The sequence below is a fragment of the Ostrinia nubilalis genome, chromosome 11, assembly GCF_963855985.1.
Source record: "Ostrinia nubilalis chromosome 11, ilOstNubi1.1, whole genome shotgun sequence".
Classification (NCBI taxonomy): domain Eukaryota; kingdom Metazoa; phylum Arthropoda; class Insecta; order Lepidoptera; family Crambidae; genus Ostrinia; species Ostrinia nubilalis.
In genome coordinates this window covers 14,969,013-15,041,101 of record NC_087098.1, presented here as the reverse complement: position 1 = coordinate 15,041,101, position 72,089 = coordinate 14,969,013, and the positions used below count along the sequence as shown (strand labels likewise).

General features: G+C 39.2%; 4 protein-coding genes across 4 annotated transcripts; 3 read left to right on the top strand and 1 right to left on the bottom strand.

Moving 5' to 3' along the window:
- The first annotated feature begins 16,724 nt into the window (after positions 1–16,724).
- LOC135076347 (potassium channel subfamily K member 1-like) lies at positions 16,725–38,542 on the top strand. Its single transcript, XM_063970840.1, has 5 exons — positions 16,725–17,439; positions 31,819–31,959; positions 32,339–32,548; positions 34,738–34,926; positions 35,434–38,542. The coding sequence occupies exons 1-5, from the start codon at positions 17,085–17,087 to the stop codon at positions 35,733–35,735; spliced, it is 1,197 nt and encodes a 398-aa protein (XP_063826910.1). The 5' UTR covers positions 16,725–17,084; the 3' UTR covers positions 35,736–38,542.
- A 7,418-nt stretch (positions 38,543–45,960) lies between these two features.
- LOC135075920 (bifunctional lysine-specific demethylase and histidyl-hydroxylase NO66) lies at positions 45,961–47,947 on the top strand. The gene has a single exon (XM_063970371.1). The coding sequence runs from the start codon at positions 46,108–46,110 to the stop codon at positions 47,902–47,904; it is 1,797 nt and encodes a 598-aa protein (XP_063826441.1). The 5' UTR covers positions 45,961–46,107; the 3' UTR covers positions 47,905–47,947.
- A 405-nt stretch (positions 47,948–48,352) lies between these two features.
- Positions 48,353–49,568, bottom strand: LOC135075919 (protein PBDC1). The gene is made up of 3 exons (XM_063970370.1): positions 49,413–49,568; positions 49,237–49,335; positions 48,353–49,149 (listed from the first exon to the last, which is right to left on the bottom strand). The coding sequence occupies exons 1-3, from the start codon at positions 49,413–49,415 to the stop codon at positions 48,760–48,762; spliced, it is 492 nt and encodes a 163-aa protein (XP_063826440.1). The 5' UTR covers positions 49,416–49,568; the 3' UTR covers positions 48,353–48,759.
- A 1,017-nt stretch (positions 49,569–50,585) lies between these two features.
- LOC135076318 (proteoglycan 4-like) lies at positions 50,586–66,104 on the top strand. The gene is made up of 9 exons (XM_063970801.1): positions 50,586–50,933; positions 51,143–52,445; positions 54,545–54,660; positions 55,796–55,962; positions 56,710–56,883; positions 59,405–59,502; positions 62,506–62,655; positions 64,956–65,073; positions 65,672–66,104. The coding sequence occupies exons 2-9, from the start codon at positions 51,183–51,185 to the stop codon at positions 65,758–65,760; spliced, it is 2,175 nt and encodes a 724-aa protein (XP_063826871.1). The 5' UTR covers positions 50,586–50,933; positions 51,143–51,182; the 3' UTR covers positions 65,761–66,104.
- Positions 66,105–72,089: the final 5,985 nt, after the last annotated feature.

The following is a 72,089-nucleotide window of genomic DNA, read 5'->3' as shown; positions in this document are numbered from 1 at the left end:
TTTACGCGGGCGAAGCCACGGTGAAATGCTAGTGTAAAGTATTTGTGATTTGTGACATATCGATATCACTGATTGATATCACATGCTATTGGGACTATTTGGTACATACATTTCCATTTCGATGATTAAATCAGATATTTAGTTTTTAATTATAAAGGGAAGCCCTGTTTCTATTATCAGAACTTTGATGATTATATCAAGGGAATTAATTAAAATCCATTTAAATTAAAATTTAAAACCCAATAATAGATATTGATGACTCGCTCTCCAATCGAGTGTGATTACCATTTGGAGTTAACAATCAATTAGGTTTGTCACTTCAGTGCACGACTTGAGAGAAGCTGTACCATTCCAAGGCTCGTATAATAATGCTAAATACGCTCTTATTTCGAGGGGCTTAGGACTAGATTAACAACATGTTGCATTTGGTGTCACTCCAGACTTGTGAAGTGACAACTGACTGTGACACTGCGTGATCACGCTACGGACAAATTGAGTTATCAATCTTACTTTGCTAATTCGTAATGACATATGTCGTACTCGTACATCGTACTCCTGCAGTAGAGGATTAATTAAAAGTAGAGGATTAAGGCAAATAATGGCTAATTTCAAAATAATTAGACTTTTATTAGCGACACTATTGATTTAACAATCAACATAAAATGACGCCCTGTTTTTTATTTCCATTATGTTCTAGTCAGCCGTCAATCAAACAGTAACCGGACAATTTCATTCATTTTAATTTGTCCTCATGTTGTCTGCTAGGCTGCAGATATCAAATACATATGTAACTAGGTTCCTAGCAGGTCCAGATTACCTATACATTGTTTAATTATAAATCTCTTTCATTATCGTCGTGGTGTCCCTTGCGACACCTCGGCATGATGCTGAGTGGATACCGTTTCGGTGACACGCACGTTACCTACTCTATCTAGTTTTACTTTTGTTTTCATATTTTTGATGCTGTTTTGTGTCGCTGAATAAAATATTTCATTTTCATTTATTGTAATTGGTGTAGAAAACCGTTAATTAATTAAAGTAAAATAAATAAATGAGTGGCAGTGGGCAGGGCACATAGTACGCAGATGGGGCAGCAAGGTTCTGGAATGGAGGCCACGTACCGGAAAACGCAGCGTGGGACGTCCACCCACAAGGTGGACCGACGACCTGATAAAGGTAGCAGGAAGGCACTGGATGCAGGCCGCTACCAACCGTGCGATGTGGAAGTCATTGGGGGAGGCCTATGTTCAGCAGTGGACGTCCAGTAGCTGAAATGATGATGATGATGAAATAAATGAGTAGTTGCTAATTTGATGTGTTTGTCAACAGGTACTCAGTACAGGAGAGACATGCGGCTGACCATCCCAGGCGGCGAAGAACTGCGCGGGCCTCAGATGCGCCCGCTGCTATGGACGTGCGCCATGGCTCTCTACCTGCTGATGGGTATGTGTTAGATGTTCTAGGACAAGCCCACCGTGTGCTACCAGCAGTACACTAGACATGCGGCTGACCATCCCAGGCGGCGAAGAACTGCGCGGGCCGCAGATGCGCCCGCTGCTGTGGACGTGCGCCATGGCACTCTACCTGCTGATGGGTATGTGTTAGATGTTCTAGGACAAGCCCACCGTGTGCTACCAGCAGTACACTAGAGACATGCGGCTGACCATCCCAGGCGGCGAGGAGATGCGCCCGCTGCTGTGGACGTGCGCCATGGCTCTCTACCTGCTGATGGGTATGTGTTAGAAGTTCTTGGACTAGCCCACCATGTGCTACCATAAGTACACTAGAGACATACGGCTGACCATCCCAGGCGGCGAGGAACTGCGCGGGCCTCAGATGCGCCCGCTGCTGTGGACGTGCGCCATGGCTCTCTACCTGCTGATGGGTATGTGTTAGAGGTTCTTGGACAAGCCCACCATGTGCTACCAGCAGTACACGAGACATGCGGCTGACCATCCCAGGCGGCGAGGAACTGCGCGGGCCTCAGATGCGCCCGCTGCTGTGGACCTGCGCCATGGCTCTCTACCTGCTGATGGATATGTGTTAGACGTTCTTGGACAAGCCCACCATGTGCTACCAGCAGTACACTAGACATGCGGCTGACCATCCCAGGCGGCGAGGAGCTGCGCCCGCTGCTGTGGACGTGCGCCATGGCTCTCTACCTGCTGATGGGTACGTGTTAGAGGTTCTTGGACAAGCCCACCATGTGCTACCAGTAGTACACTAGACACATGCAACTGACGACACCGCATGGCGTGCACGCAAGGCGTCAGTTTTGATCCAGGGCAGTGAGTACACAGAGGACATTTCTGAACTCAACGTGACTTTAAAACATTACCATTGCAATGGTATAATTAATTTTTTTATCTAAGCTGACTTATTTTATCTATTTTAATAATATCATGCCGTCGTTTTTTGACTCGCCTGTGTTGAAGTGAAAAGTAAATAGGTAGATACTGCAATTATTAAATTGTTTGTCTTCTTTTGGAAACTCCAAGAATACTTACCAAGTTTGTCCCTGTTATAAATCGCAATCAAAGAATTTATATTTGTCGTCAAGGTGGCCCACGAATGCTTGCTTTCGAGGTTATTTTTGTTCGATTTTTTCGCGACTTATTTTGTTAATTAGAACTGAAATTACAATATGAACAGTAGGTTGATTATTATTATGCTTTTCTTTGAAAATTTCTTTATTCCAGCGTCTACTAAATTACTTTAATTAAGCTCTTTACCAGCCGGAGGTACTTACCTTAGTTATTGAATTTTAAGATCCCCGTAGACTATAATAAGCAAATAAATGAGAAATCATAGACTTATTTTTTACGGCTTAATTTCTTACCTTTTAATGACGTAACATTTTCTACGCTGATTTACTAAAAGATAAGTTTTTTTGAAACAAGTTTTTCAACTTTATTTAAAACAAGCTTAATTAATCCTTCAGCTAAGGCCGTTGTCTCTTAAGAAATCAATTGAATTGTCTACCAATTAAGTAAATCTCTAAAATATAGCGGCATTAAAGTAAATGTATTGGACTAGTCAAATGTTTTCGCAAAGTCAATCTATTTGAGAACTTGACGAGCTTTACGTTTAATTTGATAGAGGTCATTTTCGTAATAGGCCCTTAAATCAGATTATTAAGAAATTTTCAAGCTAAGGTTTATAATTGGTATGGTACAGCCGAACTCTTTAATAAATTACTGTCCCCTTCTTTAGGGGTAGTGGAGTTGGCTCACCTCGCAGAGGCCAGAAACGCTTGGACTAGGGCATGCCCGGGAGCCGATCCACCTACCTCTCTATCGTCTCAGAGGCAGTGGGACGAGCCGCTCTGTTTGCGTTTTCAGAGTGATTTATTGACTTCCTCCGAAAATGCTGCAGAGCGTGCTCGCCTACTAGCGGTCTTTCAGGCAGAGTCCGGTTATTGGCTACATGCTCTTCCTTCGGCCAATATCGGGACTCTGCTTGACAGGAGTACACTGTCCCTCGCCATTTCCCTTAGACTTGGCGTCAAGACAAACCATCCCCATCGCTGTCGTTGCGGTACTCGCGTCGGTGAGTTAGGACACCATGGCCTCTCATGCCAAATGAGCGCTGGTCGAGTCTCCCGACACGCCTGCATCAATGACGTCATCCGCAGAGCTCTTGTCGCCGTCAATGTGCCAGCAGTTCTAGAGCCTAACGGCATATTCCGTGACGACGGCAAGAGACCTGATGGCATGACGCTCATTCCCTGGAAGCAGGGACGTCCTCTTGTGTGGGACGCAACATGCGCGGATACGCTTGCTCCGTCTCATACAGGAGGTACCTCCCTTGCCGCAGGCGCGGCGGCGGCCTCGGCTGAGTGCTCCAAGCGGCGCAAATATGCAGCTCTCAATGAGAGTTATATATTTGTGCCGTTTGGGGTTGAGACTATGGGACCATGGGGTCCAAGCGCTCGTTCCTTTTATAAGGAACTGGCAAAGAGGCTCACCGAGGTGACCGGTGATCAAAAGGCTGGCAGCTATTTCGGCCAGAGAATTAGCCTGGCCATTCAACGTGGCAATGCTGCCAGCCTTTTGGGCACCATTCCCGACTGCGGCGCTGGGGGTGAAGTATTTTTTATTTTGTAAATAGTTTTTATCATTAGTAATTTTAAAATTTTAGTTTTTAAGTCATTTTAAGTTAATGTATTATTATAAAATTTATTCTCTAATAAATTTAAACTTGACATTATTATACAGCCTGTTAAAGTCATTGTTAAACTTCTACCTTCATGGATTTTTGTCACTCGCAGACTTGTGGCAAGTTTCGTGAACAAAGTCGTACGGTTTTCCAAACAAACTCATTCAATATGGAGGCGTTATCTCCCAGTCAACTAATAGACGTAGCAGGATATTTGATTGGCAATGGCTAGGTGAAATGTAAATCAAAATACAAAGATAATGATATCATCTAACTAAAAAATACAGTTTTAGAAAATAAACATTAGTCCAGTAGAATTAGCTTTTAAATCGGAAATAATTCCTACAAAAGATTTTATTGTTTTAATGGCTTCATTGGTTGCCCATTAAGACTCCCCTAAGTTTTCGACTTCGACGGAGTTGTGCTTAAGTGGTGGGGGCCCCCGAAAGGGGCATTTTTTCGGTTTTCCGGTTATACCGCGTAAAGGACTTACCCTATCAAAAAGTGGTCTTCATGACGGTTGAAGGGCACTTAATCCTGCATTGAATAAGACCAAATTCATATGTTTTGGACAAACCGTTCTCGCGCTAAAGTTCGGCAAAGTAGAAAATATACGTATAATTAATGACCCTCTCCATGTCCAATGGTTTGTTACCCACAGGCTTCCAAGTCTTGAAAAGGGTCACCTCAACCAGTGTAACCCTATCAAGGCTTACGAGCTTGATGCGCCTATCCTTGTTCGTCCCAGCCGTTCCTTAACTGCGGTTGCTGCACCTCTTCCTGGCACTCACCTGAACGACTCTGTGTTACCTACTGTGGCTGCCCCTCTTCCTTGTATCCTCCTGCATGACTACGTTGCCTAGCCGTATGCCTGGTCTAAGGTTCGACGCCAAAAATCAATAACAACAAGTTCATATTAAAATGCTGAAGAGTTTTTTGTTTGTTTGTTTGAACGCGCTAATCTTAAGAATTACTAGTTTGATTGAAATCATTATTTTTGTGTTGAATAGCTCATACATTGAGGAAGGCTATAGGATATATACAATCACTCTACGACTAATAGAGGCGAAGCAGTAAAGAAAAATGTTGCAAGCACGGGAAATAGTATTTAAACTATTTTCACTCGTACGAAGTTGATTTTGTGGCGTCGAACCTTGGACCAGGCATATGGCTAAGCAATGAAATCGTACAGGAGGGTACAAGGAAGAGGGGCAGCCACATTAGGTAACACAGAGTCGTTCAGGAGAGTGCCAGGAAGAGGTGCAGCAACCGCAGTTAAGGAACGGCTGGGACGAACAAGGATAAGCGAATCAAACTCGTGAGCCTTGTTAGGGTTACACTGGTTAAGGCGACCCTTTACAAGGCTTGGAAGCATGTGGGTAACAAGCCATTGGACTTGGAGAGGGTCATTAGTTACACGTATATTTTCTACTTTGCCGAACTTTAGCGCGAGAACGGTTTGTCCAAAACATATGAATTTGGTCTTATTCAATGCAGGATTAAGTGCCCTTTAACCGTCATGAAGACCACTTTTCGATAGGGTAAGTCCTTTACGCGGTATAACCGGAAAACCGAAAAAACGCCCCTTTCGGGGGCCCTCACCACTTAAGCACAACTCTGTCGAAGTCGAAAACTTAGGAGAGTCTTAATGGGCAACCAATGAAGCCATTAAAGCAAAAAAATCTTTTGTAGGAATTATTTCCGATTTAATCAATTTTTGTGTTTAATTCTACTGGCCTACATGAGATTTGTCGACAAAAGATTGTGTAACAAAATTCGAGAAAACGTAACAAAAATTTGGAATCTTACTCTAGATTTTATAAATTAGTTAATTGAGTTTAGTTAATTGAGGGAACATTAATTATTCTACATTCACTAAGTATTTCGTAGAATTCTATGAAAAAGGTACTTAATAAGCACGACTGAGATGTTACGAAGGTTCTGCTAAAGTTATTAGTAGACGTGCAGAAATTGTTCGGAGAATCTTTAAGCCTGGACTACACGTACTATGTTTGCATTAAACTTCACTACAATCTGTATATTAAGTACCTGCTTACGAGTATGTTTGTATTAGAACTAAGTGGAACTTCTGAGCTAGAAATTTCAATTTCTGAGAAGAGATTTACAATCTTTTAAGATGATACCATTGTGTGTAGGTGGCAGTTTATGTAGAGCCCAATGTACATATTTAGGTACAGATGACAGCCCAAATAAAATAAAGCAGCTTAATTTAGTTTTAATAAGTAGGTACGATTTTCCACTAACAACAGTGTAGGTAATCAGAGCTTGCTCGTGTTCTTTTATTCTATAAACGTGTAAGAATCACGCTGTATTACTATTAAGTTAAAAAATATAGGATATTAGATAGCCTAAGGCCATAGGGCCTCCTTCTGCGAAAACGTCGGCTAGTAACACTTATACGACACATTTTTTATTCATTAAATCACATTAAAAATTCCTGTTAGGTAAATGTTCAAACTAATTCAGCTATAATCAAGTTCGGGATCTGAAAATGTAATATTAATTTAATTAAAAGACTAACGATGCTAAATAGGACCTGCTCAACTTGTGTAGACAAGAATAACTAATTTCATGCACGTAGGTGTGATCAGGTGTGATTAATTTAAGCTTCTAAATATATCGCCGTGTAATATGGAATTAGAACTCAAGTATGTTTACCTATTGATAGTAATCTACTAATGCCTAATAGGCTAATAGAGTCGTATAATACCCATAAGCTACGAGTTTATGACGCATGTACACAAACATTAATTAGTCTACTACAAGGGAAAGAATGGGCAGTAAATATTGTAAGAGTCGCGTGGTTAGCGACACTTAATAATCTTATAGTTAACTGTTTTTGCTTATTTGTAAACATCTACTTGTATATCGACTCACACACACACACACACACACACACACATTCACATTCTCTTGCACAATAACACTTAATATTGAACAGAACTATGTAATTAATTATAAGGTTTAATAATTGTATACATCTATTGAAGAGCGGACCCTCCAAACACAGGCATTTTTTGCTTAAATGGAGGCTCCAATCTACTTATTAACTAAAGAAACCTTGTAAACGAAATATTTTTTTTTATCGACTTGTAAAACTGTGTGATTAATCCCTACTATCAATAAAATACCTCATACCGACGACGAATGTGGAAAATCATTGGGGGAGACCTATGTTTAGCAGTGGATGTCCTGTGTCTGAAATGATGACCAATAAAATCATGTTTGTTTTTAAGAGCGCTGATGGGGCTGCCCCGATTCTGTAGCGCATCGAGGATGTTCGCTGAAGCGCGGGTAGATTGTTTCTATGCAACAATGCGCAAACGCTGCAGCGCTGCACAAGTGCACATCCCTGGTGCGCAGGGTGGAGGCCAGCTCCAACAGCGTGCTGGGCATGTTTGCGTCGAGGTTTGATTGTCGGTACCTGAATCATTGCTCAATGATTCATGTGCTGGCAGACTGCTGATACTTATTTTCAATTTTAAATCAAACCAATAATAATTGTATGTAGATACATACAATTATTATTGGTATTATTATTAGTAAGAGTACTAACCTATAATTTTTAAGTACCTGCACCTGTAACGCCCCTGGCGACGGTAATCACTTACCATCAGTGTGCCTACCATGAGTTTACGTTAAGTGAGCTCGCTAGCGAATACGTCAAAAAATTCTATGAAGATTTTATTTCTTGAAAGTAGCCGCTAGGGGCGCTGCACAATATGTCATACATTTAAATGTCATTTTTTTACGCAGTCGCTAGCGAGCACACCTAACGTAAACTCATGGTAGGCACACAGTTCAGGTGATCCGTCTGCTCGTTTGCCTCCTGTCACATAAAAAAAGTACTTACATATTTACTAACACTATGATCTGTATGTGATCGAAATAAATAAATTTATTATATTTTGCAGGCGCTACGATGTTCCAGTATATCGAAGCACCACTGGAGCGCAAATTGGAAGAGCATCTACATTACCTGAAGGTCGCCTTCCTCAAGGAACACCCTTGTCTCTCAAGTAAGTACTTAGCGCATAACCCTCTACAGGGCACAATATGTTTAAAATTATTCAATTCTTTATAAGTAGGTATGAAGGCCCTTTTCTGTGCACTTATACTCATCCTAAATATACGCGTCCCTACTATCACTTCGGGACAACATTATCGACTGGTGCTAAGATAGAATGGTGGAATAACGCCCGTATTTACAAACATTACTATGATGTCTCACAGTGCGCGTGGACGCACAGAGTCACACACGAACCAATCACAGAGCTCTGTTCAACACGGCTTGACGTTTCGGCTGCGATGCTGCAGCCGTGGTCACAAGCAGACTGGATGGCGATTCGCGGCGTCGTCCGTTCGGGCGGGCTTGAAGATTTTCAACTACCCTCATATTGTCATTCACTTAAGCAAGCATTCGTTTGTGAATACGGGCGCGCGTCAGTAAATAAAAGGTTGAAATGATGGTAGTGGTAGTGGTGTTCTATATCGCTGTTTAATGACACGTCTTATAAAAATACGAAATATGGTCTTTTTATGGTCAAACAATATTTTTTAAAGCTATTGATTTTTTTTAGGAAAGGTCCAATGTCCTTCTTCAAGGTCCAATCTACATATTTGATATTCCAAATATTTAGTTTATTTATAAATGTCTATTCTTGAATGAACAAGCGCCTACATATTTAAAGCTCAGACTTAGGGCTGGCCCTGACATTAAAAGTTCTTTACTCTCCTCGTTTTACATGAAATATTTAACATTGCGTGATAAGTACGTAATTGTTGCTTTGTTTATTTTATGAGGCGCCCTCTGTCACGTTATCGTCTCGAGCACGTTTATATCGTTTCGTATCATCTGATAGGTATCTATAAATACGTTAATTTAGGTTCTTGCTAAGATTTGCCTTAAACTTTTACCTGCGGAATACATTTCTACATTTCTTCATTCAATTCAGTTTCAGCTTCAGTTCTTCATTTAACAAAAGATTTCAAATACAAATACAAAAATCTTTATTGTGTACCTACGGTAGTACCACTATGTTCCGCTCAAAGAGCATACCATTTGTCAGACAACAACAAGATTCTTCTTATCGTGTCGACAACAAACCTACACAGTGTCAGCCCAGAGCTCCGCCACGGCTCCGCTACAAGAGTGGCGTTGTCAGCAGCATTCATTAAATCCTCCAAAAGATTTGAAACATTACAAATTTATTGTTCCTCTCCTCAGATATTATCTCTATCTCTATGTAAGAATTCGAGAAGTAAATAGAATCCAAAACAAGCATTTATTGTTATTATTATTTATTTAAACTGCACTTATCGACGGACATTATACATACTAGGTTAGGAGCGACTTAATAATCTCATAATATTTAATTTACATTTCATAATAAACTCGATGATAAGGTACTTATGTTGTATATCCGTCAATCAGTAATTTTCCTCTCTGATAGAATAAAATGTGATTACACGAGTAAGTACCTACTACGTAAATCTGTGTTATTTAGTTTTGTATTAGTGACGTCAGATATGAAATATGATCTATCCGTATGCATGACCTGCATTGCTTACGTAAGCCACTGAATAAGCAAATTGCATCAGCTCCAAGGAAAATGCAATTTCTTATCAAAAGCGATAGTAAAATATATCAACACATGTCAAATACATTGAACCACTCTAGTCTAGTAGCACTTTATCATAATTATGTAAATTGTACTACATTTACTTGTACCTCTTTCATAGCAGATAAAAACCGAATACTACTTACCAAAAATTGAATGAACAATATTTTTCGCGACTTAGGGACTAAATTCAACAGAGAATGGGCAGCAGCGCTCTTTGACTTACTTAACTTAAGGTCCTATCCTATGTCCCCTAGATGGGACAGAGGGCGTCCACAACAGTCCTCCATCGCGTTCGGTCTTGAGCTTCGCGCTTGATCTCGCTCCAGGTCTTGCCGATTTTCTTCGCCTCGTCTGCTACAGTGCGCCGTCAAGTTTGCTTGGGGCGACCACGCAGCACTCTTTGATAAACATTATTCTTTTGAACTGCGATCTCCAACCCGCCTGCCAAGCGTGGAGATTGTGGCAAAATCATCCACTAAAGTGAGGAGGCTCATAGTCCAGCAGTGGACTGCAAAGGGCTGTTGATGACGAATGTTACTATTAATATTTACTTTCTAGACTATACAATATAGATTATTTCTAAACTATACAAGATATCGAAAAACTAGTTACTGATCCTGAAAGTGCTTCAAACGGTACCAATAATAAGTTACTATATAAACTACATCTTTCCGAAAATTCAATGTTTCCAGCTTCCTATAGTATAGAAATAATCGAGTGAGATCATTTACCGTTTCCACTCTGTATACGGGACTATTCCCACCTCTCGTTCCCACCACTGCAACTCCTGTGTAGCCAGGATCTACAGCTTGACCGCCATAGAAACCCAACCAATGAAGGTCAAGTTTGTCCCGGGGAAAGTTAACACCTTTGCTGCGGCAGTAACTTTCTAATACTTTCCATTCCTTCGGTACAAGGTCAGTAAACCTGGTATTAAAACTTACATTGTGGCGGCACAAGGCTTAAAGACCTTGTAATATTTAAGATATATTAATTTTATTTTTGGCTTCATGTTAATAGATATTGTGTTTTTTTTCTTTGAATATTAATAATAATGCATTTATTGACATACACCTGAAGGCGTTCGTGAATAACTTGTTTAGTATAAAAATTATAGCTATATTCAAAATACAAGGCTTATGCACCCTGTGCCGCACTGAAGTAGGGAAGTCTGGTGGGTATTCTAGGGATGTGAAATACAAATATCGATAGTTTAAATTAAGTATTAATAAAAATTTAAAAAAGTAACAAACAAAGATGTTTTCATAATTTAGTCTAAATATTTTACAAATAAGACATACGTGCATAAATACTTAAATAAGCTATATTTAAAGAAAACATATTATTTAATAACATTTAGTCACAACTTCAAATGTTTGTCACGAAAAACATTATTTAAATTAGCAATAAATCGTGTAGCAAATTAAATTATAATCAATTTGCAGTTTTGATTTTGTTTGTTTCTCTTGACGCCATGTCGACATGTGCGTTTCTTACGAATGCGAGGCAACACTGGCTGCACGAAGCTAGCGTGGGGTGCGGTACCAGGTGCGCAGGGTACAAGGTGCTTCGACCTGGTTTCGCATTGTGAAGACATTTTATTACTTCCGTGCGGTACCAGGTCTAAAAACCTGGTATTAAGGTAGGTACATCATTGGATTCTATTTTAAGAATACATCATAGATATATATTCATCACTTTCCTACACCGGACCCAATTGAAGTTATGCCTTTCGCACGACAAGGAAGACTATAATTTTCTTAGCCGCACGGTAAGCGAGACGTACACAAGGTCTATAGACCTGGTTTCGCACTCAACGTGTTAAACTGTCATTGGACCCGCAACGAAATTAATAAGAAGAACATAGGAGGAGTTCGAAATTAAGGTTCGACTTCCCTCCATTGCAAAGGTGACAAACAAAGGTTCCACTCTGTATAGCTACCGTACGCAGTAAATAATACATAGAATGATATTTCAGCGGTATTTACCTGATTAAAAGTAGTTCTTTCAGTCTAGACACGACTCACTTTACTAGATTCATGTTTCTTTCATCCTTTGAATCCAACACCCAAAGGCAATCTAAATTGGTTTTGCCAAGGTGTGTGGCAGTATTTTGTCTATACGAGTAATATTGTGGTAGACGTTATAAACTAAGAGCTATACCAAAAAATCCGATTTTTATGCATAATATTTGGGCAATAATTACAAGTAGTAACCTCATCAGCCAGACAGTTTTGACAGTTCCAAAACCTTGCCAGACAGTTTTTTTAGGATAGCTGCTAAAGCCACGATGACCCAAACTTCATGATTCGTCAGCATTCTATCCTATATTGGGAGCAAACGCTGACAAACTTTCAGCTTTTATAAAATGACGTAGGTCTGGCGTTCACTAGCTCTTAGTCTATTAATATTGGTAGCCATCCATATTACGATTATGTATCGACAGCAAACCAGACTAAGATATAAGTACATTTTTATTACTTTGTTAGTATGTGTTTAGGTCCTTTCCAGGGGCTTTCAGAATTTCATAAAATGCCACAGCTGTTTATCCACACGTACCAAAGTCCTTCATATACCGACACAGAGTGTTTGATTCTCTCTTAGCTTTTTTATGACAATACAAGCCCATAACGTCACTATTTTGCCAACTCAAATGGATAACTAAATACATAATTAATTTTAAAACAACAAATGATCTGAAGTGGATTGTAAGCTATTTTATTTAATTTTTAGACCAGAATGATGTCTTTTAGTAAAATTGTGCTTTTAAATGGTGGTGAATGGTGTCAAATAGGTCAATTAAAGTCATCCTTCTTATCTATCCAAAGCAAAGCGTGTAAACTAATTCCACTAGAAAGTGATTCATTTATCATTCGTGTGTTCAATCTGAGAATCGAACCTTTGACCCCCGGATCGAGAGTCCAAGCAGCTATCATGTCGTAACAAGTAGGTATATTATTGACACATGCGCGTTTTATCTAATGAGACCGTATCTTGACCTATAGATTATTAATTATTATATCTATATTAGTACGTACTTAAATTGCTATCATCAAGGTGGCAATAATAGGTATAGATGTTGTAATATGGGTAATGGTACCTATCTCGGTAAGTACCTAGTATTTTTAAATGTCCTTTATCAAATCAAATCAATTTGTTAATTTATTCAGTACATACATAGGCCCTTTCCAGAGCACTTATACACGACCCAAATATAGCTTGCTCTACTTTTAAAAAGCTTTTAAATGCGGTCCAATGCTATTAACGAACATTTTATCACTACACACTGGGACAAAAAAGACCAACGCTGAAAATAAGTGATCATATTAATAACTGATAGTGTGTGACTTTCGTTACACAGTATTTCGTTACAGCTATAAGATGCTTTATTAGATTTCCATCACAGAGCATGGAATCGTGTGTTTCCATGCTCTGTGATTGCCATATATTTTTTCATTATTATTCTTGATCATGTGTTACAAAAAGATTAGTACCTAAGGTGTTGGATGAAATTCGTTACTCCTTAGAATATCTTGTATCTATCAAAAGTGATAGTTCTTGTAAGTACTGGAAGCGTGCTTATATTTCTTATCTATTAGTAATGCTAGGACATAATATTGCTATGATATTGATATCACACAGGGACGGACTAAATGCTAAAGCTACCTAAAATTAGAAAGACTCCAATTTTGACTTATGTAGAGTCAAAATGGAGTCTTTTTCATATAGTTAATTATAATAAATAAATTTTACCTTTGCCATTTCTAAGAGAGGCCTTTCCACTGGACATTCGCTTGTGTCACATTCTAGCTCATGTGTGACTAAGTCTAACTGCCATTGCCCTAAGTTAACCCGAACTGACACAATTAAATACCTAGGCATCATGATCGACTGCCACCTTAACTTTCAACCTCATCTGGATCTTTTGGCTGCTAGAGTAAGGAAGCTGATCTTTGTATTCAAAACTTTACGCCACATTGCCGATCAGTCCTTCTTAAGAACAGTTTATTTTTCTCTGTGTCAATCTCTCCTGGGTTACTGCATCACTACATGGGGTGGTGCTGCCAAGACTCACCTCATAAGAGTTGAAAGAGCACAAAGAGCGGTACTGAAAGTCAGTGCATTCCTTCCGCGTTTGCACCCCACAATTGATGTATACAGACATTGGAGGGTGTTAACTGTTCGGCAGCTATTCATACTAGCAGTGGTTCTACGCAAGCATTTTATGCTCTCATATGACCCACAGCTTAGTCAAATTAGACGCAGAAAAAATATAGCCTGCACCAAAACACAGTTTAAAACAATATTTGCCCACAGATTCTTCTGTTTCCGAGGCGATCGTTTGTACAATAAACTTAATGCTTCGCTCAATATTTACCCACTACTAAAACGTGGGGTTAAGAGAACTATCACGGAGTGGCTTTTGAATCGTAACTACGATGAAACCGAAAAACTAATTAAATGAGTACATCTAAAACACACCTATGGACTTAGAGCTCTCTCGGATTTGAAGTCTTTGGGCTGGGCGGTCTTCGTGCGTGCGCGGGCTTACACACTTGCTGTCGTTAGGTGGCATGACAATTTTATACCAACGCTATTATCATACAACTTTCCATGTATGGTCCTGCGGACGGGCGGCGGCCTTCCGTCTCGGAGCGTCTGTTTAGAAGTGGGCTCACCCTCTCATCCACAAACACTCATTCATATCACACACTGGTGCCTAGATACACATACACTCTTTATTGTGCACTAGGTACATTGTTTTCTTGTAACGTATTGTATCTTTTTAATTTTATTCTGTAATTTATGTTATACTTATTTTCTTTTTTTTTTAATCTTTGTCCACATGGATGTTGTTCTTACACTTAGCTCATAGCCTTGTTTAAGTGCTATAAGGTTCGAGGCGGTGGGAGCCTGATGTCCTGTAACACAGGTATTCGATACCTAGCATAGGCATCAGACTCACACTGATATTAAACATTATAATCATAATTATCTCATGTATGTTTTCAATGTCTGTGTGAGTAAATAGAGATTTTGATTTGATTTGATTTGAATAAATCTGTAGAGAATTCTGTACATGAAATATATTTTCAATATAACTATCAGGGGGTGATTAGTGATCGATACTGATGCCAAAAATGCAATCAGTAAAATTTTTGTCTGTCTGTCTGTCTGTCTGTCTGTCTGTCTGTCTGTCTGTATGTTCCTTATAGAAACAAAAACTACTCGACGGATTTTAACGAAACTTGGTACAATTATTCTTCATACTCCTGGGCAGGTTATAGTATACTTAGGAATTCCCATGGGAACGGGAATTAGCGGGAAAATCCTTTTGTATGAAAAATCTAAACCGCTTAAGTTAGACGCATGATATTTGGCATGCAGGTACCTTAGTAAACTTAAAGCTTAGTTACAACAAGATATTGCAAAATTCCCACGGGAACGGGAGTTAGCGGGAAAAAACATTTGTATGAAAAAATCTAAACCGCGTAAGATAGATGAAGGGGGTAAAACGGGATCCACGCGTACGAAGTCGCGGGCGGCCGCTAGTAGTTAATAATATGGAATCTGAAGATCGATCCCTGGCCTAATTACCACGAAGATTCTTCAAAAATAAAATTCGTCTGCACAATTATGGATTAAAAACATCATTAGTAAACGACGAAGATTGCTTGCTTAGTCTGAGAAATAGAGAAAGAAACGGTAAACCATCTCATTACAATTGTTATGGAAGTCGTTTGTGTATTTATTAAAACCACGAGGCAGCATTGTTTACAATTGTTCCTGGAATGAATTAAAACGAAAACATCAGCAAGCTAAGGTGGTACTTAATTTTTTTTAATTACGAGCTATCAATAATGCTCCGTGTGCATCAAAAGTTGGAACCAATGATTTAGATTATAATACACAATCCCCCTTATTAATAAAGTTACACCTAGGATGAAACCTGTATTAAAATGACATTTCCATACTAAATGACCATTTTTAAGGGAGTTGTTTTAAGTGTTTAAAAACAACAGCTAGCGAATCTCATATTATTCAAAGATTTACAATTGATGCAAGCTAGGTACGGGACTATTCCCACCTCTCTTTCCCACCACTGCAACTCCTGTGTATCATCCTGTGATGCAAGCTAGGTAGATAAAATATTCTGAAGAAGCATTAATTTCTAAGTTGCATGTAAATATGCCCCACGCTTCGCATTATAGACCACGTTATGAGCTAATTACCCAACGCCTGAATCCGGACCTGGCAAACTCCCAGAAATGTAATCCCATATCATAGTAACGGACAGATAAGCGCGTATAGCAAATAGTACGTAATTAATCAATATTTCTCTATATTATAACAATCCCAGTTGTATCGGGGTTGCCAATTATGGACGATCTTCATAATAACAGGGAAATGGAACCAAATATATTGATGCTTTGGTAATTACAGCGAAGTGTCCACTCTCGAACGATAATTATGTCATCTTTACATAGGTACATAAAATATGTTATGATATTATAACCAAACCAAAATAATTGAAAACCCAAAAATAAAAAGTCACAAAAAATAAGCATCCCCTTCAGAGCAATGTAATGATTTTTTCAATGAATAATGACGAGTACAAAATACTAACTAAACAACAAGGTCAACAAGGTCAATACGTAGGTACTGAGACAAAATCATAAGTAATAAAGTTAATAATTACATTTTAATGTCTGCCCAATTGAAATAAAAATTCCGAACCGAATCAAAACTCAGGCGATAAAAGAACGCGAGTCGTAATCGTAACATTCAAATGAGATTATGATCGGATACCGTGCCCAATCCCCAATCGCCAATGTTGTTATACCCGCGGCTCCAAGGTAATTGACGAACACCGTCTGACAACACAACGACGTTGATAAGGCGAGTGTTATTTATCAAGCCGCTTCAACGACGCGCCAGTCGATCAGCGGTCACTGCCCGGCACACAGCACGCACGCAGGCTTCCGCCATATCAAATTCACACCCAAGCTCCACTAAAATGTATCAAAATGGTCATTCTTAAACTCGAAAAATGCCGACGCGACACTAAAGTGACGGAAATCATCGCGCTTTTCTTCGAGCCGAATCATCCCAAACGTTTCTACAAGTACAGTTGACCAAATCGACCCGCGTTCCGGGATTTGGTTTGTGTTCTGGAACAATATTGTGGTAACAAGCCGGCTAGATAAAAAAAGTTGTGTTACTTTCGCGCGTTCGAAATTCGGAATTTAAATTCTAAAATTGACTTTTTATTTTTTCGTGATGGAGAAGTCGAGGTATCCGAGGATCCACTCCTACGGGAGCATGAGTTCGAGGAGTGACGATGACATGATCGTGCACAGCCAGCTGTTTCCATACCCGAAGAAGATGATTGTTGAGAGGGAGATTTTGTATGAGGAGGAGCACCCCCCATTCCAGCCTCTGTTTGCTACATCCCGTTTCTTTGGGAAGGCGAGGTTCACCTGTCTACTGCTGATCTACGTGGTGTTCTACATGGTGTACCTAGTCACTGGTGCACTGGTGTTCTCAGCGCTCGAAGCTCCCATGGAGAACCAGATCAGGCTTGATGTCATCAAGGCGAAGCAGGAGTTCATGCTGCAATACCCCAACGTCACAGGTAAATAATCTGAAATAAACACAATTAATTAACAGCACAACACAGCTAGACATTGATACCTTAATTAAATTAGCTTAACTTGATTGAACTGGCCAGAAGGACTAACCGCGAAACCACTTTACTTATTCGTCTAATTAATTACTGACTCAACGACTTACTGCCGACTTAGGGCCTTGTGGTCAAGTTATATAGGCTTTGGATTGAGAGAGAGAGCTAGCTCGGTTGCAGATTCGAATCCCATATAGGCACAGATTACCATAATCACTTATGATGAAGGTTATTTGTCTCATGAGCACTGATAATAACAATAATACACATTTTTGACTTTCAAAGGGTTACAATTTTATAGTCGTTCATTGATTGCACAATTATTTTAACATCAAACAGCAATTAATGTACAAACAACATCATAACAAGCTAAAGACGGTGGCTACTTATGCAGTGGTGATAAGCGCTAGGATTGCAACAAAAATACATGTTAAATGCTGTAGTGTTGACTGTACTTAATAAGTTTTTTGATGATCGACTAGAATTCAAGAAAACCGCGTTCATTACGACACCGTGCACCGGTTTGACCGGTCCGTGTATAATATTAAGCCCTGCACCTTCTCAAAATTCTTAAACTAGTTTGGTTTCGAAATAAGGTACGCGCCTACACCGGATCATAGATATATCTTTATTTGTAAAAGGTCAACTAAGTATGTATTTTAATTCAAATTGGATAAAAATGAGGCTTTGTTCTTTAATTTTGTAATTTCTTGTATCTAGCAAAGCATTGTCACCTAGTTTGTTAAAAAAGAGAACGAAAGCTTTTTCTTCAATAGACGACATAAGATCACAATCAACTTTATACATTTCCAACAAAATCAATAGATATCTAAAATTTTAAACTTTTTTTTCCATTTCAATTAAAATAGAGAAACATGAGAGACACGGTGTCTCTATTTTAAAATCAATGCCTATATTAACTATGATAAAACACGGAACGAAAAAACAAACCAGGAACTAATGACTACTAATCTTAAGTCTAAATAAACTCAGATAATCCGCAAACACATAGATAAGAAAATAATAAAACTTAGGTAACACATTATGTTAGAAACTCATTAATATACAGAGCGATTACAATACCGAACTATTGAAAAGTATGTTATTATTTTAAATAAACTAATTAGCGAATGTAAACAAATGAGATTCTCTTATAGATGAGTGTTATTATCTACGGGAAAAATATTCTGCGTATTTTTAAATATAGCTCTAATAAGTGTGATAAGAATCTTCTTGTCCTTGTAAAATCACAAACACTGTAATGAACGTCCCGTAAATTATTACTATTATTATTCAGTGTCATTACTTGGGCTGAGTTGTACCACCTTATTTTAACCGTGACTATAATCATAACCGGTGTTTTTTGTATGGAGTTTAATACTCTTGTCAAGAGTCTCTTGACGTTTGTTAAAATTAAAGTAAGATGGTGCAACCCAGCCTCGTCCCGTAATTATTAGTAGGTAGGTACTCTGTGTTATTACTTAGAAACGTAATAATTAAACAAGAAAGTACCTTATCAGTGCCACTTACTTGGTAAGTACCTGTTTGTAGCCCGCATGACGATCGTGTGTTGGATCCGTGACTCAGGGTACTGAAAACGAAGATAATAGGTAATTTACCTACTTAATAAGTACCTACCCAATAGCTGGGTCATTGCAGATAGTAAAACACTATCAAAGCAAAAGAAATATATTTTTTTATATTACTAGTAGTTTCGCGGCTTCGCCCGCGTGGAATTTTCCGGTTTTTTATATAACCTATGACACTCAGCAATAATTTGGCTTTCTATTTTAAAATTGGTTCAGTAGATCCCGAGATTACCCCTTACAAATTAACAAATATACAAACACACAAACTTTACCTCTTTATAATATTAGTATTGACTAACTAATAGTTAGTTTATCGCCAGTGTGGTTTAGCGGTAAGACCACCCGTTTCAAGAGGTCCGGGGTTCGATTCCCAGTAGGGGTAGGTACAATATTTGCTCGATTTATTTAGTAGGTAGCCTACCTTTTGGAAAAATCTTGAAGGAAATGAAATAGGGCATCAAAATTCGTTTAGGCCTGCAATTTTTTTCTATAATTCTAAGTTCACTAAAGCCCACGTAAAGTATAGGGTATTATATTATCTGTGGTATAGGATTATTGCCAACATCTGGCCGCGGGGTCTCCATTAGGTGATTACTATAAAGATCCCCAGGAGATCTCCCAAAGATCGGTGCCTGGCAGGTGCGTGCCAAATTACGAACCCTTGTCAAAAAGATTCTCCTGTTCAAACCCTCGACGGCAAGAAAACGATTTTTACCGCTCTGATATAAAGTTGGGGAATGACAATAAACTATAAATATCAAACGAATATAGTGCACAAACATTACGTAGGTATCACTCTCATAAAGTAAAGTCTGTCACATTATTTAATTAGGGTTTTGAAAAACGCCTTTACTAAGTTAGTCCCAAAAAAGACTTACTTTTTTACAAAGTACCACTGCTTTGGTAGCTTATAATGTAGACCAATGCTGAGAAGAAATAGCGCAAGCATTCATTATTTTCCAAGAAGTTCATACAAAGTTTTTATCTTCATTCGAAGTAAAAAACCATTCAAGTGCAAAATAAAATGTGAAATACATTTCAAGCTAAGTGAAGCCCTTTTTTATTCAACGCGTAAAAATCATAATCAAACCACAATCAAACGAGGGTTGGGTATTTTGTGTGAATTAGAGGTCAAAGCCACAATATTCCCTACGTCACATAATATACACAGGTAATTTCTGCAAAATATTTATTAGATACACAATGTAAAGCCGTAGTAGGTAGATACTCGTGAAAAGGACTATTTTTTGGTTTTTTTGAGATAATACAAATAGATTTAAATTAGACGACGAATACAATAAAATGAGAAAGTCAGAATAAAATCTTACCTAATATCGATTCAAGATTTCAAGTAATTTTAACGTTTTTGTGTGGTAGAATAAAACTTTTACACGGTGCTTTTATTTTATTTGCCTTAGATCGATCAATTTCAAAGACAAATTATTTGCTTGAATAAATCACTTACAGTCTAATTTTTTAGAAATCAGCAGAAATGTCATCAAATATGGCCAACTGACATAAAAATATTTTTAGTCTGTGAACTAGTGATGCGACAAAACCTCTCGTTAATCGCGAAGTGAAATTATTGTAGTACTTGCGTATCATCGCCGGGTGATCGTCAAAATACTAAAAATATGCAACAAAGTCGCAACATTGAATGTGAACTGATTATGAAATTTTCGAGAACAGGAAACAAACTGTATGCACAGATGTAATCAAAAAACACACTGGACAGTAAAACGATCAATTATCCGTAAAGTCATTAAACTTCAAATAGTTGCAAAAAGTTCTGTTTGACAGTGTTGCTACTAGTGACATCTCGCTCGCTCAGTTCTTTGTTGCTCTATTCCGCTAGGCTAGGTTATTTAAGATGCTATCAATTGAAAAAAGATTTTTATTTTCTTTTATTTTATTTACTTATATAGAAAAATAAGCAATGGAACAATACGTAAGAATAATTGCATAAAAAAGTAAAATAATTTTGTTTAAATAAAACCGACTAAAAATTAAACTGACTCCGAAAAAGTATACACTAAAAGTAGAAAAATAATTTTACGTTATCTCCAATATAAAATTAATCAATAATCGGAATAAGTGAATACTTAAAATAATATCGATTAAAATTACAGATTATTGTCTATGACTCACAGGTTACAGCACTGATGTGTCAGAGACAAGTGATAGACAATATGGAGATAACACATGATTTTAAACGTCAAGTCAATTTGACAAGTCTCACAAATTTTCATCGTCCACGTATTTTGCTAAAATAATTTGTTTCAAAGATTGATTTCAAACTTGTATAAACGTGAAAATAAAGTTGGTTTCATGGGCTTGTGAAATAATGTGTATGATATTATGAACACGTAAGTGATTATGGTGTAATTGTGTATAAAAGTGTTTGTTTACATCTCTGCTGGATTCTAAAAAATCAAGGTATACAAGCTGCATAGATTGATTATTCTGTGGCTGGGTTATGATGAAAGAAAGTTATTTTAATAAATCCTTTTGTTCAGTAATACTTATGTTCTTAGACGTACTTTCCATAAAAGAGTTCTATTAACATTTTCTATCTGCAGTATTAAGAGTACTTTCTCTCCAGGTGGCATTACAAAATTCCACCCTGTAGTTAAAGTAAAATAGTACAACCCAGCCTAACAGAAATTCAACCAATGAAAAACTGTAACGTATGTTGAAATTGAATCAAATGTTGAGCTTCCTTACCTATCCTATACCAGAATCTTAACCCCGTGACGATTGAAAGGAAATTTCCAATCCCGCTAATGACGCAAGAGTTCCTGCTATCAAGTGCAGCGCGACACGCCACTACATTGGCCACACCCCCGATACGATAGCATGACCCGTAGCGTGCAGCGGGCGTGTGGCTTGAGCGAGCGACTGTTTGTCTTACTACTTGAACGTGTATCTCGTGTACCACTGCCTGAAAATAAGGACTTTTCGACATCATCATCGTCAGGACATATACGCCCGTATTCACAAACATTACTATGAGGTCTCACAGTGCGCGCACGCACAGGTCTCACACGAACCAATCACAGAGCTCTATTCAACGCTGTGCGTTCGATTTGCGGCTTCACTAATGCAAGCATCATTTGTGAATACGGGTGTTAGTCTCCACTAGCAAAAGTAAGATATTTTTTAATTTACAAAAGACATAACAGCGTGAAGCGGGCGTGTGGCTGGAGCGAGCGACTGTTTGTCGTACTACTTGATCGTGTTAGCAATTTGCTATCGCGAGTACCACTGCCTGGAGTTAAGGACTTTTCGACATCATTATCGTCAGAACATTTAGTTACCACTAGCAGAAGTAAGATATTTTTTAATTTACAAAAGACATAACAGCGTGAAGCGGGTGTGTGGCTTGAGCGAGCGACTGTTTGTCGTACTGCTTGATCGTGTTAGCAATATTGCTATCTCGAGTACCACTGCCTGGAGTTAAGGACTTTTCGACATCATTATCGTCAGAACATTTAGTTACCACTAGCAGAAGTAAGATATTTTTTAATTTACAAAAGACATAACAGCGTGAAGCGGGTGTGTGGCTTGAGCGAGCGACTGTTTGTCGTACTGCTTGATCGTGTTAGCAATATTGCTATCTCGAGTACCACTGCCTGGAGTTAAGGACTTTTCGACATCATTATCGTCAGAACATTTAGTTACCACTAGCAGAAGTAAGATATTTTTTAATTTACAAAAGACATAACAGCGTGAAGCGGGTGTGTGGCTTGAGCGAGCGACTGTTTGTCGTACTGCTTGATCGTGTTAGCAATATTGCTATCTCGAGTACCACTGCCTGGAGTTAAGGACTTTTCGACATCATTATCGTCAGAACATTTAGTTACCACTAGCAGAAGTAAGATATTTTTTATTTACAAAAGACAAATAACAGCGTGAAACAGGCGTGTAGCTTGAGCAAGCGACTGTTTGTTGTACTGCTTGATCGTGTGAGCAATATTGCTATCTCGAGTACCACTGCCTGGAGTTAAGTACTTTTCGACATCACCATCGTCAGGCCATTCAGTCTCTACTGGTTTAGCTATATCTTAGTTGTCTCGGGTTCGGGTACCACCTCTTAAAAATAAGATATTTTCAACATCGTCGTTAAGTCTACTGTAGGAGCAAGATTTTAATCTAATTTACTGATTAACTCACTCTCAAAGCTGACCAAACTACACTCGACGTCAAATAATTCGCACCTTCCGCAACAAGCATTTTCAAACGTATGCATCCCCACTTACCACCAATATTGGTACCATTTAAAAGCCTAGTTCTAACCTTCATTTCATTAAAGGAAAGGTTTTTACCCCAAAAATGTGTCTTTAGAAGGATCCAGAGTCACTTCTTCAAAAAATAAGTAAGTAGTTACGCTAGAGCCAACTTTTATGGCTATAAAACTGTTAAGTTGGGTTTAATTGCTATCCATCTGTTAAAGAGGACACGTGAGATCATTATTTGGTTTTATAACCATAAAAATTGGTCTAATTGATCCCATAGGTGGGCTTTGGGCCCACCTATGAGGTATTTCTTCAAGTCACATTTATGGTATATGTTAATCATTTATTAAGAAATTAAATGTGTTTTTCTTTAAGGATATTTATTGGGCTTTCAAATAACACCAATATTGTTGGGGCACCATGATTGTGTCAGAAGAAAATCGTTAAAGTTCGCGTCGCGGAAGGTGCGGTTTATTTGATGTTGAGTATAGTTGGGGAAGCCTGATGTTCGCTTCTGTCCTGAGATATTTGTCTCTTAGGCGCCCTTTAGGATAAGTGAGAGAAGAATAAGTAGCAGTGGTTTTTACATTCTTCCAGAAGCACACAGCTAAGACACCTTTTTAGACGTATTTCCTAAATGATGATTTCGCCGAGACGAAAAGAAACAACGCTGTTACCTCTTAGTACTTTTTTCGTTTTACAAAGGGGTGAATCGCTGGCTGCAGTTACTAAGCAAGTGGCCCGTGACCCAGCTGCCGAGCGTTAGCACAGATCGCCGCACTGCAATAACTATCGATAGGCGACAGACGGTAATGGTCCAGCTCCTTCATTTTTAGGGATCCTCGGCCCTTCTATTATCGTTTTCCTTAACCTTTCTTTACTTATAAATAGCCCTTTACTGATGATTCTTAGCCAGTACTCAATTTGTTTCACTGGAGTCAAGATTATTTTCCCTTTGCAATCACTAGAATAACTACTGTTAGCAGATGTATAACTGCTATAGTGTTGTTAGGGAATTTGTTCCCGTTAGGGATATTTTATGCGTTATGGCAAACAAACTACCTACCTCTCCGTCTTAAACGATTGATCCAATCTAATCTCAACTTCTTATTTCTATTATGCCTCTTTATTTAATAGCCCTTAACAAAAAACACATTAAGACGGTTTTTAAACGATAAAAACCTACTAGAAGGAAATAAAGCTCAGTCGTGGAAAGCATAGAGTTATTGGAAAGTCACGTGTCATTCAGCCATTTTGTGACGTCACGTGCGTTGACTTGTGACCTGCGCACACGCTGTTCTGACCCGGCTATCGCGTACCCCCTGCCAATGCTCGCGGGTACAATACTCTGCTCCACAACGCTATCTGGATGATTTACAGTCTAGATAGGATGAAAATTAGTGTCAGTTGAGTGGAACCAACTGAGTATAACTGTCAAGGTGTAGGTATCAATGAGCTGTTTTGCATTCTTAAAATATCTTCAACTGACTTCGTGACTTTGGTATCCCAATTAAAAGTTTTCTTTCAAAAGATCTAAATCTATATTTAAATTGTTGTTTACTCAGTCAACAATGAAGTTATTTGCCGTAACAGTACAGTTATGTTTTTTTATGTGACAGGAGGCAAACGAGCAGACGGATCACCTGATGGTTTTTATGCTTTATATTATTAACTACGACTAGTCATTACTTAACTACTACAATTATGGCACATATTAGGGAGTCCTATGTAGCAGTGCACTTCTATAGGTTGATAATTCTTATTATAGAATTTGTGATTTAGCACCACTGCCATAGATATCATTTTCCATTTATGTAACCTTTTCCCTAATGGAATATTCCATCTTCTAGTGCACTTTGTAACGTCACTTGTGACGACGCGACCTGGGGGTTATCAGATTACATACCCCCTAGTGTTGCCAACGTACCACCACCAAAGCAAGTTCAGGTTCAGGCAAGGTAGGTTCACTTCTTAAGTTTTTGTTAAGTCCTGAGTTTCATAGTGGGGCCTGGCTACAGAGGAGTTGCAGAAGTGGGATGGAGATATGGGAATAGTCTTGATTCCATACTCGTAGTTTAGAAAAGCTTATTTTGTGTCTCGCTTTAGATAAATTGTGAACATAAGTAATTTTCACAGAAACACATACAGGGTGACTTTGTTATCAGTATCCAAATTTTTTAATAAGCTCGTTAGAATCATTTGACAATACAACTTTATCGTAATTATTTTTAATTGTGGTATTTTTCGCAAAAAAATATTGAAAGTCTAATCCGCGGGTGCCCATATCTTAAGTTTAAAGGTTATTGCTTATTTTCGCTCACTATTATGTCTATTAAGCTTTGCAGTTAACTGTGAACTGTGTTTCCATGAACGAAGCAAATTTTCCACTTCAATTTGGAAACCGCGCGCAGCGGATGAAAATAATTAAATATGGAGAATATGGAGAAAAAAGTTTTGTTTTCTTTACGTAAATCAATTAAGTTACTGATTCTGAGTCGATCCTGAAAATTTGGATACTGATACAAAAATCACCCTGTATTTAATTTTCTTGGTTGAAAGTTTCTTAGATACAAAGTCGAATAAAGTCGTGTAGTAGGACTAGTAGGGGGTAGTATGTAACATGCTTTTGTTGCATTCTTCGTATTGAATAAGCCGAGTAGGCTTATGTAGGTATACTAGGGTCATACATATAAAACTGTAGTTAGGTGCATGTAGTTGTAACAAATTTTTAGCTAAGTATTGTATTGTTACTAATTTTGACAATGAAGGCGCTGTGATGAAAAAAAAAACAGTGTATTAATTAATTAAAACAAGATGTTATTCTACGAGTCCCACAACTGCCTTACTTAAAGGCGGACTACCACACAAAATGAAAGTAAAAAAATATAATTGATACTGAAATCAGTGTTACGTGCCTGACGCCCACATTAACAACAGAAAATGACCCTTTGTTCTTTATTTATATTATTATAAAGTTAATTAACAATTTACAAGTTTCTAAAACCCTAAAGGTCAAACCAGAGGCAATGTTACGAAGTTGCGATAAGATAAGTCGTATGCTTATCACGTCCTACATTACAATTAAATAACCAATAATATCTACTTTATGTGTACTTTGATTGTGGTTACTAACACTTTGACAAAGTGGCTTTTTACCTAACTGCGTTACGCAAGCAAGAGAAAGTTACGTTGTTTATTTTAAAATTAAACTTCACAATGAGTATCATAAAAATAATAACAAATAAAGTTTTTGATTCTATTCTACTTATCTACAATTTGAAGTTTATATTCTACTAATTTCGTTATCAGAAAAAAGGCATTTTAAGAAGGTATTATTGTATTAATATGGCCATTTCAAATTAAATACATAGTTTTAGCTGAGTAATTAGTTGTATTATTGAAAGTCGGTATTAATGTATTATGAAGATGTTACCATAAGCGTTAAATAACCTCATTAAATAGGTTATCTGTGTTATTATTATTATTATCTAGGATAATGACACGTAATTATTTATCGCAAAGTACCTACACTTGAAACATGTCCACAACTGTAGGTACATTTGTTACATTATCACACAATTAATATTGGTTTATATGTTCAAGATAACCTTATTAACCTAAGGGACTTTCTATTTAACGACATCGTCAGAAATCATTACATACTGATTATTTACATACTTAAACGTTTTTATGTTTGCATTAAGATTAAGTATGAGGAATTTCCTTGTATTTATTTATTTCCTAACTAAATAGCATTTGCCGCGTCGATTTCGGTCTGTAACAGAATGTTTTCTTCCCTTCCAAAAGCCTATGTTTTTCCTAGGATTCCCAAGGTTTCAAACTATCTGTATACCTGCAAAAGTCCACCTAAATCGGTTGAGTGGCTTAAACGTGAAAAATCCATCCTTTCTTCCTCAAATTTTCAGTAAGTTAAAATTAAGTAGGATAGGATAATATGAATCACAATTTTTTGTATAAATAATGCACAAAGATTTTTAAGAATGGTTTAAGCGTTCATTAATCGCTGATCACACTCAAGAAATGACTAATAAGCGTTTAACCAAACGAAAAGTTGAGACTATTAAAATTGTCACACTCGGGACTATTGAGGAGTTTCCTATTAAGAAATAATTAGTTTGTCTGAATTATTCATATTCATAGGAGTTGTGTTGATGGCAGAATCCGAGCCTTTCCGTTAATTAAAAGTTCAGCACTTCGAGAAGCTTACACATCATTTGCGACATTGTACGTAAGCGGCTTATTTATTTAAAGGTGAAAACTGGTAGAAATGAGGTCCTGTTCTGTAAAGGATTCTGTTGCAATTTTATAACGTCTCATAATCTCTAGTACACTTTAGCACAACTAAATACCTACCTACAAAGTGTTCGTGAATCGTCAAAGACACTGGCAGTTGCAGTAAATAATATTTCAAACAAAAAGTAACAATGATTGAAAGACTCATGCTTTCAATGCAAATTCAAAGACTCAGTTTCATAATACATACTCTTAAATTATTATGGTCATTGGTCACATCGCACTACAGTCGCGCTATTCATGTATATTCTCATTAAAGATCTAAGTTTGATGTAATCCGAATGAGGGTTTTCGCGTATGAAAGATCCGCTAGATGGCGGGACGTGGATGTGGGGTCTGACTGCTGCGTGATTGGTGGATTTTGACATCTGTCAATGTCATGTCAAAAATAACCAATCATGCAGCATTTGGACCTCGCGTTCGCGTCTACGTATTGCCATCCGGCGGATTTTTCATACGTGAAAACCCTCATTCTGAAGGCATAAGTTCGTAGCAGCGTAGTAATTCAGTATGCTACGACTACTACGGTTGTTCGTAGCAAAATTACAGTTCATCTCGAGCGATGTACTTTTACAACTGTTTAATTTAAACCAGGGCAAATTGTGGAGCGTTGCGGCCACCGGCCAGTGTATATTTCATTCGTATGTATCCATTATTCATGACTCCTGCGGCAAAACTGAACTTTGGAGAAATACCTACTGCGACTACTTGTAGCGTTTGTAACTTTGAAGTTATTGCCATTAAAAATAAGAAGACCTAACTTTGTAAGACTGTGTGTTTACGGTGTATTTACAACTACAACTATTTACTATTGTTATTAAGTGGTAATATCAGTATGTTAAATGTTTTCAATTGGTTCACTGAATAATTAAGGAAAACTCAAGGGAAAACTCGAAATAAATTTAAAATAAATTATAAATTCCTAATTTTGTAAAAAAAATTGCAAATTCACTTTTGGTCACAATTAAATTCCTCCACTGCACAAGTAAGTAATAATTACTAAAGTTACTTAACTTTACTGAGCACTATTTATAAGCAAAACCATTTAAAACAACTTAAAATCTAAAATGTCGATAGCTTTCTTAGGAAGTAGGTACGAAGTACTTCACAGGGCTTATAGTGCGATCGTAAATGGGCCAGTTTCTATGCTCAGGCTACAAACACACGAAGTAGGTCAACTTGAGCAAAGTTCAACGTGTGGGCGACACGAAATATGTGCAACATATTAAAGATACGATGTCGTAAAACTTTAATAAGTGTAAGAGCCTTAAAATAAAATTATTACATTCTATTTTTAATGTCCTTAATTTCTCTATTTAAGGTGAGGGGGGCAAAGTGCGCCATACTTTTTGCATAGTTGACTTTAGTGCAATATAACTTGTGATACTTAAGTTCACGAATGACACTTGTCGTACCAAAAGGATCAGTGATGTTTTACAACTACAACCAATTTCGTGCCATTGGAATCTGAACAGTAAACCAATGAATTTTAGCACAAAATTATAAAACATGAACCCTAGGCGCACTTTACCGACAAATCGGGGAAGTGCGCCTGGTATTAACAAAACGCAATAATAAAGCATTAGAATAAAAACAGACATATATTATTATAAAAAAACAAGCAACGAAACGCATAACACTTTCTTTTTTTTTATAGCCACGTTCTAGAAGAATCTATGGATTTTAAACCAAATTTCGGCTAAGTGCGCCATACTATCTTAAATCAGGGGATATAAACCTTTTTTCTTAATATTGATAATCGAGTGTCAAGTAGTTCATAGTTCATAGTTAAAGTTCATAGTTTACTACGGAACCTTAAAAAGGATTTAAAATCAGTTAAATATTAAGTATAATAAGTATTTATTATAAATTCTTAACAATAAGTACCTACTAGGTGACGAAAACAAAAAAAACATCTTCTAAAAATTAGTTGTAAAAAATAATCAAAAATATTTACCAAGCAAGGCTTGTTACCCAGACAACAACTTAACAAGAGTGAAAGAGATCGAGTAAATACATAAAAGGGCCAGTCATGTACAAAAAATACAATAATGTAACCCAAGGGGTAAAAAATTTTTGAGGCGAACTACTGGACCGATTAAAAAAAACACCATTAGAATGCTACACTATCCTTGACTAGCATAGGCTACTTATATCTTTTTTCTTTTTTTTTTTTTTTTTCAGCCAAATGACGTCCACTGCTGGACAAAGGCCTCCCCCAAGGTTTTCCACAATGAACGGCTGCGCTGCCCGCATCCAGGCTCTTCCCGCGACCTTTACCAGATCGTCGGTCCACCTAGTAGGAGGCCTGCCCACGCTACGTCTTCCAGCCCGTGGTCGCCACTCGAGAACTTCGCTTCGCTTACTATGGGCCTCATAAGAAGGCTCAAGGTCACCCAAAGGGCGATGGAGCGGGCTATGCTCGGAGTTTCCCTGCGTGATCGAATCAGAAATGAGGAGATCCGCAGGAGAACCAAAGTAACCGACATAGCTCGCAGAATTGCTAAAATCAAGTGGCAGTGGGCGGGGCACATAGCTCGTAGAGACGATGGCCGTTGGGACTTATATCTTATTTAAAAATAAAATAGAGATCCCTACGAAAAATACAATAATGTAAACCCAAGGTGAAAAAAAAAGCCATAAAATGTCTGTCATCGCGTGTGCTGCGGAAAATATATTAGGCGTGAATCAGTGGGTGAGTTGGCGGTTAAGTTGGCGTTGCAGGTGAGTTGGCGTGGCGGGTATGTTGGCGGGTGGGCTGGCGTGGCGGGTAAATTTTGGTGGATAAGTTGGTGGGTAAGTTGACGGGTGGTGAGTAATGTCTACCCTTGCGAAACCGGGCGGGACGGGTCACTTGTCACTAATAAACGTGTATAATTTGAAATTCATTTGCAAGATTAGACCCAACCATACAAACAAGTTAAATAAAAGCTTATAAAAAAGACACGTTTTAAAAGGTTGGTAACCTCTGGATTGCGGCGAAGTGCGCCATATCAAAAGTCAGTATGGCGCGCTTTCCCGACTATGCGAATTTGAGGTTAGAATATTTAACTTGCAATAAATATATAAATTTTACTAGATAGGAGTTATATAAAGTCAGAATCTTAAAGAAAAATATTTAAATTGTGCACTTACCTCACTCGTATGTTGGTAAACACTCAATTTCTTGAGATTTAGGACGATGATCACCACATGGTCATCTCTCCTAAACACTTTGAATGACAGTGAAAATAAAATAGCGCGTGTCTCAAACTCACATGACTAGAGCCATCTGTGACTATCACCAAGAACTATAATTTAGTTTATAGCATCGATGTAAGGTGTCACTACTAATATCCAGTCGGTAGTTTTCGAGATATTTGTGGTAGGCGCACTTGCTCAGTAGGCGCACTTTGCCACCTTCACCTTATTAGTTTGGCACCGTAGTAGGTACAAGTTCATAAAACTTTTTGGTATTGCCTTAGTTGCTCTTAAATATGACTAGAACAGTATTTATTGTGTGTGCTTTTGCTTTGTAATTAATTAAAGCATTTTTTTAAGACGAAGCGTTCCAAATCCACTTATATTTGCTACGTTCTTACTTATTATTTAGTGAGATGTCATATCAGGGATGCTGATCTACTAATTCATTATGCTAAACGACTTACTAATGATTGTGCTTGAAGCTAACTTAACAATTACCACATCTTTATGAACTTTAGAAGGTTAGCAGAACACAGAATCCCTCTTATAAATGCCCTCTGAAGTTTATCTTACCTAAATAAACATATTGGCCCATTGGGAGTCTGACGCCTGAGCAACGACTCCACGAAGAGTTGAATGAGTGAAGAAAGTTAATGTTTAGGTTAGGCGTGTTATTTATTTGCTTACAGAAAGTTAGTCATGCAAGTGCATTCGAAAACTCTGTGTGATTGTTCTCAGTTTAGTAAAGAATATTGCCTTTAGTCTAGTCTAGCCTAGCCAGAAGGGTGTGGTATAACAAATAATTAGGCGCGTTCAATGTATGGCATTTATAGTGAGGCGTAGTATTCAATGTATGGCATTTATTATGCAAGTGCAAGCGTGTCCCGTAGTCGTGCTACCGATTGACTGGAGGACCGAACTACACAATTAATGAAATGGACAGCAGACAATATTTGTGTGCGTTGCACTTTGCATGCACCCTACAGTAACTTCGATATTTTTGCCTACAGACGAAGCCTTGGAGGCCCTGCTGGATGAGGTGATCCGAGCCAGCAACGTCGGAGTGTCAGCATCCAAGAACGTCAACGGCGGGCCCAACTGGAGCTTTGGACAATCCTTGTTCTTCTCGTCCACTGTGGTGACCACTATTGGTAAGTATTCATCGTCATTTCAGCCATAGGACGTCTACTGCTGAACATAGGCCTTCCCCAATGATTTCCATAACAAGGTGGACCCACGACCTCCTAAAGGTGGCAGGAAGGCGCTGTATGCAGCTACCGACCGGTCCTATGTTCAGCAGTGGTAAGTATTATCCCACCAAAAATATTTTCATGGGAAATATGGCCAAGACGAGACCATAATGGCTCTCTACTCTACTTATTTTTTGCTTTCGAACATATTTTGGAGTAAAAAAAAATGCATTTGGCTTTTCGAAGAAATGACTCTTTGTAGAAAAGTGGATTTCGATAAAATGCCTTTCGTTGATCAATCCGAAACCCAGATACATTAACACAAGTAACTTCTCCCCAGGTTACGGCCACGTGACTCCTCTCTCGAAGCCAGGCAAGTTGTTCTGCATGGTGTACGCCCTGTTCGGAATCCCGTTGACCCTGGTTCTGCTGTCGGCCTTCGTTGAGCGCCTGCTGGTGCCAGCGACGGCGCTGCTGAGGACCCTGAATGCTTCCCTGGGGCACCTCTTCCAGCCGTTCACTATCCGGGTCATGCATTTGACTATTATGGGTAAGTACTAAGTAGGTACCTATCCAAAGTTAAGCAACTAACGCCCGTATTTACAAACGATACTTGCTTAAGTGAAGCAGCAAATCGAAAGCACAGCGTTAAATAGAGCTCTCTGTGATTGGTCTCCCTGTGCGTCCACGCGCACTGTGAGACCTCATCGTAACGTTTGTGAATACGGTTTAAACTTAAAGTTTAGTCTTTACAGGTATCGTTACTTATGGGACACGAAAGAAGAAAAAACGGAGATATAATAATATCCTTAGACATTTTAGAACTGTGACATCTAAGTAGTCCCAAATTAAACAAATCACAAGCTTTGTACAATATAGGACCTACTTAGTCAAACGACTGATATAAAAAGTTCTCGTGTTTTTTTACATTGCATACCTAGGAAGAGAGAAACTTACACTCTGGTTAAAATCGCTTAGCTATTTGGATACCGAAACACTTTTAAAAAATAATATATAAAAATCAAAATACCTGAAAGTTAAAAAAGGCATATAAAAACGTAAAATCACTCTCTATCATAACTTAACATAATACAACATAACACACACACACACACACACACACGCATACACACACACACACACACACACTTACAAACACCATATTTTCTAATTCACCTTATATTTTTTCTTTACCTTCTACTTCAAGTTTGTAATCTAATTAATAACCATTTTGTTTTTTTGTTTGTTAAACTTACCCAAAACTAGCACTGTCTGAATGGGCGGTGACTACCTGATACAGGTATACTTTTACTTACTAGGTATGTCACCACAATTTTTGTAAAAGTTGGTTTGTTAACGAATAAAACATTTTTGATTTTTTGATTTTTTTTTTTTGAGGACTAGGATAGAAAATATCCAGACCATACAAACAGATTAAAAATCAAACACATTACGAGCACTCTATAAAACCATTGCCTACTTATGACTTAGTAGTTAGAATGTTCGTTCGTTTCAGCCGAAAGACGTCCACTGCTGGACAAAGGCCTCCCCCAAGGAGCGTGCTATGCTCGGAGTTTCCCTGCGTGATCAAATCAGAAATGAGGAGATTCGTAGGAGAACTAGAGTGACTGACATAGCCCGCAGAATTGCTAAATCAAGTTGGAATGTATTCTATTACAAATAAAATGAACCTAGCAAACTAACTACTATATGAACATTATTCTAAACAAGTTGCTACAATGCAACGTCTTTTGAATAAAACAAGTCATTTTTCTCGTGCACATTCATTGCCTGCATAACAATGATACTCTAAACAAGTACTAGAGCGGTTGGAAATGTAATACCAAGTTGGAGTTAGAGGTCTTGAAAAGCTATACTTTCAACAGCCCATCAGACTGTACAGTCTTTGTTGGAAAATAGCATCTATTGCAAGTACATAAGATTCTAAGAATTAAGCTTGATGTGCCGCCGTACATAAACACTGGCATAGCTGTTTGAATACTTGATTGCTCTGAAGTCGTCTGCAACCTCAGATCATAGAAGGGAATCTGCAACTCAAATATTTTTCTCGTTTTCTGCGGATTGGAATATTGTGTTTGCGTTGTTAAGGCGATGACTGATGGGTAAATGCTGGCACTTTCACATTCTACATAATTACCTACTTATTACTTAGTACCTAGTAATTACATACATAGTAGTATGACTGTTCTTCAGCCTTTCATGTTATGACTCAAAAAAGAAGAACCTACTACAGCCGTAAAGGGGATTTGTACCTATAGTACCAATTTGCTAACTAATAATTTCTTTTCAAATGTCTTATCTAAAAGGGTGTGTAAGTATTAGGGTTGAATATGCGAACATACTTACACGCTAAGTGGCACTGCATCATTCGCACAAAATGCCTTAATACGATAGGTGCATGCGGATCATGCCACCTTGCAACAGTTGAAACTTTCTTTATTTGTTATTAATACCTTCAATTGTTTCTTATTTGGTAATGATTATTTTGAACGGCCTGCATTGCGCACCCTTTTGAGGAATACCGAACTCGAGTCGATGTCTCCTCGAAGGGATGCGCGATGCCAAAATTAAAGGCGTCCGCGAAAGACCAGCTTCTTCACAAATCCTTTCGAGCATGTCATTGTCAAGATAAATGCTGAGCTAGCCTATTGACGCAGTGGCTCAGTAATTGTTTTTATTGTATTGTTGTGTTAATAAAGTTTTTCTACTTCATTACAGCATCAATATTGGTGGGACTCTTCATGGCTGTCCCGGCGGGTATATTCGCGTCGCTGGAGCCCGACTGGGACTACATGGACTCGCTGTACTACTGCTTCATCTCGCTGACCACCATCGGGCTGGGCGACTACATTCCCGGGGATTCCCCTGGGCAGGCTTACAGGCCGCTGTACAAAGTGGCCACCACTTGTAAGTGACGTTATTACTTATTATACCTACCTTACATAACACAACAATACTCTGTACAATGTGGCTACGTTGTGGGGTCATTATATTATGTAACACATTTTACTATTGTGTCTAGCGGAGTATAAATGAACGTGTTGAAATTAAGATATTATGTCTCCAGTGATATCACATATCACAGACTGATCCACACAAAACTTAAATAGGTAGTTATATAAAAATGTTACGCTCGTTTTCACCATCAATCCCTAATTTTTAAGTGACTCCTATGAAAACAAAATTTATATTATGTGTTACCATAGGGGTCACTTAAAAATTAGGGATGGATGGTGAAAACGGGCATTAGTTTCCCTGAGTTTTTTTCTATAAAGTTATCTATTTATTTACTAATAGGTACAATGGCCTCTAATATAAACTCTTTTTCTAAGACTGAAATTCAGTCAACAGAAGCTTCAATCTATGAAAGAACTTTTAAACTTGAAAACACTAATTAAACTATCGTTTTTCCAGTTTACCTGCTCATCGGGCTGACGTTCATGATGCTGACCCTGACGGTGTTCTACGACATCCCCCAACTGAACTTCAGCACCGTGTTCTCCTCCGTGACTCTTCAAGAGGATCCCGAGAAGATGCGTCTTAGCGGTTCAGGCGTCATGGGCCAAGGGTACGGGATCGGCGGGCTGGTGATGCGAGATGACTTCAACCACCATGACCAGCGCCGTTCCGTTGTCCACATCAGACCCCACCTGGACGACAGCCCAAGCCCTGAGGACACCACACCTGTCCACGCCCGAGACATGCGAGTGCATTGAACGACTCACAACCAACTATTGTCTCGACCAGGGCCGAATTTAGCTGCGCCTGCTGCTTCAACTAAACTTTAAGGCTGGGTTGCACCATCTTACTTTAACTTTGACAAACTTTTAAATCTTATTGACAGGTAGCTAATAGCTCATAAGATAGGCCCCCTTAATAATAATTGATGTTTATTTATTGTCCGTGGTGCATACTATCTTTTCATAAAGGTTGCTTACTAAACCTTTCTGTTTGTCACCTGTCATCCGCTTTGCAACGGAGGGAAGTCGAACCTTAACTTCGAACTCCTCTTATGTTCTTCTGATTAATTTCGTTGCGGATCCAATGACAGTTTAACTTTCCCCCGGGACAAACTTGACCTTCGCTGGTTAGGTTTTTATTGGCGGTCAAGCTGTAGATCCTGGCTACACAAGAGTTGCAGCGGTGGGAACGAGAGGTGGGAATAGTCCTGTTAAAAACGTCATAAACCCGTCAAATTCCATACAAAAAACATCGGTTATCGTTTACGGTCAAAGTTAGGTGGTGCAACTTAGCCTAAAACTTCGTAATTTCAATCCCCGCTAAAATCGGCACTGGCCAAGGACGACACGGCGACAGTTCTCTCTAATCTACGTTTTGGATTGTCCTATCACTTTCACCAGTTTCTTATAAGCGTGCAAGTTCGTGTGGGTAGTAAGATATTACGCGTCGCGGGTAGTTTGACTCGCGCGGATGGCGTCTGGTGCTAGCTCGTTGGAATGTTTAAAACAAAACCACTCCCTTTAATTTAGTATTTTACAATGTATTTAGTAGTTTAATTTGTTAACATTGCACATACATTAATGTATTAGTCGTAGGATAGGGTATGTACCTACTAATCCGTCTACTTTTTCTTTTTCCTTGCCTTCTGTTTGTCTCACTTTCTTCTTCTGAATATTCAGCCGTGCCCGTTATGACATTATTATATATAATTAGCATTGACGTGCCGTTATTATTTTTTTAATTCGATGTTTAAATACCTATAGTAGTACCTACCTACTTCATGTTTCTTACAGTGCCATACGCCCTATCCCATTAATGTTAGACTTAATTATTGTAAGAACTGTAAAAATTTAATAATTCGAATGTCGAGTCCGACTCGAAGTTAGTTGGTACAAAATTATTAATATCTTGTCTCAAAATAATTTAGTGCATGATTGATTTATATTATTGGTAAATTAAGCGCGAAGTAACATTTATTTATGTATGTTTGTACTGTTTTTATTAATATAATAAAAATATATAAGTGTGAAGCAACACCGTAAGGTAAGTTATTCACGTCCCTGACTCTTTCGTTATGTTTTAAGTTAAAATCCATTTTATCGATAACCGTCCTTTGCTATTCAACATTTGAAGTCTTGAAGGTATGAGCACATTTGATGTTTCAGAGAGCTGCTGGTTTAACTAGTTGAACTGAGTTTAAGACTGACGCGGTTTTTTCAAATTTTCACACTTTTCTAATTGTTTTTATAGATTTTTTACGCAAACATGGTGAAAGAAAATACAGATAAATTGACGAAAACAAAGTAATATCAGAACAGACTGACTACAACGTACATCCCTCTACGTATACGTTTTACACGCTCCTAACTTATAAGAATTTACAAAAAATACCTACTTTGGACGGAAACTGCATATCAACTTAATCTTTGCATTAAAAAAATAAAAAAAAGGTTCTTTCAATGACGATGCTTTTTGTCATCTCTTTGGTGAAAATAACTGGTTTACTGTCGACGACAATCGTCTGCAAAACACATAATATGTGTTATTAATCAATGTTAAACTAGGTAAACCTTGACGTACGTATCAATTATGTGTGATAGATGACCAAATAATTTAGTAGAACGTTTGGATTTAAAGTATAAATTATATGTCTCTAGTAGATGAAATATATTAAAGATGCTTAAAATGAAGAAATATGTATCAAATACTTATAATTAGTAAAACATTTATATAATCTTACGATTTTAAATAGAAGACGTATGGTAGGTATCTACCAACGTTGTATATCTTTAAGTAAATGTAATTCTATAAAAAACACACCTATATCTGACTATGTCATTCTTAAGACACTCTATCTCAACCAACTAAACTGTCGTCACCCAAATCGACTAGAACAACTTTTCTCCATTTAATTATTGTTTTTGGCAGTAATGGCACCATCGTAATAATGGCGCGTTACATAAAAGTTTCGTTAGTTTATTCGTTTTAGGATCTACCACTTTATTATTTTAAACTTTTCTAATTTTTAATCTTTGTATTTTTCGTTCTTAAAAGTTTGTGTTATCAATTTTTTGTTGCAATTAAATCGAATGCAACTAATGACAATATTAGATAACTTAGAAAACTAAAGTATATTTACACCAAATCAAATTATTTTGTTTATCGTTGATTGAAAGCGTGTTAACTCTATTTAAAAGTTTAATTAATCTGTCCTGCTATCATAAAATACCTCAGTAGGTACTTTGTAGTTCTTTTGTTTATGCCATCATTTACAGAGAAACATCAGCTATATCTTAAAAGCCCTCTTACAATGTAAATGAATTCTATGTAATTTTATTTGAAAATAAGGTAGCAGAATATAATAAGTTAAGTATTGAGTGTTAAAATGTCTATGAAATAACTGTAAACGTAATGATAATCTTAATGATAATATGGATTTAATTACAATATCCGTTTAGTAGAATAGAACGTAGTGCGTAGTAGTACACAAGCATTGAATGGAACCGCATGATAGAAGCCAAACTGTATCCATGATTCTTAAATAAATCCGCTTTAAAATGGATCAATGTTTGATTTACAATAAAATTTATTGTACACAAATGAAGGGTAGATACAGGGGCAAAACAAGAAATGTCACAAAAACAAAAAGTTAAGTAATGAACCATATCTGTGTAATGAACATTTTGTTGAAGTTTAAAATATTCTTATGTGTCACTTAAAGTTAAAAACTACTAATATGAATACATAAATGACTATTACCTACCTACTTGTTTTTACGCTTTTTGTATAATTTCAAATAAAAATACGCGGGAAATCAAAAATATTGCCATCAAAAATATACTTTTGAATTTTAGGGACATTCCTTGTTTTGCCCCTGTACCCTTCAAATTACAATCCCCCAATGTAAATAATATGCAAAAGAAAGAGAGGAAATTATGTATTTCCCAAGTACCATTGAAATATGATCTAAACAAAGTTAAATGAAGCCTTTTAAGACCATGAGACCAACCAACCATCTTGAAACGACAATAATAGTGTTCATGGTCAGGAATATGGCCAAAAGTGGAATACCGGAAATAATAAGTGGCCATAACCAAAAGTTAAAAATGTAGAGGTTTTACCTTCCAATAAAACCGCCATTGTGCTCCGAGCCTTGTCCGGGGGAATGGGTGAGAGAGCTATTGCTGATTTCATCGTTTTAACAGGTTTTTTCGTCTGGCAACACTGGTTTCCCGCCCTTTTTCCTGCAACATAGACTACAAACCGCGCGAATCATCCCCTCCACCAAGTGTGGGCGCCCATCATGGCGGCCGTCCATCGCTCATTGCTCTCACCAGGGGCAATAAAATGCCCGGACAAGGCTCGGAGCACAATGGCGGTTTTATTGGAAGGTAAAACCTCTACATTGTGCTTCCTCGCCTTGTCCGGGGGAATGGGTGAGAAATGTCTGTTAACACCTGGTGAGGGATAGATGATTAGCGCCTTGACCATAACGGTCCACATATACAGGGTGGAAACGATAAGTGATCTCACTCGATTATTTTTAAACTATACAAGATTTCGAAAAACTGGTTACTGATCCTGAAAGTGCTTCACAAGCTCTTTCAAGCGGTACCAATAATAGGTTACAGAATAAACTAGAACTATCCCAAAATTCAATGTTTCCAGCTTCCATACTAAATCTATGCCGACGACACGATTTAGAAGTGCAATTTATTTTTTGTTAAATAATAAACTTAAAAAGTCGGTTAAATAAACTCGGAACTTGCATCTTATTCAAAATTATTTGTCAAAAACATTAGTTTTAGGTTTACTATAAAATTATCCAGAGCTGAGTGCCATGACTGTGATAGTACTAAATGTATGGAAGACGGAAATATTGAATTTTAGGATAGATCCAGTTTATTCTGTAACTTGATATTGATACCGTTGGATAGAGCTTGTGAAGCACTTTAAGGATCAGTAACCAGTTTTACGATATCTTGTGTAGTTTTTAAAATTATGTAACTTTACCAAATGTATGGAAGCTGGAAACATTGAATTTTCGGATAGTTCTATATTCTGTAATCGTTTATTAGCACCGTTTGAAAGAGCTCGTGAAGCACTTTCAGGATCAGTAACCAGTTTTTCGATATCTTGTATAGTTTAGAAATAATCGGGTGAGATCACTTATCGTTTCCACCCTGTATGTAAATTAATTTAGTTTAAGGTACAAAATTATAACACATTAAATAAGGAAAACTAAACTTTATTTCAACTCTTCATAAAAAAAGCAAATATTCATTTATTATGGTTATTAGTTATTAACATTATCTAATCATCTAAAGGTAAAAATAAATTTGACATGTTGATAAATTGATTACCTAGTATTTCTAATTTCCCTACAATAATGTTTAAGAAAGGTCGAAGCCTGATTCCAATTACCTTTTTTAAGAATTTTGTCAATTGGAACATTGCAAAGCCAATTGAGCGATGCAACAGCTGATCTACTGCTTCCTGGGCTAGCATCAATACCTGCGGCCTTAAAAATAGTTCTTACCCAATTAGCAATTACTGTCCTGGAAGCAGGCTTCGCCTTACCTTGGGTTGTAATAAAAAGTTGCTGAAGTGAGCCTCTTCTCGTAGCTGATAATTCGATGACCTTATGTATCCAATACACTGGGTCCAACATTTGATTTTCGTGGGGGATCAGCTTCCACCCCGATTGCTGATGCCGGGTGGTGTCAGTCTTCGAGCCAAAAGTTGGCCATAGTATAATATTGGAGCCGTCATGCTCCAAATGATCAGAAGACACGTTTAAAAGTGTCAAATCATGAATACGTCTACCTGACACAAGCAATAAAATCGTTGCACAGCGTCGGTTTGCCTCGAATAAAGAGACAACTTCTGGATTATTGTCTTTAAGCCACTGGACTACAAGCTGCGGATCCCAAATTGGCACTTTTTTAACTCTTGGTCGTGTAAGTGTAATAGATTTTAGTACCTGTCTTACGAAGATGTCCTCGCTTAATTTTTTGCCTACATGAGGTTCGCATATAGTCGATATTACCGACTTGTGCAAATGAATTGTAGCAGGCGCCAATTTCTCTGTCAAATGAAGATGTGCTAGAAACTTTGCCAGGTCTTTAGCCAAGGGAGTTGACACTGTGACATTATTCTCCGCGCACCATTTCACCCAGCGGTTCCACGCCGGTTTATATGATAACGTCGTAGACTTACGCCAACCATTAAGCAGCAGAGCCTTTTCTTCTACAGTCCAACTCTGGAGGAGAGAGTCCCAGCTCCAATCAACCATGCTACCAGAATAAGGTCCTCTACCCTTGGAAGTGAGTAACCTGTGGTCATGTCCACTAACGTCTCGCTCAGGTTCTGAATTTGAACTGGCCCGCTGAGGGCTCTGTTCTGGAGGTCTGGTCTCCAAAACGATTTCGGCCATTTTGGTGCTATCACTATGTATAGGCCGCTGCAACTGTTCAGATGAATTAATACTCGTGGTATGAGAGACGGGGGTGGAAACACCCACCCTAGATTGTAATTCCACTGCCGGCTGAAGGCATTGTGAAACTCCGCTCTCTTGTCCCACGGGTCCATCGACACGTAGCGCTGAACTACGTGCGCTCGAAAAGATGCGAAAAGGTCTATCTGTGGAACACCAAATGTCCGAAATAGTTCCGAAGTTACCTCTGGCAGGAGATGCCATTCCGGGATTGGTTTCCCTCGAGACATGCGGTCCGCGATGCCGTTGAAGCATCCCGGTAGGTGTTGACATATGACTACCATCTGTAAGTCCTGGATGAGTTGACATACCTCTCGAGTCTGTGCCATTAGCATTGGAGATCTCGTCCCACCCTGGTTGCGTAAGTAGGCCATCGCCGTCGTATTGTCCGATTGGATCAAAAGACAGGCACCGTGAAGGTCGTGTGCACAGGCTGCTATTGCCTTCTGGATGGCAACCAATTCCTTGATGTTGCTGTGCCAGCGCTGTTGATGAGGAGCCCACTGACCCGACAGGTGAGTGTCGTTCAGTAGGGCACCCCAGCCCTGATCTGATGCATCGGTTACAAGGTGATGTGTGACCTGAGGTAAGTGAATTAATGAGTGTTCGCTCACCGATCGACGCCACCATTGCAGCTCCTCTATTACTTCCTTGGGTAGGCTGTGTCGTTGCTTTGGATGTCCCTGGCGTAGGGTTCGTAGGTGACTCTGAAACAAGCGGCAGTGTAAACGACCTTGATCCACTACATAATTTGCGAAGTTCAACCTTCCTAGTATCGATTGGGCTTCCCTCAATGAGCATGTTTTCCTCGTTAAGAGTCGCTGAAACTCCACACGAAGTTTTAGTACCTTCTGCTGAGGAAGGTATTTTCGATTTGAGGCTGTGTCCCATCGAATCCCTAAGAACTCTAGGTCCTGCGTGGGGCACAATATAGATTTTTCGAAATTTAGGATCCAACCTAGCACTTGAAGTAAGTGTACTGCAGCCGAGGTCTGCTGCTGAAGCAGACTTCGGCTCTGGTTCACAATCAAAAAATCGTCCAAATATACTACTACCCTCATTCCCACTTCTCTTAGCTTTTGGGCTAAAAAATTTGTTATCATTGCGAAACATCTTGGTGCGCATGCTATACCGAATGGAAGACATGTCATCTGGTATAGTTTTTGCCTGAAAATCAATCTTAGGAAGCGTCGATGACTTTGAGCTACATTCACGTGAAAGTAAGCTTGTGACATGTCGATTTTTGTCAACCAATCGCCTGGTTGAAGGAATTTGGGTATCTCGAAGTGCGACACAAGATAAAATTTCTTTACCGAAATATAATGGTTTAGGCATTTTAAATTGAAAATTGGTCGATATGATTGATCCGTCTTCTCTATTAGGAACAACGGTGAAACAAAACTGGGACTCACCTGAGCTGGTTCGATTATGTTCGAATCGATCATTTTTTGCACTTCTATACACATTTGTGGGGTATCCGGAGTCTGATAATAATTTAGATTTGGAATAATCAGCGGGGGCTTTTTTACGAATGGTATTCGAAAATTTGAAATCATATTCAAAATCACCTTTGGAGTTTTTAGAGCTACCCACCTCTCGAGAAAATGTTTCAAGCGCCCTGCTTGAAACACTCTCGAGTCAATCATAACGACGTCTTTTGGAATCTCCGCCGTGACGTCGTCCACTAGATTTTTTATTTGAGTCATAAGAGTACTTTCGTTTTCCTCGCGATGACAAGTCTTGTTTTGAACTCTGAACTGATGGTCCGTTAGTATTTCCTCGAAAGGAGGTTAAATATTGATTCTTTGGAGCAAATTTTGGAGGTTGTCCTTTAAAGGAAACATTAGTTGTTTTTGCAAGTTGGGGTTTTTGAAAAACTTTTGTAGGACCACCCTCTTTCTCTAGCAAAGAATTAAATTGATCCGGCTGAAATAAAAATTCCGGAGATGGTGGGATCCGTTTGAATTTATCAGCCGTGAAGTTATTTGAAACCGATTTCAAAAGTTCAGTTCGTCGATTGTTAATGATTGAAGCTCTTTTTCCGCAAATAATTTGCATAATATTGTTAGAAAGGATGATGGGCACAAATGTATGGAAAGTGGTACCCGCTCCAATAGCCATAACCAATATATATTTTAAAAGGCCTTTAGATGTAGGAAAATGTCTGCTATGGGGCCAGTTCTAATTCACGTTTTGAAAGCAGTAATTCCACTAAGTATTATAATGAAAGTATAACACAATCATCCATGTATACGAGTATGTATTATGAATACAATCTATTAATATAACTAAAAGAAGCATTGAAAAGGAAAGGATTATACCTACGATGAACTACCCAAGCTATTAGCCCTTTATTCGCTTTCATCATCATCATCATGATCAATTTAGCCATAGGACGTCCATTTGAACATAGGCCTCCCCCAATGATTTCCACAATGGCCGGTTGGTGGCGGCCTGCATCCAGCGCCTTCCCGCTACCTTTATGAGGTCGTCGGTCCATCTTGTGGGTGGACTTATTGGGTCTTGTGGGTTTATTCGCTTTAGCAACTCATAATAAAACCCGTAAGAAGTAATAAAACTTTAACCCCTTTATTAATAAAAGTTACACCCTAGTTGAATTCTGGCTTAAATTGTCATTTGGTATGGAAATGTCATTTTAATCCAAGGTTCTTCCTAGGTGTAACTTTTTATTAATAAAGGGGTAGTACTTCTTTAAATAAAAATATTTCACAATTATCCCCATCTATAATTATAGAGTTAAGGAAGGATGCTGGAGCAGTAAACCCTTCCTGCCTCGCATAACCTAAGTACCATACGATGGACACGTATGATAGTTATTCTTCTTCTTCCTCGGTCCCTCACTGATGAGGATCGCGACCACAGATAGTGTTCCTCCACAGACTGCGGTCATAAGCTGTGTGGACCGCACGATGCAAACTTCCGCCCACCGTCTTCCTCACCGCGTCCGACCATCTCGTCGGTGCCCTGCCCTGAGCGCGTCCCCCTTCATACTGTATGATACTTAGGTTACACAAAAAGTATCTTTATCTTCGAACGCAACCAGATCTGAGGCTGGTGGCCATAGTAAATGTTGTTCGTCTTGGTAAGACCTTTCAAATGACACTACAAACATAACTATTGGAGCCGGGTACCATTCTGCAAAAAAGTATGTATATCTTCGTACACAACCAGATCTGAGGCTGGTGGTCATAGTAAAAGTTGTTCATCTTGGTAAGACCTTTCAAACGATACTAGACACATATCTATTGGAGCCGGGTACCATTTTGCCCATTGTCCTTTCATTGTAATCCTTATCCTCACAAAATAATTCCTTGATTTTAGCACTAAATTCATCATAGGAGACGGACTGCAAGTCCTTCACCCAAGTCAACAATTGAGTAACATTATTTTGCAACATTCCTCTTTGTAAAAGTATGGCATTTGATAAAGCCGCGAACGTGCGTTCACATGAGGGTAGAAATTTATTTTTATCGTATGGTTTCAAATCGTCGTTCGTTTCCAACTCGACAAAACCAGGTTTAGATAAATAAGATTTTTGTGTATCAATGAAATTAATGTTCAACCAATCAGGTGACCCAAATAGTTGCAATGAGTTAATGATGTCAAATCGATCCTGGTCAGTTTTACCAAAACCAGATTCTTTTAATGTTGTTTGCAAGGATTTTAAACAAAACTCTTTACTACCCTCATTTTGCAATTCTGTTTCTAAGGTGGCCGTGGGTGTACTATCTGTAGCACCCGGCAAAATTGATTGACTTGGGATTTCGTTGTTTTGAACAATATTATGCATAAAATTCGTTAATACTTCAACTTGGTTACACAAATTTTCTAATAAAGTATCGGAATTGTGGTACTTAGCTCTTTTTGCAGAATGCCGCCAATTAGCCCGTTCTATCGAGCTACTTGAAGAAGAGGAACTTGTTGATGGTGCCCTCCGTCTTCTTCGCCCCTTCCGGCTCCTTTCAGCATCACCAGACGATGAGGCGTCCATGTTGAATATTTTTTCTGAATAAACTGACAGGACTTCCTCTTAACCTTGTTAATCCTGCGAAGTTCAGCAACGCAATGAGCGATGGACGGCCGCCATGATGGGCGCCCACACTTGGTGGAGGGGATGATTCGCGCGGTTTGTAGTCTATGTTGCAGGAAAAAGGGCGGGAAACCAGTGTTGCCAGACGAAAAAACCTGTTAAAACGATGAAATCAGCAATAGCTCTCTCACCCATTCCCCCGGACAAGGCGAGGAAGCACAATGATCCAATTTTTACAACAGAATTGTTATTTAGTAATTCGATTTGAATTATAAATTAATTAATGAACGTATAATTTGTTAAAATTATTATTATAGATATTTTTTACGACTTTGATTCGACGTTTAGCTTATTTTACATGCATCATGGTGTAACTGGTGTAACGAAACGCAAAAAAATAACCTCAAAGTGCCTGTCGATGAGCGTGTTGTTTACAATTTCGTTTTAGTGCTACCCAAAGTGCTACCTTTTAATTATTTGGTAATCAACCAATAAATAAAGTTTACTGTAAAGTGATTTCCAAATGAAATCAATTACAAAATAATTCATAACAGTCGTAAATTATAAAATAACCTCTAAAATGGATTCTCCTGTATCGGCTTTTGCAATGTATAACAAAAATAATAAAAAGAAACCTAGTCTTGTTGAAAAGAAGAAAACTAATCGTAAGAATAAGAAAAATGTGATCGTTTCACCGAAGGCTTCTTCTAAAAATATACCAGACAGTCTTATGATTGAAGTAGCGCAGAAAGTGAAAAGGCAACAAAAGAGAATGAAAGAGCAGAAAAATATAGTGAAGAAAAAATCCCATAAGAAGAAGAAGTCTAAGAAATCTAAAGAAAATAAGGTAACTAAGAATAATAGTATTGTCAGTAAAAGAACGCAAGAAGATTCGGAGAGTGAAGACATTCCTACATTGGTACCTGCTCCCATCCACAACTTTGCACAATACTATGAAAATGGTGCGTCTGCCGATGAGACATGTTCGCACTCCAGTGAAGGATACTTGGAATTCACACCAGTACAAACTGACAGCATAGAAGAGGGACTAAAAGTATTCAAATGGATGATTGCACCATACAACCCAAAAGAATTTCTGGACAGAGTTTGGGAAAAGAAGCCACTACATATAGCAAGAAATAAATCGTCATATTACAAAGAAATCATTTCAACGCCAATCATAGATAATATGCTCAGGAATGAATCTATACAATTTACCAAAAATATTGATATCACTTCTTATGTTGATGAGAAGAGAGAGACCCACAATCCTGAAGGAAGAGCTCACCCCCATTTAGTGTGGGATTTCTATCTAAATGGCTGCAGTATTAGATTGTTAAACCCCCAAACTTATATCCCAAAACTGCACTTGCTTAATGCTACAATGCAAGAGTACTTTAATTCATTTGTGGGTGCGAATGCTTACTTGACACCCCCAGACAGTCAAGGGTTTGCTCCACACTATGATGATATTGAAGCATTCATCCTTCAAGCAGAAGGTAAGAAGCACTGGCGAGTTTACAAGCCTAGAAGTGAAAACGAAGTTTTGCCAAGAGTATCATCGAAGAACTTCGATCAAAATGAAATAGGAGAACCAATTCTAGAAGTCACACTAGAGGCAGGTGATATGCTCTACTTTCCACGGGGATACATTCATCAGGGAGTAACAATTGAAGGCGAGCATTCTCTACATGTCACTGTCAGTATGTACCAAAAGCACTCATGGGCAGACTTATTTGAAAGACTCATTCCAGGAGCTCTAGAACTTGCTATTAATGAAAATGTAGAGCTAAGAAGAGGTTTACCATTAGATCTATATGAGAACTTTGGTTATGTCAACTCTAATAACAAAACACCACGAAGGAAACAAATAGAGGACTTAATAAAGACTCTGTTTGATAAAATCAAAGATCACTTGCCAATTGATGAGGCTGTAGACCAAATGAATAAAAACTTTCAGTATGATGCCTTACCTCCAGTATTAAGCGATTTGGAAAAAGCTGTCACCGTGTTTGGCGACTCCGATGTCATGATTGAGGATGGTGTAGTAACAAATAGAATTGAAATTGGGTTAGATACAAAAATCAGGCTGCTGAGAAAGAATATACTGAGAATGATAGAAGAAGAAGAAAGTATCCGACTGTATTACTATGTTGAGAATTCTTTGGAGTATCATGGAAATGAGTTGTCATTTATAGAAATTGAGGACGAGCTAGCTCCAGCGATAGAAACCTTGATTGAATCTTACCCAGACTATGTGAGTGTAGAAAACTTGGAGGCTCCCAGTGAAGCTGATAGGCTCCAAGTGGCAGATGCTTTGTGGTCTCGAGGACTAATTATGACGGAATACCCTTTGGATAATATTGAAGATGATTAAAATCAGCATGAAACTTTGTTGCCAATAAATATGTTATAAATTATTATGTACTCTCATTTAATTCTTAATATCTTACCAAAACCAATAGTTGTGTGTATGGTCAATGCCGCGGCACAGGGCCGGCCGGCCGCGTGGGAACATTGGGCCATTTGTAGGTAGTGTTGTGTAAAAGTCATCAATATTGTAAATCGTAATTATTTCAGTGATTCAGATAAGATTTGTATGTATTAAAAGTTATCCAATGATTGAAAAATCAGGCCTAATCTGTAAAGGGAATTCTTTCAGTGGCACCTTGTGATCATATTTAGAGACCTCGCTATTGGCGCTTATAGAGCGACACCACTGGGAATAAGTAGTAAAGTACATAAATACTAATTTTTACAGTCATTTCAAACAAAAAAAATTTATCACATCAAATTGAGAAGTGTTTTGTAAAAAAAACAACATGTTATACATACTGATATTATTTATTAGATAGGTACATTAAAATGCATGAGAAATTGAGCACCTCATTCATTTTTATTTTAGGCATAATGAACAAACAGAATTCATTTTATTCTGCATTCAAGAATCATACATACACAAAAGCTACTCTTACTATTTTGTCTTACATTTACCTACATCAAAGGGTTGGCAAATCTTATCTAATAAATTGCTTTGATTTATCATCAGACTTCCAATTGGAATATCTAAGTTAGTAAGTGAGCTCCTAAGTGAATTCTAATGATCGCGAGTATTTTTATATACAAATGTAGTGGGAATAAGTGAGAAAAGAATGTATAAGGCACATTCATAATTTCACTTTTTTCAACAGATCCTATAATGCATTGGTTATGATTAAGGTCTAAGGATATCTTATGCTGCCAGTTCTGCTTTCAGTTCTTGAGCTTCCATGTTAGCTTTGGATGCGCATTTGAATCGTTTTTTCACTTCATTGTTCAGACTTTCTCTGTTCCTTGCTATCTCTATCGCATAAAACTGGACTCGAGGGACCAACATTGTGTTTTCCTCTGAGTAATCTCCTTTAGCATCCGCCCTCATTAGAGTCCCAAAACTATAGTCTTCGACGATGCTCTTGAATTTTTCACAGAACACTCTCCATTTTGCTTTGTTTGTATTATTTTTAATTTCGTTTTCTTTTATGTAGGAGACATCCAGGTCAGGGAAGTCTTGTCGGAAATGCGTGTAGATGAGGTCGTCGTGTGGCGTCAATCTAAGCCATCTGGTATCCACAGAGCAAAGCACCTGAAATCCATTCAAACCCTTGTGTGAATAAAAGCAAGTAGTTGAACTTAACCTTAAAAATTAGTAAATATTTTGATTGTTGCCTACGTTGAAATAAATATCGCTGTGCTCCATAGCTCTCGCGGCCCACAAATGCTCCAATGTTTCATCGTTACCAAATTCTTCCGCTGGACGTGACAATACATCCTGAAAATGTTTAAATGTATTTTAATGTGGCCATCACATAACTTGGTATCAACAAACTATATCTACTTTATACCTACCATTTTTTTGGGTCTTTGGAAATAAATATCAACGTAGAGTGCTGTGCAAGACAATACACAGTAAATTAATTGAGTTAATTCATTTATTTTTTGCAATTTCGCAAAATCGACGGTTCTGCTCGGAACGGAGACCGATTTTTTTTTCTAACACATTGACAGTTACTTTTTTAAATATTCCTATTTTAAAGCAAAGGAGATTTATTACCGTTATAATAAAAATAAATAACGTTATTAACGATTAAGAAGGTCATCGAAGATGGTTGGATTAAAAGCAAAGTTCTATAATAGAAGGGTATAAAACAAAAATAATCTTTCAAAAGTTAAAAAATCTAACTCACCATGGAGTCAGCAGAAATAATCTCGTAGTGGTATACCGTATACCTAAATAGTTATAAAGGAATAAGTCCAAGGCATATTCCAATAAAGGTGATTTTCTTTCTTTCCTCTTCAAGTAAAACGGCTTTTAATGCGACATAGACTACTTATTATAGATCGCGTAACGAAAGTTGAGGCGAAGCGAACACAATGTACTCACCAACAACTCACACACACTGATGATGATGACGTCAGCGCGACAAGCGTCAGACAAAATATCTTTGCTTGTGTTGATCAACCCGTGCCTCAAGTGCAAAGAATATATTTACTCTGACGAGTGACGACTCTCAAGTGCCTCAACTCCACTCAACTCTTGTAGCGCGATCTAACCGGGTTTCCGGCGCGTTTTTGTATAGTATACAATCAACAAAAACATGTCAGCAACAACAAAAGTGTCTACACAAAACTTGTTTCCACTTGGTATGGAAAGCAAAAAAATTGTTGATACAAACAAAAATGTGTATTGAAACCATGTTTTCAGTAGACAATTTTGTTACAAGCCGGGTCTCCAATGCGTGTTCAAGAAAGAAACACTTGTTAATGAAATGAAAATTATGACATCATTCTTTTATAAATCATTGATTTAGTTACGAACTAGTCATTATTATTATTATTTTAATAAATATGCAAGAAGTTCCTCAAACTTAAAAAATTGTTTGTAAAGTCAGAATATTTTTGAATAAAAAAAAAAGATCCTAAGAACGCGCCTTTTTATTTCAGACAAGGACAGGACTATATGAAGTGTTAGAGAGAAAACGAGCTAGCAATATTCGGAGAAATTCGTTTTGGCTTCGTTTCGTCATTCGGTGTGATTGGAGGGAAGTCGTAGAGGGTGGCGCATGCGCGTTCTGCCGACGCCATCTCTAAAAACTACTGTGCCTATTTTATGTACTTGTTACAAGAGTGAAATGGGCCTACAATCGTGATTTCTAGTGAATAAATCATGGAAATACTTTACCGTTAGTGAAGTGAAGAATTTATTGACAGTGTTTACGTAAAAGTGTCATCATTGTGATTCCGTCAACGAGTGGTATTATCTTGCGGAAGTTTCTTGGCCCACAGCATCGCATATTTTTTGCGGCTATCTCTACCACCGCCGCTACGCTGGACTCTTTTGATGGACTTTTGACGCCGAGACACCAAGTGGTAACTTTCCCAAATTACGTTTACTATCGATAATTATAGAAAGCGCATCTCAGGCGGGCTGAGTTATCTCCCTCCGCGTTCTTACGCCAGTACATATACATTTATTATGTATGAATTATTGTTGTGGGTCAAAGACATTTTAGTGCGTTACTTAACGTATAGACAGACAACAACAACAGTCCTAAAGGCGGCAATTTTGTATTTTTCAGTTTATGAACGTGCGCTTGGGTGCCGTCGGACGCGATTGATATGAATTCTGCTCTGAAGCCGGTACTGCCTCAACCGGGGGTACCACAGCCGGGCGGCCAAGCGAGTCCTGCCAAGGGGAACGTGGCCAGCATCAACCACCCAGTGGGGCTCCCGCAGGGCGCGCAGAACTCGCTGCATCACGGCACCAACAACCTCGTCGGACAGAACCTGACTCACCACGCGCCTGCTCCCGCGCCCTTGCCGCACGCCGTGCCGTCCATGGCCCCGGTCTCCGCCAACATGGCACAGATGGCACAGAACATGAGTCACCACGGCAACCTCTCCCACGTCACACAGAACTCCGTCGCTCCCCCAAGTATGGCCGCGAGCCCCAGCAAAAGCGCGAGCACCAGCGCGCCGCTCAGCTTAGTCCAGGACAAAGCTAACAGCTCACAACCTTTGGCGTTGACCCGAACGCCCGAGAAGAAGGAGCCCGACTCCACTGGGCAACCGAACGGAATCGAGTCTCCAAAATCAGGGGCGAACGCACCCGCCGCGTTGAAACCTCAAAACCCAGAAACGAACAAAGAAAAACAGGATATCGCTAAGACGTCACCCAGTACACCGAAGCCACCCGAAAAACCGAGCAGTGCTCCGAATACGCCCCAAAAAACGGAAACTGCCAATCTTCCCGCTCAGACTGAAAGTCCGGTGCAACCTAAAGTAGCGACCGCCAATGAAGCGACGGAGAAGCCGGCGAAACCGACGGAAGCTAAGCCAGCGCCGACGGCCGATGTTGCACCCACACAGAGTGATAGCAAGCCCGTACCGGAGTCAGCGAATGACAGTCAACTACAAGAAAAAGTGGAGAAAGCACCTGCACCGACCAAACAGGAGGCTCCAGTAGCAGAAAGTGCAAAAGTAGAAAGTACCACTAAAACGGAAGAAAGCAAAGAAGTACCTAAAGAGGACAAGACCAAACAACCGCAGGCGAATGCTACAGAAGAGAAAAAAGAGGAGGCTGTTAAACCTGACCCTCCAAAAGAAGAACCTGTTGAAAAGCCACAGAAGGTTGAGCAGCCTCAGAAAGTTGAGGCTGAAGAGAAAAAAGTTGAAGAGAAAAAGCCAGAGACAAGGACTCCAGCGAAAGCAGAGTTGAAGGCGACACCAAAGTCGACGTTGAAGTTGGCTACGGTGACCCCACCCATGAGGAAGAGAAGGCAGGCCTCCCCAAGTAAAGGCAGTGAAGGCCCCAGCTCTGCGAAGAAACCTATGGAACACGATTCTACTCCTGACCCGAGAACAAAAAGGAATCGGACTAAGGTTTGTACATTTTTTTTTTAACTAGAATGTATTTTTATAGTATCTACCCCATTAAGCTTGGCAAGGCACTTTCAATGCACATATTAATATAATAAAAAAGATCATGGAAAATGTTTGTGTATTTGGGTAAAAATAACCACTGTAATATAAATATCATCATCATATTCAAATAAAAATTAGGATAATTGCAGTAATTAACAAAATAATGTGACATTGTAGAAAGTATGATAAAATTAGTAATGGTAGTCATAATGAGTAACATTTACACATGGATATAGATATTCATGCACTCACTAATGCAGCAGCAGAATCAGTAATTGCCTAAATTATAACTTATCATTATTTTATTTTATTTATTTAAAAGCATTATTTTATTGTTTTATTGCACTGCAACAAAATACTTTTACATTTTGGTAACATACTTTATTGTTACAGTTAGCATTTACTAATGTATTAAATACAAATACTAAAAATTACGTAATCAACTACATAAACCACTAACTAAATTATGTAGCTAGTTTAACAAGTTATGTGAGTGTGTGATTTAATATGATTTAATAAGTATTATTTTCTATCAGTAAAGTAAATCTGTAAATTGTCAAATACAGGTGCTACTATATCACAATTTCTAGTAATGAGAGCCTGTTTCCTATGCGATCAACTAATATTTCACAGGGACTTAATTCTCACAAAAATTGTAGGTCTGTACTATTTATTTATTAATATCTTGCATCACTATTTTTTATGCTGGCCTCATAATATGTAGTTATTAATAATTTGCACATGTAGTTAAAGTATGATACAATCATTGTTGTAAAAATCTATTTATACATTTTTATACCCTCAATATTGCCTGGAGTGTGGTGACGTCATATTCAGTATACCTTATCAGTACCAAAACAAATGATAATTTGTTAGGTAAAGACAATAATATTTATTTTATAACCAATCCTATTTTGAGATAATAACAAATACGAGATGAGATGATGACTATTTTGATTCATTGTCATCAAAGATGGTTAAATAAATAAATAAATAAATAAAAAATGTATTTATTGCCTTCGAACCATGGTTACATTGTTAGCCTTACAATATGATAGTAATAGCTATATTTTGTGCATATTTTCCATTTAACACCTCAGTGCTAGGCCGGCCCTCAGTAATCACGCATTTGATGAGTGGCGCGTGCACTTTATGCGCGTACGCACGGCTGCAACTAGCCAAATTGAACACGTCAAATGTGTGATGGCCCAGAAATTAGCACAATATTAGCAATATTTACACATTATTCAGCTGAGTCACACTTTCGTAATCTGAATTTCAATGCATTCAACTTTAACTATGACGTCTGTAAACCTGTTAAATAAATTATGTATTGATTTGTGAAGACGGAAAAAGGAATTTATATTCATTCCTTGCACTGTAAACACCAATAAATAAATAAAGTTCTTGCTTTGAAATCTTGAAAATCAACTATACTATACTCTCACTTTATGTAACAGATTTAACTTTATACTTTGTATGATATTGTTAGTTAGAGACGTTGGGCTCCTCATTTTATCAATTTGTTAATTTCCCTGCAAATGTAACACAGAACAGCTTACTTACAACCATTTTGTTATATAACAATAATAGCTTTTTTTATTCAGATAATATTACATTTCCAATAACCCTGAATGCTTTCATGCATGCATCGACTACGACGTCATGTCACTCATTTGACAAAGGCCTCCTCTAACTGCCGCCATTTCTCTACCATTGGCTATTCTTGACCATGTGCCTGCTACGGCTTTGATGTCAATACACCGTCTAAATCAAGGCTGCTCAACCTTTTGAAGAGTCAGGCCATACGGTGGATTCAGTCGTTATGGATGGGCCACTTACATTTCTGACAGCTAACTATTTATTTACATTTCTATTACTGACGATTTTGCTGTACTTTGACTGTATTTTTGAATTTGGTGCGTATTTTCAAACCTTACATAAGGTGCAGCAGCCGTGGTCTAAATGGTCTACCTCGTTTCCTCTTGTCCCTTGTGTACCAGTTCCTGACTAGTTTTGACCATTTTCGCTTCCTCTAATTTAGCCGTTTGTTAAAGGTGCAGCTATACCAGTCTCCCACTCCTGAGTTAGCGATGGCGACCAAGCTTTCCGCGTCGGCCGGCCGCTCGACGCCCACCAAACCCAACGACGACAAACTGATCGTCTTTTACAAGTAAGTAATGAGAGCCACATAGCTCGTAGAACTGATGGGCTCGTTGGGGAAGCAAAGTTCCCGAGCGGTGACTACAGACTGAAAAACAGTGTAGGCAGGAACCCACTCGGTGGACCGATGACCTGAATCGGTCGGTTTAGATATCCTTGGGGGGAAGCCTTTGTCCGGCATTTCTTTGAAACGAGATAACGCACCAAACGCCCTTACTAATAAAAGTTACACGCGCGTTGAACACTAGTTTAAAGTTACGGTTAGTATGTCAATGTTTTTTTAAACTACTGTTTGATATCTCTATATTTTTTTATTAGTAAGGGGGTAAATATTTTGTATAGCAATTCCGAACTACGACGTTACATTTCTGCCAACCCAGTTGACTAAAATAAGGATGATTTTAAAGTTAACTAATGCCCATTTTTCAACATCCATCCCCAATTTTTAAGTGACCCCTATGGTAACACATAACAGGCATTTTGTTTTCATATGGGTCACTTAAAAATAGGGATTGATGGTGAAAACGTAAGTTATCTCAACAACCTACGTTTGTTAGATAAAAGCGTTTATCAAGCGCCCAATAGGGATGTTTCCTGGGTAAAAAAGCAAGAGTTTTAATTAGTCCGTCAGTTAGCCTATCAAGAACTACTCGACACGTATTTTTCACTTTTTAAAACGAATGAAAATGTAAAGAGATAAAGCGTGCCAAGTTCTAAAGGAAAGGCCCGTGACGTCAGTGAGTGCGTAAAAGTGCAGCACTTTGTGACGTCCCGCGGAACTTCAACGCACTATAACTTTGTAATTATTTGTTTGATTGACAATTCAAAATATACGTGTCCAATATTTTTTTATAAAAAATATTGGACACGTATATTTTGAATTTTAAACTATTATGTTGCATTTTTACTATAAAATTATCACTTCACGGGATTTATTGCAACAATATCTATTTTAACGGTAAATAAAATATTTACCCTCCCGACGTTTCGGCTCGGTTGCACGAGTCATGGTCGCGGGCAGACTGCCCATATTGTTGCAATAAATCCCGTGAAGTGATAATTCAATATTTTTTATATTAAAATGACGGACTAAAAAAATTTTTTTAGGAAACTAGCCTATTCTAATTTCCCATACCATTTCCCAGGAACGAATACTTAGCGGTGCGCAACGCAGAGGGCGGTTTCTACGTGTGCCAGGCCATGCAGAACGTCTACCGCACCACGCGCAAGATCAAGATCCGCTGGCTGTCGCAGGACAAGGCCGCCGACGCTTCTGGAGAGACCTACAAGCCCGACTTCTATGACGTCACTGGTCAGTTCATAACCTTGCTCCGTGATAGATACTTGAGCGCTAATACAGTGTGTCACGTTAAAGTGTACATATTATTATGAAAATTGATGAAACTAGACCTATTTTTATCGACAAAAAAGAGGTCAATTTTTGTCGTTGTTCAAACGATCATTGCAAACGTTGTGATAAGGATAGAGACATGCGATTTTTGGTTTTACGAAGGTAATACGATAGAGAATAATACAAAGTAATAAAAACCACTGGTTATTGGGGCATTTTTTGGAGAAATTTATGAAATAACCAAAAAAACACGAATTTAAAAGCAATTTTTTTCCAATAAGTATCATTTTTTAGTATTTGTTGGCCATTTTTGTGTATGTTATGTATTTTTTTAGTATCGCCTGTTATTTAGCATTATAACTGTTTTTATTTTATCAGGATATATCGCTTAGTTTAAAAGTTATTACGTTTTCTTTACAATAAGTAATTGGAAGAAAAAAAAATTCTATAAAAAAATTAAAAAAATCTCAAAAACGATCTACACTGACATGTGTACATATTTTTTGTCATCATTGGTAGTGAAAATAGACCCGCTTTTGAAAGACGCTGGCCGCGCGGCTTTGACCGGTTTTTTTCGGGTATAGAACGAACGAAATGAATATCGTTTTCGCTCATCGAAATTTATGCAAAAACCGTTAAAGAGCATAACAATAACGGTATTTTTCAAACCGGTTTAGAGCCTTGCATTCACGTGTCCCTTGTCCACAGACATGGAATGCGTGCTGACCACGCTTTCGCTACAGCGCGCCCCTGGCGGCGGCGGCGCGCAACTCCTCAAACCAGGAGAACAGGCGCGCGCCAAGTCCATCCTCGACCGCGCGCTCAAGGCGGAACAAAGCGGCGGGAACAACATGGAGGTCACCGAGGAACATCCTGACGGGCGTGAGTGTCTTATTTGTAGTGTTTTAGGGCAATTTTAGGCTCTTTCTAATAGTTTCGGACGGCGGCGCGCCAAGTCCATCCTCGACCGCGCGCTCAAGGCGGAACAAAGCGGCGGGAACAACATGGAGGTCACCGAGGAACATCCTGACGGGCGTGAGTGTCTTATTTGTAGTGTTTTAGGGCAATTTTAGGCTCTTTCTAATAGTTTCGGACGGCGGCGCGCCAAGTCCATCCTCGACCGCGCGCTCAAGGCGGAACAAAGCGGCGGGAACAACATGGAGGTCACAGAGGAACATCCTGACGGGCGTGAGTGTCTTATTTGTAGTGTTTTTAGGTAAATTTTAGGCCCTTTCTAATAGTTTCGGACGGCGGCGCGGCAAGTCCATCCTCGACCGCGCGCTCAAGGCGGAACAAAGCGGCGGGAACAACATGGAGGTCACCGAGGAACATCCTGACGGGCGTGAGTGTCTTATTTGTAGTGTTTTAGGACAATTTTAGGCTCTTTCTAATAGTTTCGGACGGCGGCGCGGCAAGTCCATCCTCGACCGCGCGCTCAAGGCGGAACAAAGCGGCGGGAACAATATGGAGGTCACCGAGGAACATCCTGACGGGCGTGAGTGTCTTATTTGTAGTGTTTTAGGACAATTTTAGGCTCTTTCTAATAGTTTCGGACGGCGGCGCAGCAAGTCCATCCTCGACCGCGCGCTCAAGGCGGAACAAAGCGGCGGGAACAACATGGAGGTCACCGAGGAACATCCTGACGGGCGTGAGTGTCTTATTTGTAGTGTTTTTAGAGCAATTTTAGGCTCTTTCTAATAGTTTCGGACGGCGGCGCGGCAAGTCCATCCTCGACCGCGCGCTCAAGGCGGAACAAAGCGGCGGGAACAACATGGAGGTCACCGAGGAACATCCTGACGGGCGTGAGTGTCTTATTTGTAGTGTTTTTAGAGCAATTTTAGGCTCTTTCTAATAGTTTCGGACGGCGGCGCGGCAAGTCCATCCTCGACCGCGCGCTCAAGGCGGAACAAAGCGGCGGGAACAACATGGAGGTCACCGAGGAACATCCTGACGGGCGTGAGTGTCTTATTTGTAGTGTTTTAGGGCTATTTTAGGCTCTTTCTAATAGTTTCGGACGGCGGCGCGGCAAGTCCATCCTCGACCGCGCGCTCAAGGCGGAACAAAGCGGCGGGAACAACATGGAGGTCACCGAGGAACATCCTGACGGGCGTGAGTGTCTTATTTGTAGTGTTTTTAGAGCAATTTTAGGCTCTTTCTATTAGTTTCGGACGGCGGCGCGTATCTTCTCAAGCCGGGCGAGCAGGCGCGCGCCAAGTCCATCCTCGACCGCGCGCTCAAGGCGGAACAAAGCGGCGGGAACAACATGGAGGTCACCGAGGAACATCCTGACGGGCGTGAGTGTCTTATTTGTAGTGTTTTTACAGCAATTTTAGGCTCTTTCTAATAGTTTCGGACGGCGGCGCGGCAAGTCCATCCTCGACCGCGCGCTCAAGGCGGAACAAAGCGGCGGGAACAACATGGAGGTCACCGAGGAACATCCTGACGGGCGTGAGTGTCTTATTTGTAGTGTTTTTACAGCAATTTTAGGCTCTTTCTAATAGTTTCGGACGGCGGCGCGGCAAGTCCATCCTCGACCGCGCGCTCAAGGCGGAACAAAGCGGCGGGAACAACATGGAGGTCACCGAGGAACATCCTGACGGGCGTGAGTATTTGTAGTAGTCGTCTAAACCAAATAATGTTTATTAGCCAAGCGGCTTATAGACTGTATAGGCGATAGGAGAGCTGGCGCATTTCTTGGCCAACAAATCAGTTTGGCCATTCAGCGCGGAAATGCAGCTAGCATTCTGGGCACCATGTCGCGGTGTTTGGACAGCAATTTAGGACATTTTGTAAATATTTTATCTAGTCTATGCATTTCAAACATTGTATGGTTCCAATAATGTTCACTGCTGGACAAAGTCCTCTCTCAAATATCTCCACCGCAATACTTTTTCTGGTCCGTGGTCGCCATACCTATCTGTGGTAGTTTTATTTATTTTGAGGCACCTCAAGGCCATACATGTGCACGAAAACTAGAACCCATCCACTGTATGCCTTTAAACAATGAGGGCTATCGTTTTAGCGCTCACCAGTTAGCGCAACTGTAGAGTAAGGTCCTGTCACTTGCTAGTAGCGAAGACAGTGGCGCCAACTTGTGAGCGCTTAAGTGGTAGGATGACTATCGTATTTGCACTCACCAAGATGGCGCCACTGTAGAGTAAGGTCCTGGTAAACGCCAAGGGTGCCAACTGTTCAGTATAAAAACGATAGCCCTCATTGAAGTCTTACCGGGCGCATTATGAAAGTCTATTTGCCATGACTTATGACAATACCACTGGGCGCTCGTCGCCTCTATGGCTGTGTTCTAAGGGGCCATTCATTTATTACGTAAGAGCCTCGTCGCTGCACACGCGCGATTGTCGCCTCTATCCTATAATTTATTAAAGCTTATATCCGCTTGCAGTGGACTTGTCGCTGTACACGGACGAGTCTCAACTAGAGAAAGGCCGCAAGCGAGGCCGCCACGCCTCGCCGCGCGCCCGCGCCGCTCCCGAAACTCAGGTCAGTTGTCTCGCTCGCACTTGGGCAGTTAGGCGATCACTTGTCTCGCTCACACCGAGACCTAGGGGTTTCAGACCTACACCATCCACGCATATTCATTGGGGGATTTTTCTACTTAAACATAACATATTCACATCGTTTGTCAGTGGCGTAACTATACCATCTGAGGCGCGTGGCAAATGGACAATTTGACACCATTCTCCAATAATTCGAAATCACAACCTGTAAATTACGATTTTTGGTCGCATTGTAATTGAAAAAAGTAGTATAATTGTGTTGACAAAATAGTGACGTCACTTGCTTGTAGTGCCATACAATATCTATGGGAGAGTTTCGTTTTGACAGGTTTAAAAAGTACATCAATTGATTGGTGGTGTCAACATGTCTATTCTGTGCATGGGGCCCTTGGCGTATCTAGGTCTTGGGCCGGGGCCACCTCAGGTCGGGGGCCCGTGGCATTTTGCCAGCCCCGCCACCCTATAGTTACGCCACTGTCATTTGCCATCGCTTATCTCGCTCACACTGAAACAGGGTTTTTGAACACATTTGCAGCCTCGCGTCGATGCTTCGGACACATTGGGGCAGTTTTTCAAACTTACACACATTCACATAATATTCACAAAATGCCGAGTACTAGAGGCAAGGTTTTTCATACTAAGCCTAGGCGCAGACCACCGACTTTTAGTTGGCCGATAATATACTCAACATCAAATAAACCGCACCTTCCGCGACGCGAACTTTAACGATTTTCTTCTGACACAATCATGGTGCCCCAACAATATTGGTGTTATTTGAAAGCCCAATAAATATCCTTAAAGAAAAACACATTTAATTTCTTAATAAATGATTAACATCCCAACTAATATTATAAATGCGAAAGTAACTCTGTCTGTCTGTCTGTCTGTCTGTCTGTCTGTCTGTCTGTCTGTCTGTCTGTCTGTCTGTTACGCTTTCCCGCTTAAACCTCGCAACCGATTTTGATGAAATTTGGCATAGAGATAGTTTGAGTCCCGGGAAAGAACATAGGATAGTTTTTATCCCGGTTTTTGAAACAGGGACGCGCGCGATAAAGTTTTTCTGTGACAGACAAAATTCCACGCGGGCGAAGCCGCGGGCGGAAAGCTAGTATACCATAAATGTGACTTGAAAAAATACCTCAACTAGACCAATTTTTATGGTTATAAAACCAAATAATGATCTCACGTGTCCTCTTTAACAGATGAATAGCAATTAAACCCAACTTAACAGTTTTATAGCCATAAAAGTTGGCTCTAGCGTAACTACCTATTTTTTGAAGAAGTGACTCTGGATCCTTCTAAAGACACGGTTTTGGGGTAAAAACCTTTCCTTTAATGAAATGAAGGTTAGAACTAGGCTTTTAAATGGTACCAATATTGGTGGGAAGTGGGGATGCATACGTTTGAAAATGCTTGTCGCGGGAGGTGCGATTTATTTGATGTCGAGTGTAGTCAGGTCGGGCTGTTAATCAGTATGAATGAAAGTGCGCACATTATATGTCGGGCCCAACCATCGGCCGACTAAAAGTCGGTGGTCTGCGCCTAAGCTTATACATACTCATATCGTTGCCTCTAGGCGTCCCTAAACAAAGTGACATACTAACGCAATTATTCCGAAATCGTTTCAAAAACTTGAATAGTTTAATTTGCAGAGTTCAGCTTGAGAACTTAGTGCAGGGTATTTCTCATTTCCCGTTTAAAGGCGTGTGTACTGTGTGGAAATGCATAGGAGGTCTAGGTAGTGGAAACACGTGTGTTCATTTAATTCGTACGTCACAAACCTGAACTATTCATAAATTCATCTATACAATGTCACTTTCGATGGATTATGCTAAACAAAGCCGCTGCATACGAAAACATGACGCACGAATTCTGATAAATGCCTATTGTGACAGGCTATTCCGGGATAAATTGATTTGACTTTCAAAACCAATGCGATCTGTATAATGTCACATTGGTGTACTGTAAACAGCGCATTAGATTTAGACTACATTTTCCTTGAAAAAATGGACCCCATTGTAATTAACCCCTGCAGCAGATTACTTTTCAATAATCTATGAGTGATTAGCAGGCGCTTGAAATAGGTACCCATGGTGTTCAAATACTTAATAATTTAAGACGCCAGTGTTTAAATCTGTGCAGACGAACGAAACATCAAGCTAGGCGTCTTCTATGCTTATATGAAAGACAGTTTTGCAACAAAAACGTATTACAAAGTACAGGTTTAAAAAATCCTTATGAAAAAAGGATACTATAAAGTAAACGATTATTTAAATAACAAGAATGCGTGGATTTTACCTGCCTAGCTCGCACTTATTGCGTGTCATGTACGCTATAAATTAAGAGAGGCTGACAAATGTGACTGAGTTTCTTCCGTCGGCCGTTTGGTGTAGTGGTTCAGAACGGACTACTATGCCGAGAGGCCCCGGGTTCGATTCCCGGCCGGGCAGAAATTGAAATGATGAATTTTAATTTTTGTGACGGGTCTGGGTGTTACTATGTATAATATGTATGTATTTAAAAAAAAGTATATAAGTAGTATATCCGTTAAGCTAGCACCCATAACACAAGCATATTAATTGCTTACTTTGGGGCTAGATGGCGCTGTGTGAGATTGTCCAAAGATATTTATATTTATATTCTTCCGCCACTTCTCATCACCAGCCCATATGTTGTCCCGAAGTTGTGGTAGGGCAAGCTATATTTGGGACGTGTATAAGTGCCCTGGTAAGGGCCTATGTACTGGATAAACTATTTGAATATGAATTATTAGCCTGATCAGCTGTGGTCTGAGGGCCTAGTGTGAGTTTACATCAAACGACAATGTATGACGGACAGCGCGACAAAAATAACAATGTATGACGGATTGTACAGCGCCCCTAGCGGGAAACGTTCAAAAGCTAAAATTTTCATACATTTTTTAAACGCGCTCACTAGTGAGCACTCAGCCCACTGTACAACACTTGATCGTGTCCATTTCTTGCAGACGGAAGCGGCATCGCCCGCCAAAAAGGCTCGGACGACGCCAAAGCGTAGCCCGAAAAGCGTTCGCAAAGCGAAGCCGAGCCCGCCCAAAACGCCAAACAATAAGCGGAAAGCGTCAGGTAGTACGCCCTCAGTGGCGGCCACTAGCAAGGTAGGCATAGTACAACGGATATATAGAAATGTACGTATCCGCAATCATCTGCCATTTACATTCATGTCCGAGAGTGAGTAAGGTGTGCGTGCGCCGTCTCGTTCGCGCACGCTTGCAGCGCGAGCGGGACGGCTATATGTCTGTTTATTTCGTTTTGATGTTTTCTTTCATTGCCGATTTTGTAATTTGTGCTAGCAGTTTCTTTTTACGATTCGAAAATATAACACACTGAGTTGTTCTATTTTTTTTTAAGACACAACGCGGAACCTCTTGACCTGTATCTCACCTGATGGTAGGTGATGATCAGACCTAAGGTGGAAGCGAGCTTCACCCGGAATCCTCAACCACGGAGGAACTGGCTATCTTACCTCTAACTGCCGGAACACAACAAAATGCTGTTAACATTGCTGTTATAGCGATAAGGACACCTAAATTGTGATGAACCTACTGTTTTGGTTTTTTATAATTACTGGTTTTGGCAATTACCTTTGTACCATCATGTTTAGTATTACAATTTGATTGATACAAGAAAATGGAACCATTTTAACTCAATCATATTAACTTATGATCTCTTTAGACCTTGAAATAATTCAGGAATGCCAACAATATTGATATTATTTTAAAAGAAAATCTTTTCAAGATGTAATTTTTAATTTTTTAAAAACTTCGTTATTATGAAGAAACTGCTAGTAACGTTGAATAACTTTAGTAAATTCCTTATAAATGGTTAAAAATAAACAGACAAATGCGTAGATTGTCTTTGTTTCATGAAAGATTTTTATTTAAATTGTTTTGAATGAGTTGAATGAGAGATTGACTGTGTATTATTTTATGTATTGTTACAATATCGGTGTGCATGCCCGAATATTGTTGTATATTGAATATTATGCAACTTAAAAGTTTCAGTATACAATCTTCAACCTTATTTTGATTGGGTCAAGGTATTATTTTTTTATTATTCGCAGTCATACAACACGCAGATTCCATTAAGAAATTATGAGGCAGTTAGGGTTCTCAACTTAGATTTATTTACTGATATCGGTGGAAGGAAACCATAATTTGTCATGCATGTTTCCTACAGCCCTGCTGGATCAATTTATTTAATAGTGTCTTGCATGATTTTATCAATCAATTGTCACATCTAACCCCAACTTTAGAGTGAAAACGTAGTAGGCTAATTACTAATTTGATAAAGTATTGAGCCCAAGTTAATTTATTTACACAGTATAAATATGCAATATTGCTACATAATTTATTCATGAACACTGTATTTATTTATTTTGTGAACAACCATATTAAAATTGTATCTTCATGTTACACATGAAAACATAGTATAGGCAGAAATGGTTGTAATTTGTAATATTTTTTTAGGTGTTTATTTAATACTTGAGTCAAAAGTAGCTACCAAGTAATAAACAAATTTACATGAAGACAGCCTACTACGAATTTACGAAATGTTATTAGATATAACTTGTCTTCTCTATTAGGTCTCAAAATAACTACTTCACGTCATATCTCATCTTCATTCATTCTCATTACTTGCTTTTTGTGTTCGATTTTACATTTCTTTCCAATTTTTTTATTTTTTAGCCTTATTTCTTCGATTATTTGCAATATTATCAATTTAAATATCTTTTTATGCATGCTATATTGCATGAAATATTTTTGGTGTTGAATTTATTAAATTTTATTGTTTATTATGGTTATATGGAGAAAAGTATTGAAATAATGTTGGTTAAATAGTAATTTAATGAAAATATTATTCAAAGAATTTAACAGTTACTTGATAAACTGAGATGAAAAGTCCCTGTTAGAATAAATGTTTGGTGTTTGAATGTTTTGATGATAAGTGACTATTTTAAGGCATTGCTTTTAACTTTATCAGAGTACATTGCGTTTACTACTGACTTGAGTCGTCTGTTGGTTAACACTTAGAAATTACAGTTTTTTTTTATTGAATAAAGATATTTTGATTTTCAATAAAATTGACAAAAATAAATTAATTACAGAAGAGATTTTTAACTTGAGCGTGCTATTTTTCTACTTAACTATGAAGTTTTCAATAATGATCATGCTTGCGTATTGGATGAACTTGCACAAACTAAAAATCTCAAATCAGGAACTGGCTCATAGATTCTGAAATCCACGTGCTCAAATCCTCCAATTCTGCTTGTAATTGAATCGCGTTTTCTGCCTCTCTAATACGCAACTCACATTAAACATTGCCTTGATAATGCTCACTTATCGTCACACCACAACCGTGCCGTACCGCACTGTATGACCAGCAGTCACTTCCACAGACGGCCACAGCGGTGACGGAAAAGGCTAAGCCCAAGGCTACGCCGCCCAAGCGCGCTGCCAAGCCGCCCAGCGAGCCCGCCACGCCGCTGCGCAAGGGCAGAAGGAGCGCAGCTAAAGGTACATACAATGATTTGCTTGACGTCACAGCCTTGAGCCCCTGATGTGATGAATAAATAATGCACAACGGAACAATCGATATGTTAAAAAAGCAAAAAACATTTTATCTCTTGCGACTTTTTATTTACGGGCTTGAAGACGTAGCGTGGGCAGGCCTCCTACTAGGTGGACCGACGATCTGGTGAAGGTCGCGGGAAGAGCCTGGATGCAGGCAGCGCAGGACCTTTCATTATGGAAAACCTTGGGGGAGGCCTTTGTCCAGCAGTGGACGTCATTTGGCTGAAACGACGACGACGACGACTTTTTATTATTAAATATTCGATTTACCACTGCTGGGAAAATGTCCCTAACTCTATATCCAATGCCACGAAAGTTTGTCACTTCTGTGGCCTTCTTAATTTATGTTATTTATCCTAAACAAAGTAACCTCCGTGACATGTTCAATTTTGCGATCGCTTTGCGGTGCAAAAAGTACTTTAAAAAAATTCAAAAAGAATTAAAAATTCTAAATAACTGTCACAAAATGTGGCTTCGTTTGAAGAATGTATCTTTATTGTTTAATTCAATGCATTTAACATATTGTTCAAATGTTCCACAGAGAACAAAGCATCGCCAATAGTGCCGACGCCGTCCACGTCAACGGGCAAAAGCAGCCGTACGCCGCGGAAGCCGCCCGCCAGGAAATAATACGCGACGCGCGCGCGCACCGCGCCCCGTGCGTGACGCCGGCGCCCTGTGTCACCCCCGTGGACGATACGACAATAAACTCCACCAGTCGTGTGAGTGACTTCATAATTACGCGTGTGACGTCATCCAAATCACGCCCGTCGAGTGCATAATAAACCAATCAAATGTCAGTCATGTGAGTTTTGAAGCTACGAAATGTCTTCAGTCTATAAGTCTGGTCCGTGAGCACGTAGAATTTTGTCCAATGACCCCAAGCTACCCATCCTTATCGCTCGCGCGTAATTATATTGCTATCGCGTTGCACACTCACTGCGGGCGCCCGTCGCACAGTCTCGACAGCAATATAATTACGCGCGAGCGATAAGTAGTCCAGTAGAATTAGCTTTTAAATCGGAAATAATTCCTACAAAAGATTTTTTTGCTTTAATGGCTTCATTGGTTGCCCATTAAGACTCTCCTAAGTTTTCGACTTCGACGGAGTTGTGCTTAAGTGGTGGGGGCCCCCGAAAGGGGCGCTTTTTCGGTTTTCCAGTTATACCGCGTAAAGGACTTACCCTATCGAAAAGTGGTCTTCCTGATGGTTGAAGGGCATTTAATTCTGCATTAAATAAGACCAAATTCATATGTTTTGAACAAACCGTTCTCGTGCAAATGTTCGGCAAAGTAGAAAATATGTGTATAATTTACGTCGGCCGTTTGGTGTAGTGGTTCAGAACGGACTACTATGCCGAGAGGTCCCGGGTTCGATTCCCGGCCGGGCAGAAATTGAAATGATGAATTTTAATTTCTGTGACGGGTCTGGGTGTGACTATGTATAATATTTATGTATTTAAAAAAAAAGTATATAAGTAGTATATCCGTTAAGCTAGCACCCATAACACAAGCATTAAGTTGCTTACTTTGGGGCTAGCTGGCGCTGTGTGAAATTGTCCAAAGATTTAAAAAAAAAAAAAAAAAAAAAAAAAAAAAATTAATGACCCTCTCCACGTCCAATGGCTCGTTACCCGCAGGCTTCCAAGTCTTGAAAAGGAGCGCCTCAACCAGTGTAACCCTATCAAGGCATACGAGCTGGATTCGCCGATCCTTGTTCGTCCCAGCCGTTCCTTAACTGCGGTTGCTGCACCTCTTCCTGGCACTCACCCTCAGATCATAGAAGGGAATAGATGTGAAACGGGGGCGTGGCGCGTGTCTCCGCGATATGCCCAGAAACGAACATCGCCCGCGACGCCAGGTTAGTCGCGATTCAGTCGTACTGAGGAAATGTTCTCCGATATTGTTGGATAATGCGTCGTAACGTGCAATAACATAAGTGAAACGAAGAACTACAGGAACAATGAAGTCATTTACCACATGCAAGTATTGCAAATCCATTGGTATTTTGCTTATAAACAAAAAAACTAAACATTTTTACGAACGAATTCAGTGCCGTGACATTTACTGCGATATCGAAATTAGTGGTGATAAAAATTCAAACACGTTGTACATTGACGATTTAGTTAGCAACCACTTTATGTCATGCGTAACTACTGCGCAATGTATTTTATTTCTTCCGATATCCACTGACGCGTGAAAATACACAGTACGGCCGCATGTGCCGGTCGTAACATAGTGCAGGGCTCGTGTTCTAATACGGTTTCCTATTATCGATAAATAGAAGTAAATTATTATTTTCTATTTTCTAATTTTGAATGAAAAAATCATGAGTTGCTTGCGATTTTTAAGTTTTTACAAAAACAATAACAATAGTAGAAGGGATTAGTAACTGTCAACTATATAATTACTATAAGAGCTAGTTGAAAGCCTAATATAGGCATTATTTTTGATAAACATAGGCGGTACGAATTTCGCCATAATTAAAAAGTTAATGCGCGATAGTAGTTAATAATAATTACAGTGATCCTGTTATTATTATTAAAGTAACATAATAATAACGTATAATAATAAAAAGGTTTTCATACAAGCATTTTTTAAACCAATTTCGAGCCTTGCCCCCAGGATTTAAAGTATCGATATCTTATCGACTCCATTTTATCTTTCTTCTCTCTAATTGCTTTTTTCTAAGTGTGCGTCACGTCACGCGGCCATTGATTGGCCATAAGGCACGCCTTCTGGCCAATCACAGCACTTTTAAGCCGGTTGCACATGTTGTCGTAGACTCTCAGTCGCTTTGTTTTTACACAGTTGAATGTGTGTGTGGGAGCTGTGGTGGGGGAAATGTGGGGACACTGGTTCTCGTTGTAGTTACGCGCGACTTCATATCTATTCTCTTTCTATGATCTGAGCACTCACCTGAACGACTCTGTGTTACCTACTGTGGCTGCCCCTCTTCCTTGTATCCTCCTGCACGACTACGTTGCCTAGCCGTATGCCTGGTCTAAGGTTTGACGCCAAAAATCAACAACAACAAGTTCATATTAAAACGCTGAAGAGTTTTTTGATTGTTTGTTTGAACGCGCTAATCTCAAGAATTAGTAGTTTGATTGAAATAATATTTTTTGTGTTGAATAGCTCATAAATTGAGGAAGGCTATAGGATATATACAATCACTCTACGACTAATAGAGCCGAAGCAGTAAAGAAAAATGTTGCAAGCACGGAAAATAGTTCGTTCGTTCGTTCGTTTCAGCCAAATGACGTCCACTGCTGGACAAAGGCCTCCCCCAAGGTTTTCCACAATGAACGGTCCTGCGCTGCCCGCATCCAGGCTCTTCCCGCGACCTTTACCAGATCGTCGGTCCACCTAGTAGGAGGCCTGCCCACGCTACGTTTTCCAGCCCGTGGTCGCCACTCGAGAACTTTCCTGCCCCAACGGCCATCGTCTCTACGAGCTATGTGCCCCGCCCACTGCCACTTGATTTTAGCAATTCTGCGAGCTATGTCGGTTACTTTGGTTCTCCTACGGATCTCCTCATTTCTGATTCGATCACGCAGGGAAACTCCGAGCATAGCCCGCTCCATCGCCCTTTGGGTGACCTTGAGCCTTCTTATGAGGCCCATAGTAAGCGACCACGTTTCGGATCCATATGTCAACACTGGCAACACACACTGCTCGAAGACTTTCGTCTTGAGACACTGCGGTATTTCGGACATGAGTATATGGCGAAGCTTCCCGAACGCTGCCCATCCGAGTTGAATTCGACGATTGACCTCTTTCTCGAAGTTGGACCTACCTAACTGGACTGTTTGTCCCAGGTATACATAATTGTCGACAACTTCGAGTGTAGAGTCTCCAACCTTCAGAGGAGTGGGTGCAACACGGACATTAGACATGATTTTTGTCTTGTCCATGTTCATTCTGAGGCCCACTTGTTGAGAGGCTCTACTGAGGCCATCGAGCATTGTGCCTAGATCCTCCAAGGTCTCAGCCATGACTGCGATATCGTCCGCGAATCGAAGGTGGGTGATGTACTCGCCGTTGATGTTTATGCCAAATCCGTTCCAGTCCAGAAGCTTGAAGACATCTTCCAGGGCGGTGGTAAACAGTTTTGGAGATATGACGTCTCCCTGTCTTACCCCTCGCTGCAACTGGATAGGTTTCGAATCCCGATCCTGGAGGCGGACCGACATTGTGGCGTTTTTGTACAAATCCCTCAACACTTCGATATATCGATAGTCAATTTGGCACCTTTGGAGAGACTGTAGCACTGCCCAGGTCTCGACCGAATCGAAGGCTTTCTCATAATCCACAAACGCCAGGCAAAGTGGTTGATTATACTCCTCGGTCTTCTGTATAATCTGCCTTAGCGTATGTATGTGGTCTATGGTACTAAAGCCTTTTCGGAAACCGGCTTGTTCGGGAGGCTGGAAGTCGTCGAGCCTGCGAGCGAGACGATTCGTAATGACTCTTGAAAACAGCTTGTAGACATGGCTCAGAAGTGAGATGGGTCTATAATTCTTCAATAAGGTTTTGTCACCTTTTTTGAAGAAGAGTACCACCACACTTCTGTGCCATGTCGTAGGCGTTTTCCCTTCGAGGATGACGGAATTGAACAGCTTCTGAAGAGCCCTCAGTACCGGCGTTCCGCCTGCCTTCAAAAGCTCAGCCGTGATTCCATCATCACCCGGTGCCTTGTTGTTCTTCAGCTGTTTGAGAGCCATTCTAATCTCGTACAGACTGACGTCCGGGATATCTTCGGTATAGTGTCGGGTCAGTCTAGCTCTTGGGTCTTCGGCTAGATTTGTGACAGGTGCACGTACACTCGTGTATAATTGTCCGTAGAACTTCTCGACCTCTTCCAATATCTCCGGCCCCGACGAAATGGCTCTGCCATCCTCTGTTTTCAGCTTGGTCAGTTGACTTTGGCCAACAGACAGATCTCTTGCGAACACTTGAAAATAGTATTTAAACTATTTTCACGCGTGCGAAGTTGATTTTGTGGCGTCGAACCTTAGACCAGGTATACGGCTAGGCAACGTAGTCGTGCAGGAGGCTGCAAGGAAGAGGGACAGCCACAGTAGGTAACACAGGGTCATTCAGGAGAGTGCAAGGAAGAGGTGCACCAACCGCAGTTAAGGAACGGCTGGGACGCACAAGGATAGGCGCATCAAGCTCGTAAGCCTTGATAGGGTTACACTGGTTGAGGTGGCCCTTTTCAAGACTTGGAAGCCTGTGGGTAACAAGCCATTGGACGTGGAGAGGGTCATTATAATTATACGTATATTTTCTACTTTTCCGAACTTTAGCGCGGGAACGGTTTGTCCAAAACATTTGAATTTGGTCTTATTCAATGCAGGATTAAGTGCCCTTCAACCGTCATGAAGACCACTTTTCGATAGGGTAAGTCCTTTACGCGGTATAACCGGAAAACCGAAAAAACGCCCCTTTCGGGGGCCCCCACCACTTAAGCACAACTCCGTCGAAGTCGAAAACTTAGGAGAGTCTTAATGGGCAACCAATGAAGCCATTAAAGCAAAAAAATCTTTTGTAGGAATTATTTCCGATTTAATCAATTTTTGTGTTTAATTCTACTGGCCTAAAGGATGGGTAGATAGGGGTCATTGGACAAAATTCTACGTGCTCGCTCACGGACCGGGCTTTAGAATTGAATCAAAGAAAATGATATTTTTATCCTTACAGGGCTCATTGTGACTTGATAATTTTTTTAACATCTATGTATAACAACAAGATGCAATTAATTAATATGAATATTCAAATATAAATCAGTCATGTGAGTGAAAAAGTGCTGAAAAGAAATGCTGGATCAAACAAAAATCGTAACGTTAAAAAAGTGACCGAATTTATTTTATTATTTTTTAATTATATTGTATTGTTTTATGTGCGTAATGAATTAAACCATATAACAAACGTATTTTAGCTTAACACTTGTATCAAGAATCGAAACAAGTGCCAATAACATCGAGAACTAATATTAAGTTCTAAAGTTTTTCAAATTCATGTCTGGGTTGTGAGAAAATATTTAAAATTTTAATTTATTGTACTCTGATTTTGTACACAAGACTGGGAACGTCATTTTATTGTTCACTTTATTGTCGTATTGTCTCCAACCTGTAGTTGGTGGAGTTATCTTTTAGACGTCGATTCTCTTATACATACTCGTAAAATCAAATCAATTGCATCTTTTTTATTATTCGAAATATTGTATTGTATGTGCTCTGTGGTAATAATTATGTTCTGTCGAGTCGAGATCTCTCGGGCAGTGGATTTTGAGGAAATGAAGTCCGCCTAATGACGTTTTACGATTTCTACTGGTCCTTTTAGTTTTTCACAAATCCGCTGACTTGGAGATCACCGGCATATTAAAGGTGTCCACGCACCTATTATTCAAACCCACCAGATAGGTGACACAGTTGGCTGTATGTAATATGTCAGTCCATAAGTGAAACGAGAGTGAGCCGTGTTAGTCTTTCCGTGATCACTGTAAAAGTAAAAGGGATAGTGAAACTCTGTAAGTTGGCAATATGAAGAACTATGTAATTGTGAATCCGTTATATCCATCTGTATCGAGACTATAAGTATGCTAGTCTGTGCTATAGTCTGGTCCGGGAGCACGTAGAATTTTGTCCAATTTTGCGTAATTATGTTGCTGTCGCTCTCGCACACTCACTGCGGGCGCCCGTCCCACAGTCGCGATAGCAATATATAAGGATGGGTAGCTTGGGGTCGTTGGACAAAATTCTACGTGCTCCCGGACCAGACTATAGTAATATTTGATTTTTACCGTGAATGGAAAACGGGTGGCGTTAGAATAAGTCTGTAAAGTGTTTCGTTCACAAATGTTTGGAATATTAGACTATATCGGATTAGTTTTTAAGACCAACTTCAAGGAGTAGTTGTCAATTTTTATATCGGCTTATAGTTTTTTAGAAAGC

What these genes read in the sequence shown, in the direction of transcription:
- LOC135076347 (XM_063970840.1), top strand. Translation starts at nt 17,085, where the DNA reads ATGGAGAAGTCGAGGTATCCGAGGATCCACTCCTACGGGAGCATGAGT. An exon ending in GCAATACCCCAACGTCACAG is followed by an intron (nt 17,440 to 31,818) that starts GTAAATAATCTG and finishes TTTTGCCTACAG; the next exon opens with ACGAAGCCTTGGAGGCCCTG. An exon ending in CACTGTGGTGACCACTATTG is followed by an intron (nt 31,960 to 32,338) that starts GTAAGTATTCAT and finishes ACTTCTCCCCAG; the next exon opens with GTTACGGCCACGTGACTCCT.
- LOC135075920 (XM_063970371.1), top strand. Translation starts at nt 46,108, where the DNA reads ATGGATTCTCCTGTATCGGCTTTTGCAATGTATAACAAAAATAATAAA.
- LOC135075919 (XM_063970370.1), bottom strand. An exon ending in ACAGCGATATTTATTTCAAC is followed by an intron (nt 49,150 to 49,236) that starts GTAGGCAACAAT and finishes AATGGATTTCAG; the next exon opens with GTGCTTTGCTCTGTGGATAC.
- LOC135076318 (XM_063970801.1), top strand. Translation starts at nt 51,183, where the DNA reads ATGAATTCTGCTCTGAAGCCGGTACTGCCTCAACCGGGGGTACCACAG. An exon ending in CGACTTCTATGACGTCACTG is followed by an intron (nt 55,963 to 56,709) that starts GTCAGTTCATAA and finishes CCTTGTCCACAG; the next exon opens with ACATGGAATGCGTGCTGACC. An exon ending in GCGCCGCTCCCGAAACTCAG is followed by an intron (nt 59,503 to 62,505) that starts GTCAGTTGTCTC and finishes CATTTCTTGCAG; the next exon opens with ACGGAAGCGGCATCGCCCGC.